This window comes from Eubalaena glacialis, chromosome 8, assembly GCF_028564815.1.
Source record: "Eubalaena glacialis isolate mEubGla1 chromosome 8, mEubGla1.1.hap2.+ XY, whole genome shotgun sequence".
In the NCBI taxonomy this organism is placed as follows: domain Eukaryota; kingdom Metazoa; phylum Chordata; class Mammalia; order Artiodactyla; family Balaenidae; genus Eubalaena; species Eubalaena glacialis.
Window position 1 is genome coordinate 82,378,869 of NC_083723.1, and position 70,148 is coordinate 82,449,016.

Sequence of the window (70,148 nt, forward strand, 5' to 3'; positions counted from 1 at the left end):
TTTTTTAAAAAAAATTGGGGAAGGGCAGCCTCCAAGTCAATAAGCTCCCTGTCATCAGGACTGTGCAAGTAGGGTCTGTCAGGCAGCCGGCTGCTCTGGGGCGTGTGTCTGTGGAGGGCATCGGGCGGTTACAGGTGGGTGGGAGGTCCTATAACAGGCTCCATGCCATATGGAGACCAGCGGTTCAGATGGCCTTGTGGGAATCCTGCACTCAGGATCCTGGCCCGGAGGGTGACCGCAGGTCTTGGGGGCCGGGGTCCCACGTCAGGCGGGGAGGAATCCTGGACAAGGTCTGGGGCTAGAATCTGGGCTGAGGCCTCTATTTTACTGGTAAGGAAACCGTGGCCCACAGAGGCATGGAGACGTGCCTAGGTTGCACAGCAGATGATGGCAGGCAGGACCCCCCGGCCTCCTGCCTCCAGCCCTTGATTATCTCTGCTGCTCCAAATTGCACACATTTACGCTGCACCAGTACACACACGTGCACTCACACACGCAATGGTACATGGCACACGGGCACACACACATGGGCATGAAGCACACCCTCAAGCCTGGGTGGTTCTGCTCAGGCCCTGGGACCCTAGGAGGGTACGGGGAGGGTGGTCCTCAATGGAACCTCTTCCTTTCCCGGGCAGGAGGGCAGGGCTGCCCTGAAGTGAGGAAGGGAAGGAGGAAGCCGTTGCTTTGTGTATTGTTTCTTGTCAGGAAGATGAAATGGCTTCTGGGAGCAAATAAAGAGCTCTTTGAGACCTGCCTCTCTCTCTTACTCAAGGGGGCTTCCTTCCCTTCTCCTCCGTCCCCAACCAGTAGTGGCACTTGTGTGTGGGAGTGCAACACACAGGGACAGGGTGACACACTCAGAAATGCATCAGACGCACAAGATGAACATCTAGGGCCACACAGAGAGCCCTGCCCCAGCCTCCGCGAAGCCCACCTCCGTAAGAGATGGCACCCTGCGTGATAAGGATTTTCAGAGACAGTTGAGATGCATCTGGCCGATACATGATTAGTTTGTCTGAATGTCCCACGTGGGCTGAAAAAGAGGGTATCTTCTCAAATATGGAGGTGCAGGGCTTATGCATTTTCCTTAAATCAAACTTGTTAATTGTGTGGTTCAAATCTTCCCTGTTCATGCTATTTATATTTTTTGACTCTTCATTCCATCAGTTTCTAAGAGAGGGTTGTTAAACCCTTTCACTCTGGTAGTGGACTGATCATTTTCTTCTTGTAATTCTGTCAATCTTTGTGTCATATATTTTTAGGTTGTATTGTTTAGTGCGTACAGGTTGAGAACTTTTGTAACTCTTGGATAGACTTTTTGTTTACTTATTGTCTAATAAACCTCTTAATGTCTAATGAAAAAGAAAAGGAAAGAGTCACACCTGGACACATGTGGTCACCCACAGATACCAATCTACAAAGACACACAGAGGCACACAAAGCCGTGGATCCTCAGAGGCACATGCATGCCGGAACAGTCATGGAGGGGTGACGTTGGGGGGCTCACCGAGGCCCCCCTCACTGGGAGTGCTGAGTGCTAGAGGCAGTGGGTGTGTGGGGCAGGCCTCAATGTCCTCCCTCCCCTGTTCTTTGAGAGTGGATGCCCAGAGCCACAGCCGGGCCTGGCTCTGGGACCTGCTGTTCCCCAAGGGTGGGACGCCATGGTGCCCAGGCCAAGCTGGGGCCCTGGCCCTTAGAAGCTACTTTGGTCATCCTGCCCATGGGCAGTGGGGAGGGTTCCAGGCCCATTCCTGGAGAGGTCAGCTTTGTGCCACCCTGGTGCCTGGGACACCCTGGCAGCTACAGAGCATCTTCTGCCAGCTCCTCAGGCCAAGCTGGGAATCATCAGGACCCTTAGACCAACCTGTGGGTAGCCAGCACCTTGGCCTGTGAGTGTAGGTGGCACAGACCCCCAGAGCAAGGATTCTGACTTTGCTCTCTCCTTCCTGGGCCTTGGCCTCCTTGTCTGTCATCTCACAGAGCCTTGAGCAGGCTGCCCTGCAAGGTCCACAGAGACCAATGACTGGCCTGTGGTCTCCTAGTTAGAAAGCAAATGAACCAGCCCTGCCAAGCTCCAGAGGGCTTCCCTGGCTGCCTCTAGAGAGGGTGGAAGTGCTAGAAAATTAGCATCGTCTGCTACTTCTGTCACCACACAGCGAGCATCCCCTTTGAGGTCTGGGCGGGGAGATGAGAAGGTGTCCCCATTCTGTCCCCACCGAGCTCCCAGGCCAGGGGGTCTGAGGCACCCACACAGGAGGCAGAAAGGTTACTTCTCTGCAAGATATGCAGGCCATTCAGTGAGGGCTCGGCAGAGTGGCAGCAGAAGTTAATTCTAGCCAGGGACCCAAGAAAACTTCTTGGTGCTAGTGGAGTCTGAATTGGGCCTTGAGAGTGGGCTTCAATGGGTTTGATACAAAAATGGAGAGCCTGCATCTTTCTGATGCTTTAACTAAATGTGTGGATTTTTCTGTTTTTTATACTTGTGTTCAGAAAATTGATTGCTACTTTTTTTTTTTTTTTTGGGCCTTCATCAGTGAAATATAAGACCTGGGCTGGGCAAAACTACCTAGGGATGTGCAAACATTTTTTTTTTTCAACTGGGATTAGCCCTATTTAAGCAATTGTGTCAAATTTAATAGGTTGTAAACAGGAACATAGGGTCTGAATTTTTACTTGCTCTTTTCTGGACATCAAGTTTCAACAGACCTTTAACTATCCCTTCCGATTTTGAGTTATCAATTTTTTTTTTCAGATGTAAGTAACACAGTGCTTTGGCAGTTGAAAGAGAGAAGGTCATAGACATGGAAACAATCAGGGGAATCTTCCTGCTGCTGGTAGTAGTGGTAACGGGTTTGGGGAGAGGAAGGTTACTAACCCATGTGGTTCTGGGCTGTCAGGTTCTAAGGGCTCTGGGCAGCTAGGAAAGGGTACATCCTAGGGTTCCCAGGGCAGGTGTCACTTCCTGTGGACAGGTCATGGCACCAGGCCCCCTGCTCTGCTCACTTTGCATGAAAAGTGGTGTCCTTGGGCAGAGCAGGGGCTGGGATGCTCAGACCTGGTTAAGAATGGGTGGGGGGGGGGGGGGGAGATGAGCTTGCCCAGACCACATCTGTGAGGAGAGTGTGGTGGGGATGGGGAGTATGAAGCAGGAGCCACTTAGAGCAATGGCTCCATTAATCAGTGTGGAGGGGCTGGTTTCAGGACTCCTGCCAGCTAGCAATTATGCGGACCCTGGAGAGCAAAGGAGAGAGTGTGAGGAGGAGCCCTGGACTTCCTGAGCGCTCAGACGCGGAGGGTAACAGCAGGTGTGAGTGTGATGGGCATTGGTACAAGCTGCCCGTCCTCACCAGCCTCGCCTCCATGGAGCCTGTCCCGGCTCCAGGGGGGCCTCACTCCCATCTCCACACTCCTGGGCAGCAGAGCCTCTCCCCTTCTGCCTGCCCCCCCACCCCATTCCTGGGGATGAGATGAGAAAGAGCCCGAACAAAGCCACAACAACGATCCTGATCCCTCCTGCCTCTGCAGCCCTTCCCAAATGCCCCAAGACTGTCCCCACAGCCTTATAACCTCTGGCCTCTCTGGAGAATGGGAAGGGAAATTTAGCTCTATTTTACAGATGGGGAAACTGAGGACCAGAGAGGGCGGAGACCATAGTCATGGTGCCAGCAAATAGGAGAGCAAGGACCTGAACTCAGGGTTTCTGCCTCCACAGCCCCACGTTGGGGTGTGAAGAAAACTGGGTATTGCCCAGAGGGCTGGCTGAGCTGAGGGGCTGCAGCCCTGGGGTCGGCCAGGAAAGGCCCAGAGCTGGGGCTGCAACACAGGGGAGGGGATGTGAGTCACTTTCCCTGTGACCCAGGGCTGCAGACAAAGGCGGGAAGAGAATTGTTCTTGTAGGATGGCCTCAGGGTGGGGCTGAGAAAACCTTTGGATGGTGGTGGAGTGCCCTCCACCTAGGACTCTGCAAAATGCCCTGTGGCCTTGGAGACAGCCCCACTCCCCTACCCTCCGGATGAGACTTCAAGTTCAGTCTTATTTGGACACACCAGCCTGGGAGAAGGCAGCCTCCTGGCCACATCCAGGCATCTTTGTGAGGGGGCCTGTGCTGACGTGGCCCAGCTCCCCTGTGTGGGCATATCTGGTCCCTGGGACCCTCACGTGCGGGAAGGTGCAGGGGCTCCCTAGGGAGGGGTCTCCCTGGTGCAGCTGCAGAGGGAGGGCTCCGGTGACCTCACGGCAGCTCCCATTCCCTTCTTTTTCCATGAGTCATGTTTCTAAAAGTGGCCCAGGAGCAAGTGGGAGCCAGACGGTGGTGGTGGTGCGGCCCGTGTGGCCAGAGAGAGGGAGGGGCTCTGGGCCAGGAGGGACAAGGAGGGGGCAGAAAGGGAGGGCAGGGCTCAGAGGAAATGGGAGAGAGACACTGGACCAGGGGAGAGACAGACAGAGGTGGGGAAGGAGACAGAGGGTGGGGATGCAAGGGACGTAGGCTCAAGGGCGAGAAGGACACAGGGAGCTGTGGCCAGCTAACTGAGGAAGGCCCTCCCCATCTTTGGGAATTTTAGATGCAGCAGAGGATGGGGGGGAATGTTCAAGCCTTTTGGAGTAAGAAGCAATGTCTCCAGCTGGGCCCTGCCACCCATTTTCTTCTCTTCTTTAATTGTCCCTGAATGTCCCTAACCATCTCCTCCCATGTCTAGGGCTCACCTGTCGCCTATGGCCTTGGTACCCCCAGGGTACCCCGGCCTGGATGTAGCTGGATGCAGAAGCCCCGCCCACCAGCAACCCCAGGCCTCTCCGGCCTCCAGAGAGAGTGCCACAGTGTTTAGGCCAAGCTGGCGCTTCCTCAACAGGTGTGGGAGGGGACAAGGTCCACTAATGGCTGTATGTGCTTGAGTGTGGCCTTGCCAGGGGCTGATGCGATGGGCTCTGAAGGCACTGAGGGTCTGGCCCTGGGTGCCTGGGCCTGGGGGCCCTGGGACGCAGTTCTTACTGCCCCTCTCCCTTACAGCTGGCCCCTGGTGTGAACTCGGGCCAGGGCCTGGGCATCGAGATCATCGGCACCCTGCAGCTGGTGCTGTGCGTGCTGGCCACCACGGACCGGAGGCGCCGGGACCTCGGGGGCTCGGCCCCACTCGCCATCGGCCTCTCTGTGGCCCTGGGCCACCTGCTGGCCGTGAGTGGGGGACCTTCCCCGGTGGTGGTGGAGGTGGGGAGGGCGGAGCCAGGCTGTTGTGGTGTCCTGTCAGGACAGTGGGTGGGACCCCGACAGGGCTCATGCCAGGGGGTGGGGGGACCGCCTACCTGGGAGAGGAAAGCACAGGGACCTCCTGACCATCTTTCTGGGTCTGACTGTCACCTGTCTGTTTCCTCTCTGGTCCTCTCTCTCCGTGTCACCTTCTCTCTCCCTCTCCCTCTGTCTCTGTTTCTGTGTGTCCTTCCCTGTTGCCCCTGCCCCTTCCCCCTCACAGATCGACTACACAGGCTGCAGTATTAACCCCGCCCGGTCCTTCGGCTCTGCGGTGATCACGCGCAACTTCCAGGACCACTGGGTAAGGGGTCGCAGGGCTGCCCCTTGGAGGTGGGTGGGAGGTTTTGGTGCCTTATGGAAGACCCGCCCCCATCCTGTGACATTATCTCCCATCACAGAGGCTCTGGGAGATGGCCAGGGCGGAGGAAATAGGGCAGCTGAGACCTGAGATGAAAGGGCCGGTGGGCTCACGCCTCGGGTGGCGTAGGCCAGCCTCCCGTCCCAGCTCAGACCTGCCCCATGTCGACCCAGTGCCTCTTGGTGCCTGTGTTTCCTGAGCTGGGAGGTGCGGGTGTGGGAGTGCCTGCTTCCCGCCCAGTTCAAAGGTCTCGGCACCTGTAAGCTGAGCACGACACGGAGTCAGTGCCCGAGGGATTTAGCTGTTCCCACTGTTGCTGTTTCTTTTCCAGGCTGCTTCTGATCAAACCAGACTGTCTCTGGGGCCTTTTCAAAGCTGGGGAGGGTGAGGCAATGGCCACCCTCAAGAAGGGGCTGGTCTGACCACGCCAGGCGCCGAGGCAGGGAGACGCCCACTACCAGAGTCCTGCCTTGGGCCAGTCATGGGGGGCACAAGAATGGGGATGCTGGGGTTCAGGCACGGGTGGGAGGGAAGCCAGGCGGTGGCGTGGTGCAGCAGGGGTCTCAGGGTAAGCAGGTCCCATCAGACGCCCTCTGAGCACGTCTGCTCTGTTCCTAGATTTTCTGGGTGGGGCCGTTCATCGGAGGAGCCCTGGCCGTGCTCATCTACGACTTCATCCTGGCCCCGCGGAGCAGCGACCTCACAGACCGCGTGAAGGTGTGGACCAGCGGTCAGGTGGAGGAGTACGACTTGGATGCCGACGACATCAATTCCAGGGTGGAGATGAAGCCCAAATAAGGGGGCCTGGCCCAGGCGTCCATGTGGGGGGAGGCAGGGGCGGGTGGAGGGAGGGGAGGGATGAAATCCGTATTGTAGACACTCTGACAAGCTGGCTCAGTCACTCCCCAAAGATCCGCAGGACCTGCATAGTCAAGCCTGATTTGGGGCTGTTTCTATCACCTTCTTTCTCTTTCTCTGTTTCCTGGCCTCAGGACTTCCTGGGGACGAAGATTTTCCAATTACCCACTCCCTTGAAGTCACAGAGGAGGTGAAAGAGAGGGACCCACCTTGCTAAGTTGTCCCCTCAGAGTGTGATGGGAGGTGTGCCAGATAGTCCCCCCTCATCCCAAAGTTGCTCACCAACTCACCTGCTGCAGGTGCCTGGGGCTCCACTGTGATTGCTTTGTGCCTTTGGGCATGGCCCTCTTTCCTGTAAAGTGCACTTGCCCCCAAGGATGCTCTGATGGGGAAAAGATCCCAGCAGGTGCAGTGGTAGGGGCAGGTGGCAGACAAGCCTCGTCCTTGCGACCTGGCTCACTTCCAGGGCCCCCCAAATGTGCTGCATGACCTTGGGAAGGTCTCAATCTTGGGGCCCCAGTGATCCCGTCTGTAAAGTTGCAGGGACAGGGAAAGCTATATGGGCCTGAGGCCCCTCTCTAGGATTCTATAAGTGTAGACACACTGCAGGTTCTGGAAGATGTAGTCTGGACCAGTGCTGCTTCTTCCACTTGCCAAGTATATAGTTGTACCTACACACCTATGTGAACATGTGTACATAGGCATACATGTTTCAAAGCAAAGAGCAGCAGACCATCCAGCCATTGGAAGTTCCTGTTCCTGGGGGGAGCAGGTCTGATAGTGGTTCCACTGGACAGAGGCTGCTCTTGTAGAATGAAGGTCATTTAGAGGGCGAGGGAGGAACGCCCATATTCCTTCACTGAGTTGTAGTTGATCTTTTCCACCTATCACTGCATCACCCCCATCATTATTTGGTTCTTCACTTTCTCCTGCCAGTGCAGACACAGGTCACCATTATGCAGGTGCGTTTATTAAAGGGCACTTGGTCATCTGAAGGTTATCAAGCCTGAGGACACATGACCGTGATTCAGATCAGCCCTCGGAGGCAGATGCCCTTGTTGGACACTTGGGGGTGCTTCTAAGCCCCCAGCTGATCCCGAGGGAGGAGGAAGAGCAGATTCCCCCCTTATTCCTGAGCTCCTGTTTGGAGGCATTTGGGGGCAGCTGGGTGACCTGTACAGGCTGCCCAGGTCATAGTCTTCCCTCCTCTTTTATCTGGAGGGGAGAGTTGGTCTTGACCTGAGGAAGTAGCTATGGCTGCAGCCCAAGGACAATTCAGAGCACAGTCTGTTTGGGGGCAGCTATCTACACAGTCTATTCAATTCCACCAGGGTCAGAGAAGGTCTCCCTATGTGCCTGTGGCCATGATGGTGACAAAAACTGAGAGACATAATACACAGGTATCTAGAAGCAGCAGGATGACCAGGAGGCCCTTAATGGTCATGACCCATCATGATATCCACACACTCCCTTCTCCATTTCCTAGCAAAAACCTCTAGCCCATTTAATAGATAAACTGAGGCCCAAGGACCCACAGCTAGATAATGATTTGGCCAGGCCTAGCAGCCAGGACCATGTCTCTGGCTACTCCCTGGACTGTGAGACTGGTCCCTCTCAGTCCCAGCTTCTGCATTTCTGCCTGGGCAATGGCCAGGGGCCAGGAGGGGTGAGGGTTGTGCTGGAGGGGAGAGGGGCACAGACCCATCCTGTCCTGTTCTGGAGGCTGCACACCAGAACCCTGCATCTGTCTGCTCTGCATATATATCTCTTTGGATTTGGAATTTCATTATATGTTAAGAAAATAAACAGTAATATAAGTCATCCAAGCTCTCTGGAATGAAGTTTTCCTTCTTTTGCCACCATGTTCCCACAAGGGATCTCTGGGTCGGAGAGCTTGGGCCCACTCCTAGGGACCCAGTCTGAGGGGGAACCACTGCCTGCCCTCCTGCCTCCAGGATCCCTGGTCTCAGGGAGTGGACACAGCCCCACCCAGCACTCCATCTGAGAGACACAGGGTCTTGCCCCTAATTTTTGATTCTGACCTATGAAATGGATGGGGGAAAGCAGGAATGAAGTGTGACAGCCCGTGGCTCCCCCCTGACCCCTAAGAACAGAGCCCAGGGAGCACCAGGGACTTCCCAGGTGACCCTCCCTCTGACCCTCCTCACATTTGTGACCCACCTACACCTGGGCTGGGCACTGGGGCCCACAGGCTTGCCCGGGGAACTCAGCCCCAGGGGTGGGTATGGAGAGAGACTTGCCCGCCAGAGTGAGGTTAGTGCCAGGCGCAGGGGAGGCTTAGCTGGCTGGGGAAGGATGACCTGCAGTAGCTAAGAGGGGAAAAGCCACTTAGTCCCTTGAGGCCTTGGGGGGCTAAGGGCTCCTCCTCTCTGAAATCATGAGCCACATTCAGTGAGGTTGTGCATTTTCCCGTGGAGGATCTGTGGCTTTTGTCAGACTCCTAAGGGGTCTCCCCAGGGCAGAAGGGAAGAAAGGTCAGAGTGGGCTGACCTCTGCCCCCAGGGTGACAGGAAGCCTGGAAAGGACCCCTCTGTCTGTCCCTGCCTTGCCACCAGTCCCCCATGTAGCCCAAGGCCAGTGTGGGCTGAAAGGTTCCATCTAGGCCTGTTCAGCTTACAAAACCCCTTCCCACCCATGGCCACGCCCAGTGTTGGAGGCTCAGCAGGCATGGGCATCCTCACTTGATGGAGGGGAGTGGATACTCAGGCACATGCCCCAGTAATAGGACAAATCTTTGCCAAGCTGACATTTGGACCCAGGCCCCTGACACTCCCCCTGACATGCACACACACTTTGGGCTAGTTTCTCAAAACAGGGACAACTATACTGGGAAACCTAGTGCCCAATAACAGGAGGCCCAGAGCCTGGGAGGTTCCGAGAACCATCAACCTGGATATCTCACTGGGCCACAAGGACAGGTGTTGCCATGAGTGTGGGCTGAGCAGGTCAGGGGTGACTGGGAAGGTCCTGGCATCACAACTCTGCTCCTAAGAGATGCACAGTTCCTGCCTTCCTCTGGTGGGGGGTTTGCTGATGGTGATACAAGGGCGGCTTGGCCTGTGGAGGCTCAGTGCTGTCGGAGCAGGCTTTCTTATTCCAGCGTGAACTGGGCCACTGCGAGTGGCACCTGGGCCCTCAGTCCATGCAAACTGCCTCTGCACCTCCCAGGCTGAGGACAGGCTGCTATGAATGGAAGGGTGCTGGCCAAGCTGTGGAAACAGGGTCCAGTCTAGCCTGCGGCAGCCCACCTGTGCAGGTGTGCCGAGGCTCTCTCTCACAGCCCTTCTTGGCTTGTCTCCTTACCTTGTCCCATCCTCCTTGGCGTGAAGCCCTCTCAGAACCCATAAGGGGCCCTGGCCACCCCCACCTCAACCCTTGCTCTTCCTTTGGTATCCCTTGGCCATTCTAGGGCAGAGCCTTTCTTAGTGATTGTTCCGTTTTAACTTCTAGAATCCTAGTGCCAAGATACACAGCCTGAAGAAGAGGTCGAGGAACTTCCCTGGGACTTCACATACAAACTTTCTAATCTTTATAACATCCTTGGAAGGTAGAGATGACAACCTCTATTGTAGAGGACACTGAGGCCCCTGAAGATGAAATGATTTGCCCAAAGCCACACAATGTGCTGGTGGCAAAACTGGGATTTTGAACTTTCTCTGTCTGGTTTCAAAGACTGGGCTCTTTCCACGATGTGGTGCAGGCCCATTTTGTCAAGACTCCCACTGAGTTTAGCTCTGGGCCAGCTAGGCTTCCTCTGCCTGGAGGGTGTTGAGAGGAAAAAGGAAGGGAAGAGAATACCTGGTTGAAGGGAACTCTAGCACCAGGAGAAGTGCCATTCATTCTGGGGCCAACTGGCCATTGTTTCTGCTTGAGACACATTGGCACCACCTGGCCCAAGACTGCTCCCTGGCACTGGCCTCACCCAGTGCCCTCCAGGCCTGACTGTCCCTCTCTCTATTTGGGAGGAATATGTCTGATAAACTTGCTCATCCAGAGGTTGTCTTCTCCCACCAGAGTATATGAGAAGGGGTAGGACAATGCTATACCCTGAGGGCTAATAATGCACCATTCAGGCCTGAGGGCAAAATCCGTAGGGCCAGGCTGTCCCAGACTCCCTCTCACCTTCCAGACCATGGGTTCAGGGCTTCAGGTATCCTATCTTCCAAGGGTCATCTCCAGCTCTGCTCTGCTCATGTTCTGTCCAGCCCAGCACAGAGGAGAGGTTTTAGGAGAATAACTGGAACTGAAGTAGAGCTTCTGGAGCAAACAGAACGCTTGTCTGTTTTGTTCATCAAAATTTAATGGAGAGAGTATATTTCCTGGAAGATTCCATGACTCAACCTTGGTTCCCCAGCTGCCAAGCATTCAAGCAACTACACACATGAGGTGCTTTGATGGGGGGGCATCTATCACCCTCCTCCATCTGGGTCCATGCTGACCAGCTACCAGGCCACTTCCTTCACTGGATTCCCCCATGGTCCAATGGAGACCTGCACACGGAGGTGTCTCAGCTGGCCTGGAAGTCTGTGCTCTCTGTGCTTGGCCCAGAAGGAAGCAGGATGTAATTCAGCAGTTACTGAATCCTAGAATACTTATCTCTCTATTAAACGCTTTTTAAAAATAATTAATTAATTAATTAAAATTAAGAGATGGACAAGGCCAGATTTATGGGCCTTTAATAATTAATTAATTAATTAATTTTATTTATTTATTTTTGGATTCATTGGGTCTTCGTTGCTGCGCGCTGGCTTTCTCTAGTTGCGGTGAGTGGGGGCTACTCTTTGTTGTGGTGCATGGGCTTCTCATTGCAGTGGCTTTTCTTGTTGTGGACCATGGGCTCTAGGTGCGCGGGCTCAGTAGTTGTGGCTCGCGGGCTCTAGAGCGCAGGCTCAGTAGTTGTGACGCATGGGCTTAGTTGCTCTGCGGCATGTGGGATCTTCCTGGACCAGGGATCGAACCCGTGTCCCCTGCATTGGCAGGCAGATTCTTAACCGCTGCGCCACCAGGGAAGCCCCGTCAAGCAAATGTCACAATACAAGAAAATAATCAGTATAAATATTGTAATATAAGAAAAACTATTATTAACAGTTGATATGAGTATATGATTGTATATGACCTCCTGCCTCCAGTCAATCAGTCCTGGGTTTCTAAACATCCAGGAATGTAAGATCCTTATAGACCCATATTTCCCTTTTGATATATCCTTTTCCTGCAGAATCAAGGGGATTCCTCTTTCCAGGCCCTCGAGAGTTCTATGGGAGAATTGATCTTTGAAGCTATCCGGGACTGGGGTGAGTCAACTGGTCAGACATAGATGCCATGAGGCCTCAATGGGGCTAGCGGCCCGTAAATCTGGCCCTGACCCCAGCATCCTTGTCCATCTCAAAAGCTCATGTAGGCTCCAAGAGGACCCAAATGAAAGGGTGTGGGTGGCTTAGGGCAGCCATTTGTCACTTGGCCTCAAGGACCTGGTGCCTTTTGGGGATTTGGTAGAAGCAAGGCGGGCTCACTTCCTTCGGGGGTTCCCAGGCTGGTCCTCAGTGTCCTTGGAACCAAAGCCAGGAGCTGGTCTGGAAAAGCACTGGAGGGACTGGTGCCAGGGGCCCCCACCCTCGGCGCGGCCTGGCCACGTGCTGACTGATTAGGATTTTTCCATCACTCCTGGAGGTCACACCTTCACTGGTCAGGAGCCTCTCAAGGAAGGAGATAGTGATTAATGTTTTATGGATGAGCTGCTGGGCACGATGCCTTGTTTTCTTTAGGTTTAGAATACAATGAGGATGATGAGTGGAATTTGCTGTGAGCTGGGGGCCAGGGAGGGGCCGTTTTTGGGGGCTGGGGACACACAGGTGATGATGTTTACTGTCCTTGGTGCCCCTCAAGGGGAAATTCTGGAGGTAGGGAAGGCAGGTGAGGTCCTCGCCAGCAGGGCCATCATCCCCGGCCCTCAAGAGACAGTTCTTACCAATACCTCGGGACCTGGTGGGCAGAGAGGCCACTGGTGAAGGGAGCCCAGAAATTTTAACAAGCTTGTCCTGCTTAGATGACTCTACTTCATTCTAATAAATCATATTCTCAGTATATAGGGTTGTACTTATTTTTCTGTTCTTTCCAGTGTATTGATGGGGAATGGCGCAAGGGCAGAACTGATTTTGGCCGTGTGGGGTAGTACGGCCTCACCAATTCTTTGTTTGTTTGTTTGTTTTGTTTTTAAAATATTTTAAGTAACAAATTATATTTAAATTAAATAGTAAATGGCACCAAGTTGAGTATAAGTCAAACATGTTACTAAATACATTAAAAATGAACTTAAGTTTAATGAATATAGAAATATTTATTTCCTTTGAATTTCTTCCCCATTGACTTTTTCTAATTTTTATTTTTTTTACTGAAGTGTAGTTGATGTACAATGTTGTGTTAGCTTCAGGTGCACAGCACAGTGATTCAGTTTATATATTCAGTATATATGCATATATATATTCTTTTTCAGATTCTTTTCCCTTACAGGTTATTACAAAATACTGAGTATAGTTCTCTGTGCTCTACAGTAGGCCCTTGTTGGTTATGTATTTCATATATAGTACTGTGTATATGTTAATATTAAAATACCTCCATTTATTCTGAGCTCTTCAAGTACCTCCCCCCACCCCTCGCCCATAGCTGTCTGGTCTCGGGCTACCCTGGTCCTTCTCTAGTCTCTAGCCTCCCCTGGACCTCTCCACAATGCAGCACTTAAAGGGTTAACATGTCATCAGCAGGGGACCTCCAGGACCCTGTCCACCTCAACAGTTGTGGGATAGTTCTGGTGGATTGGTGCCCTTGCCACACAAGACATATATTTTGCATATCACCTCTAGGTGGGAAAGAATGCATTCTCTCTCTCTCTCTCTCTCTCTCTCTCTCTCTCTCTCTATATATATATATATATATATATATATGACGTGTCTATCCAGTAAGGTCCAAATTAGAAACTCTGTTTGTATGTGTATGTGTGTGTTGGGGGAGAACTTATTCCTGCAATACTATATTTGGAGTCTTCCTCTGATCTGTCCTAAGAACCTACCAGTGATTCTCACTCATGAGAGAGCCACGGCACAGCTTTGTGTAGGTACACAGACCCAGTGCTCTGCCAGCTCTTGCAGCCTCACCCAGGACCAATCCCTACCACATAGTCAAAGGCTGAAGAAATGTCCTCTGCCCAGGGTATGTTTCTTAAGAGATGTCCCCACTAGGTGCTATGCTCAGTTTGTCTGAAGCCAGCCTACCCTCCATGGAGAATATGAGCCTGGGAAGGCTGGTCTGGCTGTGCTCATGAAGGGGGACCTAGCATACACTTTCAACAAGCTACTACGGAAGCCAATGGAACTACAGTTTGGAGGGAGAAAAATATTGTCTTTGGGGAGAAAAATGAAAGAGAGGGTGGGAGGAAAAGAGAGAGAGAGAGAGAGAGAGAGAGAGAGAGAGACTCAGTGAATTCAACCAATGAGTCCAATCCAAAAGAAGTAAACCCAAAGAATTAATAAAAGATGAAAATGTTCTCAAGGATGGGAGCCCACCATTGATAGCACTCTTGAACATTCTGAAAAGTGACTAATATATCCTTGACACATTACTTAACATGAGCTTTATTTATTTTTTAACTTAGCTTATATTTTTCATAATGCAACTTAAATAGATATAAAAAACCTATGCCTTTAAGGAGCTCAAATAGAAAACCCAAACAACGTAAACCCATAAAACTAATAAAATTAGTTATAATCACGCAGACGTTGGCATCTGTGGGTGGTGCCCATGTCATGCTAGGTGTCAATATATTGTTGTGGGTGTGGGGAGAGTGATATCAAGCCCATAAAGTAGGAATCAGTGATGTCAGAGGTGACCGTGGAACCTCCTACAGCATCTTCTGGATCGTGAAGTCTCCTGCTTGCCACTGGATGACGTGAACAACTCACAAATTTTTGGTTATTTGTTTGAACTCCAAGGAAACCTTCTTTAAATCAAACTTGGGTTTTTGAACGCAGTGAAGGCACGTGACCCAGACCACAGAGCAGACAGGCATCTGCTGAGTTCCAGGCAGTCCATGTCGATCTGCCCACTGGGAAAAGCAAGTTCCTGGGAGTCTGATAGAGACCAGGCTCCCTCCTTTCCCTCGCCAAATCAGGTCTTCTTGCTTGGGTAGATTACACATAACTTGGTGGTGTTTTTGTTTTTTTGGCCAGTGAGAATTTTTTTTTTCAGTGAGAAATACATAATAAATTATCCATTTGATAAAAATGCTGGCAACCTCTGTTTTCACGTACATGCTTTCTCCTGATTCCTTGTGAATCAGGCACTGGGAGCTGAGTTCCATGTTCAGGAAGGATGGAGCTAGTTTCATGTCTTGGTCAAATCGTTGACCGAGGCTGGTTTTGGAGGCAACCTCTCCCGAAGTCACAGGGCGCACAGCCGTCAATGTCCACAGGCCGTCTGGCATGTACCAACTGGCAAGCCTACACCAACAACTCTGCAACAAGCATTCGTGACCTCCTGTTCTAGCGTTCTGTGTGTTCATCCATATTTCTGGGTCTCACCAGCAAAGACAGAGACACGGGAATTTCCTGGTCCTCCGTATCCCTGTATCCCTTTGTCCCCTGCTTCCCTTTACCCCCTCTCTCTGCCTTTCTGCTCTGTCTCTGCTCCACACCCTGTGAGAGGATTCCTGGGCTCTAGGGAGAGAATGACTCTGTTAAAGTGTTTGTAAAGTTCCGGGATTCACTGATGCGCCCGGATTGTGACTGATGAGCCAGTGGCACCTTCCATCCGAGACGAACTCCAAGAATTTCCGCTGCCAGCACTGACCTCCTGGCCTGGGAGGAGCCACTGCATCTGCCTCCAGGAATGTGGGGCCTATAGAGACACCAAGCCCAGGAATGCCTCCATGGGGCCCAGAAAATTCTGAGAGCTCCCAGCTGCCAGCCCATTTCCCTCTTTCTCCCCGTGAAGCCGCCTCAGGCTGCAGGGAAAATCCTGGAGAGTTAGATTTGAAACGAAGCTTAGCAGCCATGGGGATTTTACTGGCAGGTGCCATCCCCTAGCCCGGACAGAGCCTGAATGAACGGGCGTAGGTGGACCACCTGCCCTACGTGGTCCTCGCGGAGTGAGAGCCCCAGCTCTTGACTGGTTTTCCCAGGTGCTGAGCTAATTTTGAAAACCGCATCACCCTCTGGGAGACTCACAGTAGAGGCTCTGACAAGGCTCGCAATGAGAAACTCACTTGTTTAAGCCAGCGTTCACCAAACTTATTTGTCCATAGACCTCTCTTATGGAAGCAATTCGATGACCGTTTTGGAGAACTGGTTTTCTGCAGAGCACATACTGTCATTGTTGGCCTGGGCATTGTCTCTGAGGACCCCTCAGCTTTCAGATTCCCGTGTTGAAAACCTTAGTTTATCGGAACCTCGCCTGAGGGCAGGTGCAAGGGAAGAGGGTGAGAGAGAGAGAGAGAGAGAGGCCTGGGGGTCAGGGCTGGGCTGCGTACCGTCCGGCTGGTGGGTGGGGAGGACCTTCCTCCCTGCAATGACTCTTCCTCTGGGCCCATCACTGATTAATCCCCATCCTGCTCGGTCCGGGGGAGCTTGTACAAGGGCCAATGGCAGGTGCCTGGTGTACCCAGTGAAGGCCTCCAGGAAAGGAGCCTCCATGAATCATTGACTGGCCTTTCATTGTGTTGGAACCAGCTGGGGCTGGTGTGCGTGCCAAGCTCCCGGAGCTGTGGGTAAAGGTGGCGCAGGCTGGGGGGAGCCCACGCTGAGCCAGATCTCATCCAGAACCTTGGAAACAGGCCGATCCAGGGCTGTCAGGATGTGCTCGGCACACCAGGGCTCCCACGCCGCCAGAGTCGGCTGCAGCCGTTGGAAGTGGGCTAGGAGTCCGGGGCCCAGAGTACTAGGCCTACCTCTGCTACCCTCTTACCATGGAATCTTGGATGCGTTCCTTCTCCTCTCTGGGCCTCGGTTTCCCCAGCTGTACGATGAGGTTTGAATTTGAGAGTCCAAAAAGCCCCTCTCAGGTCTAGGATTTTGCTCAAAGTCCTTTCAAAACCTCATGCCTGGAGGCCTCTTCCCATGTGTGGGCCCAGGGGTCCTGGCATTCACACCCCAGCTCATACCTCTGCAGTTCTTCCTAAGGCCCACTGGGCTCTGCACTTGCTGTGGGGAATGCACAGAGGGATGGAGGCCTTGTGTCCGTCCTTGGAAGCTCCAGGATGCTTTGGGAGACCTGACATCCCCCATGGCCAGGATTGGGTCCGTCCAGCTCTGAAAGGCGCAGGACTGTGCTACACGTGTCCTCCCCAGTCGTCTGTGCCTCTGCTGGGCTGGGGGACCTGGAGCACCCCTCCCCCAACTTAGTTTCCCCATAGCACGGCGCTGGGAGGAAGGTGGGTCACTCTGGGCTCTCATGGAGGCTGGACCCACACACCATCATTCCCAGCCCTCTCTGCCCTGGCTGCTGGTGCTGGAGACCCAGGCCCAGCCCCCTGCCAAGGGAGGAGGGCGCCTGGGCAGAACCTACAGGCTGGCCCTCATTCCACGTACCCTGGGGCTTCCCAGGGTGGAAACGCCACCCTGTACCTCAGCGAAACTCTTGGGGAAGCCAGAGAGGCCCCTTCCCAGGGCTGAGCACGCCCAGGGGGACTATTTCCAAAGCCTTTCTTGCACGCTCACATGGCCCCTACACTCCTCTTTTTGGCCGCTAATACCTTGTGGGCCCTACAAGGCAAGTTCTGGGCCTTAATGGATTGAGGAGGGAGTCGGGAAGGGGGTGGGTAGGGCTCCTTAGCAGGTCCGGCTGGGAGTAGAAGCTGCCTGTTCACCTGGGTATCCTGGGACAGCCGTGTCTGCATGTGAGGACCGCGGGGATCGGCTATGATGATGCCAGGAAGCTGAGAAGGTCTGGGGGTGATCAAGAGTTGCCCAAATCCTCCACACCTACATCCCTGCCCCCATGAAAGATCTGGGAAATCTGAGGCCAGAGAGAAGGGCCCTTCACTCATTCACCTGGGGGCTCCGTCCCTGCTAGGACTAGAGCTCTTCCTGCTGCCCGAGCTTGCTCTGGCCCTCATCCCTGGCTGTCTTTCACTGAGATCATTTCTCATCTTTGCCTTTCCCTATCCCTGCGGGGCAGCCCTAATCCATCTCTGCAAAGGCCTTTTCAGCCCCCAGAACTGCTCTGAGCACAGTGGGTGCCCAGGCATGGTTGCCAGACTCACCTGGCTCCCCGTTCTGATTTCAGCCCTCTCAGCTTGCCCACCTGTGCACCTCCACTGGTCATGGGGTGAGGGCATGTTTGCTGAACAAAAGAGAAGAAAGGAAAGGGGTGTCCAGGGGATGCAGGCCTTGCCGGCTGGACCTCAACAGGAAGCCAGAGGCGCTGTTTCTCCAGGCACCAAGTGAAGGGACCACAGGGTAGGCAGAGAAGTGGGGAGCACAGGCCAGAGGAGCCGCTGGGGAGGAGGCTGGCCCGGGTGCTCTGAGCTGACTCCTTAGGCTCCAGGCTCTTGGTGCCTGGGAATTTCAGGATGGATCTGGGCTTTGGAGATGGGGGATCCTGGCCTGGGATCAGAAGGGAGCCTGGAGCCCTCAGAGTGGTCAGTGAAGGGGCAAGGGGAAGCCCATTTGCAATGTCCTGCTGTGTCTTTGCACTGTGCGGGATTCTCATATATATCGCTTTGCTTGATACTCATAAATGAGCTGAGAGTTAGGGATTCACTTGTTCATTCAATGGAGAAATATTTCTGGAGCTCCTATTATGTGTCAAGCATTGTTCTGGGTACTGAGTATTGAACAAAACAGACAATGCTTACATTTTAAAGATGAAGAAAGTATAAATCAGAGAGGTTAGGCAACCAATTCAAAGTTGCACAGCTAGAAAGGGCAGAGCCAGGATTCAGAGCCATGGTCTGGGCCCAAGTTCTCTCCATTTCTTCATACTGGTGGAGTAGAAAGGCAGTGTGGTGAAGAGGAGAGAACCTCAAACTGCCTTGCTGTGTGAGTGAAGGCAAGTCACTTCCCCTCCCGACTTTGAGGAACTTGACCAAGCAGTCTGGAACTGCTCCTGGGAGACAACAACAGAAATTAAAAATTTAAATGGGGACAGCTACCAGTTTTTGAGCAAGTTCTATGCATCAGGTCCTGCAACATCCATAGGGAGCCCCTGAAGGTTTTCTGAGCAGGAGGAGGGGCACAGCAGAGCATCCCTGAACTCTGCTTGCCCCGGGGCCCCTCCTAGTTCCCCAAGACCTCTGGTCCTCGAGTTAGGGGAAACAGCTGAAGCTTTGGACAAACAGTAGGGACAGGCAGGGACCCAGGGACATATGGTTTATAAATAAGGGGGCTGGCTGGGGTGGGGAGGGTGAGGATCAAGCTGCAGGGAGAAGCCAGGAGAAGGCGTCAGGGGACAGCCGGCCCCTCCTTCACGGACCACCTCGCCCACCCCAGGGGCAGGGAGCTCTTGCCCAGCCCCCAGGTTCTCAAAGGGGGGACCAGGGCTACTTTCTCCACGCATCTTCCAGGCTCAGCCCAGCTGCCTTGACTGCACCAGCCACCCTGCTGTGCAAATGAGAGCTCGGTGCCCAGAGAAGATGGGAGTGGGCAGTTGGGTAGGGAGAGAGGAGGTGGAAGGGAGAAGAGGGGAAGAGGAGGGGGAGGGAGGGAGGGATTTTACCCAGGGCAGGGGAGGGCAGGTGGGGGACATCTGTACCTCAGGTGGAACACAGTGGTGGCCTCCTTTCTTGCCTCTCCCTGTACATTTTAACTTTTCAAAATTACATTAAAAAATAACATACTTATACAATAATATATGTAGCCCAGTAGAGTCGTTTAGACCATGGCCTCTGGAATCAGACTGCCTAGATTAGAATCCAGGGTCTCATATCAGCTATGTGATCTCCAAACAATCACTGGGCCTCAGTTTCCTCATCTGTAAAATGGGGATCCACCTCACAGAGGATTAAATGAGCTCATGTATATAATGTGCTCATTAAAGAGCCTGGCACATAGTAAACTTGATATAAGTAGTAATTATTGTAGAGCTAAAATATTAAGTTTAATAATATAGTAAACACCCATGAGTCCATCACTCATCCCCCAAAGTAGAACATTTCCAGTAATTTGCATCTAGCTATGTGTCCCCTGCTCCCTGAAGACCCCTTAGAGGTATCTACTATCTTGAATTTTGTGTTTATCATTCCTTTGCTTAAAAAAAGGTTTTATTTTTTTTTTATCATGCACACATATGTGCCTAATCAATCTATTGTTTAATGCTCCTCTTTTTGAGCTTTATGGAAATGGTAGCATATTGTAGATAGTTTTCTGGGGTGTTCCCTCCATCTTCAGTTTCTGAGATTCATCCATCTGTTACCTGTGGCAGGAATTCATTTATGGCGGAGAATTTGTCACGCTTGGTTTCTCCCAGCTGCTCTTGCCCTCTCCTGACCACTGGCCACACTGTAGCCAGGGAGGGTCTTGCGCAGAACAAATCCCACCACCGGTGCTGCTACAGCCTTGGAGCCTTTCGACCTCCACCCCTGCAGCCCTCTGCTGGCCCTCCTCAGCCCCCAGCCCTGGCATCCCAGCCCGGTCCCTGGATGCAGGGCCACTTCCCCTTCTCCCATTGCTCTGGGAGGAGTGGCTGGCCGGGTAGCTCGCTAGCTTTTCTTCTGACCATCTGTGTGACCCTGGGTAGGTCTCCTGCCCTCTTTGGGCCTCTGTCTCCCCACCTGTGAGGAGAGTGGGTGAAGGAGCCCATCCTTCCTCGGCTACAGAGTCCTTCCTCTGCCTGCAGGGGGCACCTTGTCCCATCCAGAAAGTAAGGACAGTGTGTGTGGGCTGCAACTTCATTCTCTCCTCTCACTGGGGCCCGCATGGGCACCTTTCCTCGGTGAGAATCCCACAGAGCTCTGGGGACTCTGCTCCCAGCACCCTCAGTTACTGTGTAATAACCTCTTTAACACCAAAATAAGCCATTGAAATTTTGAATCAGAACCTTGCAGTGAATGATAGCATGGAACTTGGCCCACAGACAGCACCCGAGGCTGGGAACCTGGAGACCTGGGTCCCAGTCCCAACTCAGAGAACTTACTTCCCGTGTGACCTCGGGCACCTCAGTTTCTCCTTCTGCAACATAGGGACAATTATCCATGCTGGGCATGTGCCAGGGACAGTTATCCCTCACACATAGCACCTCTCGTCAGGCCTGGCTGGAGATAGCCTGCTCCAGGAGGAGGGGAAAGTCTCGGAGAAGTTTAAAGTTTATAAGAAAGGAGTTATCCATGCACAGATCAAAGTGCCTTCTGCAGTTAGAGGAAAACAAAGTGTCACATTGTCCTCATGTTGCCTCGCTGAAGGCCAGTGCTCCTCCCGCACCCCACCGCCCTGTCCACACCTTGTCCCGCCCTGCCCCGCCCTGCCCTGCCCCGCCTCCATTTAGCAGGTGTTCCTGCGGGGCCATAATTTCTGCTCAGGGGAAAAATCCCTTTGGGACTCTGAGATTGACCTAAAAAACTTAGAAACTGATTCGCCCTAAGAGCCCAGAGAATATAAGCATCCTCGGCCCTGGTCCTCATCCTGATCCTGACCCTGGCTGGAGACTGAGCCCTGACCCAGCCCCAAACTGAGCCCTGACCTTGACCCCAGTCTGAGCCCCAAACCTGGTCCAATCCAACTCAGACCCCAAATAGATGGCAGGCTGACCTGTGACTCTGGACAGAGATTGAGCCCTGACCCAGGCCTCAGGCAGAACTGGGTCATGAGTACATGTGAGAATGGTATGGCTTCTGGCAGCCAGAGCCCCTACAGAGCCTCAGCTAAGTGGGGTGCCCCATCAGACGGCCAAGGATGGGGCTTCTGTCCGTAGGGATCCATTCTGAGGCCCCAGGACCCCAGCTCCTGTGCTAGCCTGTTCCTGCCCCTGAGGAAAGGACAGAGTCAGGGAACAGGAAGAGGGGCTAAAACTCAGCCAGGTATAGGGCTCGCTCTGGCCTTGCTCTGAATACCTTCTGTCTGAAGCCCACCCCGGCAAGGGAGATCCCGGCCAAATATCCAGAAATAGCTGCACCCTGAGGCTTGTCCACCAGCTACAAGACCCTAGCCCCAGTTATGGACATGCCTGGAGCCCCCTGAGACAGGGGCCGCTTTCCAGCTTGGCCCTTCCGGCGGGAATCAGGAAGAGGCAGCAGTTGCTCAGCATTACCACCAGGGGGCATCGGACAGAGGCAGGACTGAAAAGCCACTGTGGCTGGGTTCCCTGGGAGTTTTGCTGTGGGTTGGAGGGGCTCTCAAGGAAGACCTTGATGGTCTGTTTAAAGACGCCCAACTGCTTGTGGCGCAGGCATACTCCACCCTGACATCTACAATACCCACCGGTGACAAGGAAAAATTAAACACTAGCTACTGTGATCTTTTACATTTAATTTTGATTTTCCAAGTAGTGCACAAATACATTTTTCTTAAACACTGGAATATCGGAGTTAAAGCGATGGTTCCATTTGACCATTCCTCACATTCCATAACCTGTCCCTTTCCTCTTTTCTCCATTTTTAGGATTTTGATGTGGGAGCTTCCAGACATTAAAAAAAAAACACTTATATATACAAATATGTAACATTTTTCTACATATAATTGTGTCATCTGTGAACACAGATAATTTTTTTTTTCCTTTCCAATTTAGGTACCCTTTATTTCTTTTTCTTGCCTCAGTATTCTGGCTAGAACTTCTAGTACTATGTTGACTAGAAGTGACAAAAGCAGACACCCTGTCTTGTTCCTAATCTTAAGGAAAAAGCTTTCCGTCTTTCATTATTGAGTATGATGTTCACTGTGGGTTTTCATATGTGGCCTTTATCATGCCAGGGAAGCTCCCTTCTGTTTTTAGCATACTGAGTGTTTTTATCTTGAAAGGGTTTTAGATTTTGTCAAATGATTTTTCTGTACCTGGGCAGATGAGCATGAGTGCTTTTCTCCTTCACCCATTAAAATCTAATCTTTTGTATGTTTTGTTTAAATTTCTTGCTGTTAAGGTAGAAGAAGAGTAAATTGTTCTCTGTTACTCTGTCTTGTAGGGAAGCAGAAGTTCCTCAAGTATATATTTTTGAAATCTCTCCATGTTGATACAAATAGAATTAGTTTATCCTTTCAATGCTTTACAGTATTCTGTTGTATGAATATATCACATTCTATTTAGCTATTCCATTATCATTGGACATTTGTGTTGTTTTCTGGGTTTTACTACACATTATAAATAATATTGCCCTCTGGAACAAATATCCAGAAGTGGAATTTCTGGTTTATAGGGTATGTTCATTTATAGATTTAAAAGATTATATTATGTTGCTTTTCAAAGTGGATATACTAGTGTCCACTCCCATCTGCACAATATAAAAGTACCATTTCCCCACATAATTCCAAACATCATATTATCAGACATAAAATTTTAGGCAATGTGATAAGTGAAAAAGAGTAACTCATATTATTTTAATTTTCATTTTCTTGAGTATTAGTGATGTTGAGCATTTCTTCCTCTGTTCATTGGTCCTATTTTACTTATTTTCTGAATTGCCTGTTTATATCCTTTGCTCACTTTTCTATTGGGTTATTTTTCTCCTTATTATTAATTTGTGGGTATTTTAAAATACATTTTTGATGCTATATCTTTGTCATTGTTGGTCGCAAATATTTCTTTCAGCCTGTAGTTTGCTTGTAGTTTTATTTATGGGGTCCTTTCTTGAATATACTTTTTCTTTAATACTGATGTGGTCAAACTTATTAATCTTTTCTTTATGGTTTTAATTTTGTATATAAGAAAGTTTCCTTTCTTCTGAGGTTATAAAAACAAATTTCCATTTTTGGAAAAAAATATTATTTTGTTGTTTTACAGTTGGGACTTTAAGCCTTCTAGAATTTATATTTTGTAAATGTGAGCTAGAGAGCTAATCTTATTTTTTCTGTACAAAGAATTGATTGTTCTAACTTTCTTTGCTGATGGTCCATCTTGTAACATGTTGTCGTCTATGAATTAGGCTCTGTATGAGGTACTTTATATGCCTTTACTTATCTGCTTATCCCATCAACCCTACAAGCAAGGTATCATCCTCATTTTTCAGATGGAAAAACTGAGGTTCAGAAAGGTTAAATAGCTTGCCCAAGGCCACACAGCTGGCAAGTGGTGGAGTCAAATGTTGAACCCTGAGCAGATACAGAGATAGAGATGGGAGTTCAATGACCCTGGCCCATTCAGAAGGGACAATGGGCCTGGGGGAACCTTGGGGAACACAAACAATTAGATCAGGGTCTCTCAACCTTAATCCTATTGACCTTTGGAGTGGATCATTTATTATTATTATTTTTTTCTTTCTTTTTTCTTTTTAATTTTATTTATTTTTGGCTGCGTTTTGGGTCTTCATTGCTGCGCGCAGGCTTTCTCTAGTTGCGGCGAGTGGGGGCTACTCTCCTTTCCCGTGCGCGGGCTTCTCATTGCGGTGGCTTCTTTTGTTGCGGAGCACGGGCTCTAGGCGTGCGGGCTTCAGTAGTTGCATCAGGCAGGCTCAGTAGTTGTGGCATGCGGGCTCTAGAGCGCAGGCTCAGTAGTTGTGGCACACGGGCTTAGTTGCTCCGCGGCATGTGGGATCTTCCCGGACCAGGGCTCGAACCCGTGTTCCCTGCATTGGCAGGCGGATTCCTAACCACTGCACCACCAGGGAAGCCTGGATCATTTTTTAGATGGTTGTGAGGGCCATCCTGTGCGTGGTAGGATGTTTAAGAGCACTCCCAGTTTTTATGGTTTTTATCCCTTACATAAAAATAGCACCGTGTCACACCTCCTCCCTACCCCTGACCCCTGGCTGTGACACTGAAAACTGACTCTAGGCATTGCCAAATATTCCCCAAGCCACAGAATTGCTCCTTGTTAAGAATCGCTAGTTTATATACAATGGAATATTACTCAGCCATAAAAAGAAACAAAATTGAGTTATTTGTAGTGAGGTGGATGGACCTAGAGTCTGTCATACAGAGTGAAGTTAAGTCAGAAAGAGAAAAACAAATACTGTATGCTAACACATATATATGGAATCTAAAAAAAAGTGGTTCTGATGAACCTAGGGGCAGGGCAGGAATAAAGACACATGTAGAGAATGGACTTGAGGACACGGGGAGGGGGAAGGGTAAGCTGGGACGAAGTGAGAGAGTGGCATGGACATATATACACTACCAAATGTAAAACAGATAGCTAGTGGGAAGAAGCCGCATAGCACAGGGAGATCAGCTGGGTGCTTTGTGACCACCTAGAGGGGTGGGATAGGGAGGGTGGGAGGGAGACGCAAGAGGGAGGGGATATGGGGATATAGGTATACGTATAGATGATTCACTTTGTTATATAGCAGAAACTAACACAACATTGTTAAGCGATTATACACCAATAAAGATGTTAAAAAAATTAAATTCTTTAAAAAAAAGAATCACTAATTTAGATAATAATTACTAGTAGTATTAATATCAATTATTAACCCTCAGTAATACTAATTGACACTAATTATCAACAGTGATTACTGCGGTATTTGTCCTTGGGCTGTTGTCTCTCTGCAGCTAGGGGACAGAGGCTCTGGCTCTCCCTTAAAGATACACCTGTTCAGTGCTCTGCTTCCGGCACTGCATCCTCACTCAGCCTGTCAACAGAGGGGCTCTGCTTCGTCCTGCAAATGTGCGAGCTAGTTGTGGTGTGAGACCTGCCCCAGGTCACGGCCAAGCACGTGAAAACGCTTGCGCAAGGGCAGGAATGTCTGGGCTGGGGATGCTTCATGTTTTCTTTTCAAACTATTTTCCTTTGTTGGTGATGAACACAAATGGAAAAATAAAGCCCTGCTGATGTAAAACGATTCCTCAATCCAGACGTGGCAGGGGCAAGGAGCTTCATCATTCATGATTCGAGTTAGGCTGTAAACATGTCTGTGTCACAGCATCTGGCCCGTCAAGCTCTGGGAATGCAGACCTGCACACAGATGTTAGGACCTGCCAGGTACTGGCACATTCAGGGCCCTTGAAGATCAAATGTGTTTTCCAATCCCCCCGGTGCCGTGGAGGATCCAGGGCAATTTAGAACACTGTCTGTAGCCTGGCCAATTGGGATTCCTAATTTTAAAGTCTAAAACTATAATAAAAATAACCTGGCAATGAATATGCAAAATAATCTGAGCTGTTGTGTAAGTCCTCTTGTTTCTGCCCCTGATAACGGTGGTTTTGCCCCATTCAGGATGGCTTAGCTCCATGAATCTTCTTGCACGTTTCCTGTTTTTCTCTGTTGCCATGAGGACTTCTGCAGAGACTTGACAAGGCCCCCATGTAAAGTCCAGAGCCTGGACACCTGCAAACTTCACCTCGCCATCCAGGCTGGCATCCTTGCCAGGAACAGAAATGAGGTTCTGCTGATATGTCACCTTCTCGACCAACCCAGATGGGTGTTTCGTGATTGTGCTGCCCTATTCTAAGCTCATTCCTACTTTCCAGCGCCCACTGACACCCTATCTACCTCTGCTGGGTCCCCAGGGCTCTGAGTTCACCCTCCAGCACTGTGGATGAGGCTGAGATCACAACCAAACTGGGGGCTCCCTGAGGGTGGGCCCAGGCCTTCTTCTTCTTCTCTGAATCTCTCCAGGGTGGGCCCGCAGAGGGCTGGGCTCAGAGAAGAAAACAATAAAGAATACTGACCTACTGGGGTAAGAGGTGTCCTGTGGCTGTCATTTCTCTGTGACCTTGGTATTAGGACAGACACAGGCCGACTTACAGACAGAGTGGAAGGGGGTTGCAGGGGCCCAACCCGTTCCTCCTGGGAACGTGGAGTCCCACCCCAAGGCCGTGGCTGAGATGGGCACCGTGTCCTGTAATCCTGGTGAATATTCAGCCGTTCCGTCCCCTTCGCTGGCTCCTGCCTATGCAAACAGCCACCTGGGAAGGGGAGGCAGACGGTGTGCTGGCAGCGGCGGCAGGAGCAAGGGACAGTGGGCAGGAGAGCAGGGCTCACCGAGGCTGACAGAGGAGCCGCTGCCACGCCCCTACCATGGACAGCAAGGTGTGGGGTGCCTGCATCCTCTGCTTGCTGCGCCCCTTACCCATCGTGAGTAGCCAGCTCAGACCCTCCTGCCCCTCCCACTGGGCTCGAGATCTGGGAGCCACAGGGCCATACCGGGGTCCACCCTTCACCAGCACAGGAGTCTCTCTACCAAGCAAGGCGTGGCTTGACTTGGAGAACTCCTCATCTCCTCCATGGCCCCCTCCTCTCTTCCCCCTCCCTTCCCAGGCACCCTACTGATTCCTGGGGAGCTCTGACAATGAAACTGTCCTTCCTGGGGCTGAACGGAATTTGCTTGCCCGTTGCTCCCCCCAGGGCCTGTCTGCACCCTCTGGGGGCCACAAGACTCTGGCCCAAGACAGTACTTCTGCCTTCACACCCCAAGTCTTATCCACACCCCCTCCTCCGACAAGCTCCCCAGAACCTTCCCTATCCCCACGACCCCTGGAGCCACTCCATTTGGTTGCTTCCTTTGAAGAGGGGGTGGCCAGGGACTGAGAGGCCCTGGGTAGTAAGTGAGCAGCTGCTCCCCTCCGGCATTTGGGGGACACTTCCTCGCATGATACACCTTGGGGCCCTGAGAAGCTGTCCACCATCAGATGTTGCTCGGAGGCCTAGAACGCTGGAGAACGGGCTGCCAGGAGGGAGCCCTCTCTGAATGTGCCGCAGTTCCCCAGCATGCTTTCCTGGAGTGAATGCAAGTGACAGTGACTTGGGGACCAGGATGGGAGACACAGGTCCCGGGGAGGAAGCTGCAGCTCCCAGGGACTCCTGAGAGCCCGCAGGGACTGAGGACTCCCTCTTCCTCCACTGGCTTGTATGGGAGTGTGTGTATGTGGGCGGGGGCCCGTGCCGCGCCTCCCAGGCACTGTGCTGTACCTGCCCCTCGTGCATGGCCTTTAGGCTTGAATCCTGGAGCCGTGAAACTAGCTGTGTGATCTGTGCAAGTCCCTTCCTGAGCCTCACTTGTCTGTTTTGTAAAAGAAGAACACAGTATCTGCCCCCCAGGGCTGCTGTGCATGAAGTCAGATCTGACTTGTCAAAGGCTGGGCATGGGGTGCAGTATGGGAGAATTCTGCGCCCTCCCCTCTTCAGTGAGGGGCGCCTCCTGCCTCTCATCTGTGTGCACCCCACAGTGAATGCTCTATTTTTAGGAGGGGAGACTGAGATCCCGTGGGGGTCATTCAGCTGCTGGTGGCAGGGTCAGGGCCAGCACCAAGTCACTGTTTCCCAGTGTGGCCTCCATCCTGCACAGACCCCGGGTTAGCTGTAGTCATGGTCAGCAAGGCCGAGGTACGCAGGGTGACAGTCTCCCCTCAGGAGGAGTGGCTCCGGTACAGGGACCAGATGATCCCCGAGCCCTAGGTGAGTGGGGCGCGGGGCGTCCATCAGGAGCGTTTGGGTAAGTCTTGGAATGGTCCACCGTTCCCCACCCTGTACAATCTCCACCTGTTACCACACATCTGGGTCATGAGTTGGGCTTCCCTGAATTTTCCTCCCCTTAGGAACTGTGAGGGCTGTCTGTCTCTCCTTTCGGTGGGAGGCTTCCCACCAGGGGCCCTAGTTCTTTTGGCCTCTTTGGAACTTTGGTTCCCTAGTCAGGCCCTGAGAAGGTATCTCAGGAAGGGATGGGCTGCAGACGTGGATGGGGAGGAAGGGCAGACGGAGCCCTCAGTCCCATATCAGGCGAGTCTGCCCTCCCCATCTACCCGCTTCTGACCATCAGACTGCTACTGGGGACATGTGGGGGAGATAAGACTGGGGCTCTGCTCTGAGATGGCTCCTGGGTCCCTGAGTCCCAGGGAGGAAGCCAAGAGGAACCACCAGGTTGGAGACCCAGAGCCTGGGCGGCAGGTGGAATCTGTAACCTGAGGCCCCAGGGGCCCAAGCAGGAGGTGGCAGAGCTGAGCCCAAGCTGGATTTGGGCGAACAGGGTCAGCCGGTCAGGACAGGGGCATCCTTCCCCATAGGGCAGGGCTGGTAGGGGTGAGCCTACTTACTGGGCTGGGTCTCCAGGTCCTCTCCTAGCCCACTGGCCTGTCCTTGGGTCCCTTCCATGTGGTCACCTGCTGTCCACTGTCCCCACTCTGGTGTTTGAAGTCCCTTCTCTCTCACCCCAGTCCCTGTCTCGCATCCACTGTGCTCTTTGCCGTGCCTGGATTTCTGTCAAAGGACACTGGGAGCTAATTAAACACCTGTTGATACAGACTCTGTGCCAGACACTGGGGCTTGTGTGTGCCTGTGTGTGTGCGTGTGGGTGCGAGGATGGCCATGGGAAGGGCTCTCCCCTCATTCAGCTCAGGTGCATCTGCCCACTCCCTTGTCTGTGCATATTCTTTGTCCCAAGTGCTCTTTTCCTCACCAATTAAACAAAAAAAAATGCTCCTTTTTTTTCAGGTCCGGCTCAAATGCCACCTCCTTAGTCCTTGTGAGAAGGGCCACCCTCCCATAGTTCCTGTCTTGCCTCTGAACAGTTTGTATTGGATCTATCAGGACCAGGTTTTAGCTCCCATCCTCACTCCACTCCTCCCTGTGAAATCCTTGGGGACAGAAATCTACACTGATTGAATTTGATGTGCATGTTGTACACAAATGTGGGCTATGGATCATGTTCACAGTGTAAAGAGCATGTCTTATAAAGCTGGGTTCCCTCACATGTACCTGTTTGGGGCTGTGCCCTGTTGGACAGTCCATTTCAGATTTTCTCCAGTCTGGGGCAGTGGGAGGGAGAGGTGTTAAGAATTCCTGCCTTTGACTCCCAGCTTCCTAGAGAACTTGTTGAAATGCAAAGTCCTAGATCCAGCCATAGATCTCTGCATATTCTTGGCTCCCTCCCAGGTAATCTGCAGTTAGATCATGAGGCACACTTTCAGAAATACTGCTAGAGGGTTTCCAGAAAAACAGCTCCTTTCCCAGCTTCCAGGGATCATTCCCTGTGGTCACTGGGTGGCACCAGGCTCTGGGAAACTCCTAAAACTGTAATCCTTCATGATTACTGAGTCACACAACAAACCCATTATCCCTCCATGTATCTATCCATTACCTACCCATCCATCTTCATGTGCATGCCCTCATCCATCCACCTGTCTACCCATCCACCATGCATCCAGTCATCCATCCAACCATGCATGTGTTCACGCATCCGTCTATCTATTCACCTATCTATTGTACGTATGTTCACTCATTCTACCAGCCAGCCACACAGTTACCCATTCGTTCATTCATCCATGAATCCACATTCATCTGCTCTTTCACCTCATTCATCTACTCATTCATTTATCCATCTATCCTCTCACTTACTAATCTACCCATTTTTTTCACATATCTTTGTCAGGGTACCTCTGAAAGCAGAGCCTGAGACAAAGGCATCTGTGTAGGTAGTTGTATTAGTTTCCTATTGCTGCTGTAACAAATTACCACCAACTTAGTGACTTAAAACGGCACAAATCTATTTTCTTACAGTTCTGGAGGTCAGAAGTCCAAAATGGTTTTCAGTGGTTTAAAACCAAAGTGTTGGCAGGGCTGCATTCCTTTCTGGAGACTGTAGGGGAGAACTCGCTTCCTTGCCTTTTCCAGCTTCTGGAAGCCACCTGCATTCCTTGGCTCATGATCCTCTACCTTCAAAGCCAGCAGTGTAGCATCTTCATCTCTCCCCCCCCCTCTCTCTCTCTCTCACACACACACACACACACACTCACACACATACTCCTCTGCTTCTGTCAAAATATCTCCTTATCTCACCCTGACGCTCCTGCTTCCCTCTTATAAAGACTCTTGTGATGACATTGGGTCCACCCAGATAATCCAGGATAATCGCTCCATCTCAAGATCCTTAACTTAATCACATCTGCAAAGTCTCTTTGTAAGGTTGCATAGTCACAGGTTTCAGGGATTAGGACATGGACATTTTGGGGGGCCATTACTCTGTCTACCAAGGTACTTTATGCAGAATTGCCTTCGGGGAGTGGGAGTACAGAGCAGGGGAGTAAAACAAAGAAGGAAAAAAGGCTGCTACACGGATGCACTATTGAGTTGGCCATCTCTGTGAGATCTTCTGAAGACTTTTGTTTAATGTGACTCAGAACTTACTTCCATGAAATGAAAAGGGGAAGCATCCATCCAAATCTCTATTCTCTCTGCCTCCCTCCCTTCCTGCTTGCCTGCCTTTCGTCCAAATACCCATTAAGCATACCTGGATGAGCCGGGCCCTGTGCTTAAGAGCACGTCCATGGAAATGAATCAGGCTTTATCTCTGTCTTCAGGTCGTTAGACCAGCAAACCCAGAAGAAGCATTCAGTTGGCTTAGCTCATCCCATTAACTCTCTCCTGCAGGTACTGGGCCATGTGCACCCAGAATGTGACTTCATCACCCAGCTGAGAGAGGATGAGCGAGCTTGTCTACAAGCAGCAGAGGGGATGTCCAACTCCACCTTGGGTACGTGGCTTGGGAGGGCGGGGGTGGCTTGTCACGGATTTCCTGATCTCCTCCAGCCTCACATTCAGGATGGTGGACAAGCCTGTCCCCTGGGCTGAGTCTCCTCTGCTCCCATCTCGCTGTCTAGGCTGCCCTAGGACCTGGGATGGGCTGCTGTGCTGGCCGATGGCAGGCTCTGGCGAGTGGGTGAGCCTCCCCTGCCCGGCTTTCTTCTCTCACTTCAGCTCAGAGCCAGGTGAGGGGCGATGGGGGTGTGATGGGGGAAGGGGGAGGAGGCAGAGGTGACAGGTGACGTGGTTTCATCTGGTGGTGGCAGAATACGGTGGCCACACCTCTGGCTTTGGGGCCAGGCCGACCTGGATCGAGCACCGCCTTCCCCCTCCCCCTCTTTCAGTGTGACCTCAGGCGAGTCAGTCACCCTCCCAGACCCTCAGCTTCCTGACCTCCCGTGACCTGGGGAAAACAAGAGCACGGAGGGTGGGGTTAATGATCGGGGCTTGGCAGTGCTGAACTCAGGGCCTGGAACTGAGTAAATGTCCTCTGGGAAGTTGCCTGCTTCACCTCCCTGGCCTGGGGTTCTGGGGTGGACGGTCCCTCCAGGGGCAGAGAGGGCCTCCTTTCTCCCCCCTGCCCTTAGGACGCTGGAGGCCCAACTCGCTACTCTGCTCCTCAAGGGAACCATTCTTTCCATTAACAGAAGGTGAGTCTGAGGCCAGAGAGGAATTTCCTAGAACGTGTCCCAAGCAGGCTGGGCCTGGACCCCAGGCCTCTGGAGAGAAGGCTCCTCTCTCTCTGCTGCAGAGACGGGCTGTCTGTGCAGACCTTGCCAGGGTCACTCCCCGGCTCCCCGACCTCTCCTGGGGAGAGAGGAGGAAAATCTCTCCTTCCCCACCTCTGTTGCCTCTCAGGGGCCGTGAAGCGGGATTGCACCATCACGGGCTGGTCTGAGCCCTTCCCGCCCTATCCTGAGGCCTGTCCTGTGCCCCTGGAGCTGCTAACTGAAGAGGTGAGAGGCTCCTGGCGTCTTGGAGGAAGGGTCGCCGTGGATGCTTGATTGGGTGGTGGACCGCAAAGCGGTAGGGGCCGCCATTCCCATTGTAGTCATCAGGTTGGAATATTCATTACAGCACATTTCTGGAAGGTGGCAGTGTCTGGAAGAGAGGGGGTCTTGTGCTAACTTGCTCAAGGGTGACAGGTGGGCCACGCAGCTAGGAGGGAGAGGGGAGGCAGAGGGCAGGGAGGGAGATGTGTTGGCCACCGTCTTCTTTTCTCCTTGGCATACCCTCTCTGTGCCCAGGCCTCCAGGGCAGGGAGCTGAGAGTAGTTCTGGGAAACAAAGGCTCTTAGTGGTCCTGGGCAAGCTCCTTGCCCTCTCTGGCCCTCAGTCTGTGGGCAAGCAAGAGAAACCAAAGCCTGGAGTGACGTCAGTGCCCCCTAACCTAGCTGGCACACCCCACGCTTCCAAATTGAGCAGGGCCTTTGCAAGGTGCCTCCACACCCATAATCCCATATCTCTTTCCCACCAGCCCTGAAGGCAAAGCATGAGTCTGACATTTTTTCAGATAAAAAGACTGAGTCTGGGAGGGGCGATGATTGCCTGCATCCCTCAGGGGAGCTGGGTCCCCGATCGATCCCCTCCCCGCAAGGCTGCACGCTCCGTCTCCATCTCCGGAGTCCAGGCTAGACTTTGATGGATCCAAATCCTTGGCCTTGGAAAGAGCTTTTCCTTGCAGCTGTCCCTGGCTGTCCCCTTTATTTGGGGATGTCGTGTTCCCAAACCAGTGAGCAAGCTGGATGTCAGTAAACAAGCCCGATTTCCTCCTGAGCTTTGTCACTCCCCAGGGACGTGCGGTTTCTGTGGCAGCCTCCCCCTATCCCCAGCGACAGCCAGAGTTAAGCATCTAGCTCCCCCTCCCCCTCCCTCCACCCCTCCCCTGCTTCCTCACCAGCCGACAGGCTGTAAACAAAAGCTTCGCTTCAGTTCTGGAGGGAGTTTGCTGTGGTCCCCACAGACACCCCTGCCCCGACATGGGCAGTTTCGGGATAGAATTGAAAATGTCACCTGCTTGATTGTCAAGCCTCCCTTTCCTCAAAGGCCCAGTTGCTGAGCGTTCCTCCGTCTCCACCCTCCCCAGAAATCCTACTTCTCCACCGTGAGGATCATCTACACCATGGGCCACAGCGTCTCTGCCGTGGCCCTCTTCATGGCCATCACCATCCTGGTTGCCCTCAGGTTCGCCATCCTCATCACCTGCTCCAGAACCTTCGTCCTCCGCATCGTCCACAGCACCAAACTTGAACCCTTTCCTGGATATTCAAGACGTTCCCAGATCTGGCATCAGCCATTTCTAACTTTTCCTTTCCCTTTCCCCAGGAGCAGACCCATCCCTTCACACTCCAGGTCTGGCTCCCACCTCTACACCTTTGCTTGTGTGGAACTTATTCTATTTGCTTGGAATGCCTGCCTCCTTTTTTCTCAGTGCCCTCATATCTGTTAAAATTCAAAGCTCAGCTCTCATCTGCCTCAAGAATCCTCTTTGTCTCTTCCGTGAAGCCCTTCTTGACTATTTCAACCCTTTGATCCTTGCCCTCTCAAAGCCCCACCCCACCCCACCCGCCAGCCTGGCCTGCCCTGTTCTCTGTCTCCCAGGGGTGAGCCTCCTCTCTCTGATCATCAGGGGGGCTCCCCTGGGCAGGACCCTGTCGTTTCTGCCTCTGTCCTCCACACCATGAGCTCCCTGAAGGCAAGGGACTGCTATTCTCTGTCCTCTCACCTACACTGAGCCCAGCTGTCCTGCAAGGTTATAGCTGAAGCTTCAAGTTCAATGCAATCCATCCAATCCAATCTGATCCAATCCAATCCAAGCCAATTTAGTTCACCTCCTGCCCTGCTCAGCCTCCCCAAGCCCGCTTTGAGCACACCAAAAGCCCTTCTCCCACCTTGCCTCCTGTTCTTCACCCCTCCTGTCCCCTCCAGGAGGCTCCACTGCCCCAGGAACTACATCCACACCCAACTGTTCATCACCTTTATTCTCAAGGCGGGAGCTGTGTTCCTGAAGGATGCCACCCTTTTTCACGGCGAGAACACGGACCACTGCAGCTTCTCCACTGTAACAGCCATGGGTCGGGGTGCTGGTGCGGGTGCGGGCGAGGAGGTTGGATTAGAGATGCAGCTGTGCCTGTCCGGTAGCGGTAGCGTGGGCTGACCCTGCAGCTCCCGCTTTGCTAGCGACAAAGCGGGAAATCACCCCTCCCCCTTCCTACCCCTCCTTGCGGTCAAGTTCTAAATCCTCCAGCTGTTTCCTGGACGACGGTGCCCATCCACAGCGTTTCCCTTATTCCACTCTCCACTCCATATTCTGTATTCCCGTTCCATTCCCCATCCCATATCCCAACCCGGACCACATTTCACTCCAGCCAGCCTTTCCATTTCACACTTCCTCTGAGCACTGTCTGTCTGTGCTGGGCGTGGGTATGCCAGGGGCTGGGCAGAGCCGTGTGCCTCCCTTGAGAAGCACCCAGGGTGCCTAAGGGGACAGATTATACCAGATTATGGGATCACTAGGTAGAGGGAGGTGAAAGCTGGGAGAGAACAGGAGAGGGCTTCGGGAGGAGATGGCTTTGGAGCTGGGTGGGCAGCAATGATAGGGAGGGAGCGGGGAGGACCAGGGTGAACGTGTCCAGTGTGAGAGGACCAGCTCTCACAGACAGGAGAAGCTGGGGCAAGTCCAAGAAACAGGGGTGTCATCATGGGGGCAGGGAGGTGGGCTATGAGAAGAGACCGAAAATAAGGGAAGTTGGGCTGAGTGTGGTGGCCCAGCACTTACCAGCTACTCTGACACCGTGCTGGAAATGAACAGCTACATGAATGAACAAACCAACAGAGACCTTCATTCGTTAATGAAAGACATAATAATAGTATATGTATCGAGCACTTATGTGCCAGGTATTACGCTAAATGCTTTACATATGTTATCTCCTTTTATTTCCTACATCTGTTCTCATTTTAGTCCCATATGTAGATGAGGGGTAATTGGCGATGTCACCCAGCAGCTGAATGGTGGGAGAGGGACCAAGCCTGGGCCATTCTGAGCTCAGAGGCGAGCGCTCCTCACCCGACAGATGAGCAGAGTCACGCAGTGAATGAATGAATGCATGCACGGGCACATGCGTGTATGTTCGCAGGACGGAGCAGTGCATGAATACATGGTGTTCCATATCCTCAGCTCTAGGGATTGACTTGAGCTCAGGAGGGATGGGGTGAGAGTAAAAACAGTAGCAATTCGTATACAGGGTTTCCATTCAATCCTTATGATGAGGCCACGAGCCAGCATTGGAAGTTTTTCCTTTTAGAGATGAAAAGCTAAGGTGTGGGAAGGTTATCCAGATGGTAAATTTGAACCCAGGCTGTCTGGATCCCAAATCTGTGCTCTTAACCACTGCATTACACTACCACACACCCTCTGGGGCAGCCCAAGGTGGAGGTTTGGAGCCTGAGTGGGGTAGGGGAGACTTGGCGGGGCTCCAATGGGTGTCCTGGCTCTGAAGCGCCCAGCCCCTGGCCTGCAGGTTCTGTGCAAGGTCTCCGTGGCCACCTCTCATTTCGCCACCATGACCAACTTCAGCTGGCTGCTGGCAGAAGCTGTCTACCTGACCTGCCTCTTGGCCTCCACGTCACCCAGCACAAGGAGAACCTTCTGGTGGCTGGTTCTCGCTGGCTGGGGTGAGCACCGAGGGCTGGTTTGGGCACTGTGCGGGTGTTGGGGGGTCGGGGATGCCCAGGGAGCTCACACCAAGGTCCCTTCATCCACTCACGATGACCCCAAGGCCCAGGGAGGGAAGGGCAGCCTACAGTCCTACAGCAAGTGCGGGAGATCAGGGCCAGATCCCTGGTCTCCGGGCTTTCTCCTGGTCCCGCCTTCACAGTGCCCTGTGTGACTGGCTATAGCGGTGGGAGGTGGGCGCAGGATGAAGACCCCTTACTCGTGTCTTTTCTGTACCCCCTCAGGGCTTCCCCTGCTCTTCACCGGCATGTGGGTGGGTTGCAAGTTGGCCTTTGAGGATGTTGCGTGAGTCTGGGCTATCCCTTCATCACACCCGTGCTGGGTCCCCATGGGGCATGGACTGGACTCTCGGGCAGTGAGGCTGTCCTCAAGCTGGGAAGAGGAGGAGAGCTACCAGCTTGGGAGAGGGGTGGGAGATGCAGTCGTGGGTAGCACAAAAGGGGCTTGAGCCTGGGCAAGAAGGGGGCGCAGAATCTCAGGGTTCGGGGCTCAGGGGGTAGGGGGCTGTAAGTGGGGGCCTTCTGGAACAGGGGGAGTGTTGGAGCCACAAGAAGGCAGCAAACAGACTGAGTTTTGAGAAACTCATCCACCTAGGTGGAGAGAAAGAGTGAACCCAGCTTGGATCAGGGCACGCCTTTCGAAAGTGCCTAAATGTCTGAGAGGACGTAGATAAGGCTGGTTGGGAGTAGGGTGAGGCGAGAAGGCTCAAATTCCAAAGTGAGGAGCCTAGAGGCTGGTAGGTAGAGAGGAGGGAGGAGCATGGGTGCCGCAGAAAAGGGCTTTCCAGCAACTGCACTCTTCCCACCCCACCCCACCCCCGCCCCCCCATCAGTCCCGGCCTGTCCTCTCCCCAGGTGCTGGGACCTGGACGACAGCTCCCCCTACTGGTGGATCATCAAGGGACCCATCGTCCTTTCCGTTGGGGTCAGTGCCTGGGGCCAGTGTCCTCTGCTTTATTCAGCCAACCTCCCTGGGTCCACCGAGCAGCCATACACAGCAGGAAACACGACTCCAGGTTGGGAGTCAGGACACCTGGGGTTCCAGCCTGGCTCTGCGGCAGATTCTCTGTGAGGCCCTCTCTGGACCTCAACAGCCCATTGGTAAAACCAGCGCTCAGGCCTCTTCTAGCTCAGAGTTTTGATGAGTCTGGTGTCCTGGTTGCAGATCACCTACCACTACAGTGAGGCTGGGCTGGGAGAGTAGAAGACGCAGCAGCTGAAACTCCTACTTGCTCCCACGTGGAAGACAGGGCAGCTAGGACTGGTTTTGTGGCCTGGGTGAATGTATGCATTTTTGTTAGTTTTGCAGTTGTGCAAAGAGAAGGCCACATGCTTTGTGCCAGAGAAGAGGCTGAGAGGTGCTGGAGGCAGGATGGCAAGGCCTGACCTCCCACCCTTGGTCCTGGGACTGGAAAGGGAGGGGGACCCTGAGCCCCCTATGGGACCGTCCAGTCTCAGGCGATAAGGTCTAGAGCAATGACCTGCACATCCATCTACCTGCACATCCCTGCCTCTCCAGGATTTGAGGTTTCTAGTCCCCAAAGATGTCCCACCCCAGGCCATTTGGGTCACCCCTGACCCTTGCCTTCCACCTTCCTACACCTCTATTTCCAGGTGAACTTTGGGCTTTTTCTCAATATTATCCGTATCTTGCTGAGGAAACTGGAGCCAGCTCAGGGCAGCCTCCACACCCAGCGTCAGTACTGGTAACGTGTGTGTGTGTGTGTGGGTGTGCGTGTGTGTGTGTGTTTCCGGGGGTTCTGGGGACATAACTGGAGTGGGAGTCAGCATGGTTCTCTTTTATGCACGATCAGGCATCCATGATCTTGGTCCAGTTCTTGTCCCTGTGTCCCCAGAAAGAAAAGATCTGGTCCCTGCCCTCCAGTAGGTCACAATATAGGAAGGATGGGGCCTCCAAACAGCCAGTTGCCAGGCCAAATAGGCTGATGAGTGTTGGGATCAATTTCTATGGGAGCCTGCGGAAGGAGATCCTTTCTAAACAGATGGTGGGGTTGGAGTACAGTCCGGGAAGACTTCCTGGAAGAGGTGTCTTTGATCTAGACTTTGAAAGATGCATAGACTTGACTAGAATAAATTGAGACAAGAGAATATGGCAGAGGGAACAGCAGAATCCAGGGGCCCAAAGTAAGGAAGCCCAGGGTGCATGTGGGGAGTTCTCCAGGGTGGCTGGTGTGTAGAATTGATATGGGAAGCTGGTGGGAAGTGAAAGTAGGCAGGGGGCCCATGGGACTTTCTAATTCCAGCCTTGGGGTTGTCTTTTTCTGCAGGCGTCTCTCCAAGTCAACCCTTCTCCTCATCCCGCTGTTTGGAATTCACTACGTCATCTTCAACTTCCTGCCTGACAGTGCTGGCCTGGGCATTCGCCTCCCCCTGGAGCTGGGACTGGGTTCCTTCCAGGTGAGGACCCCCACAGCACTCACTCCTTCCCTCTGAGTCCTTGGGCAGGAGGAAGGTGCTGCCGCCCACAGGCTTGGTTGATTTCATGGTAGGCTGAGGGCGACTAGGCTCATTATTCTTCCTTCCAGCCACTCACCCATCTATTCAAGTATCCATCTGTCTGTTTTTCTCCCATCCATCCATCTCTCTATTCATTCAACTACTCATGCACCTATCTACATATCCATCCATCTACCCATCCATTCATCCATCCATCCATCCATCCATCCATCCATCCATCCATCCATCCATCCAATCTATTCAACATTTACTGAGCACCTATTATGTGCCAGGCTCTGTGCTTAATACTAGGGGATGCAGAAATAAAGAGAATCAGAGAAACAGGCCAACGGGGCCAACAGTACAGCCTTGGCAGACTTGCTATGACAATTACATGTGACAATATGCCTGGCACATGGTAAGTGATGAATACGTCTAATTTCCCTTTTCCCAAAGACCTGGTCCAAGTCACAGCCTGGCGGAGAGTAGGGGAAAAATGTAGTAGGAAGACTGCAGACACCTTGAGGCCAGGCCAAGGTGATGGGGTCCTTTCTCTTTGGCCCCGCAGGGCTTCATTGTTGCCATCCTGTACTGCTTCCTCAACCAAGAGGTATGTGACTCAGGCTATCCTTATTTGTTAAGCCTTCCCTCCCACCAGTCCTAAGGCTGCCTCTCTCCTGCCCAGCCCCTGTAAATCCCCAATCAGGCCAAACACTGAGTCCTGCAATCCTTTGTGGATATCTGTCCTGAGTTTCTGGATCAAGCTTAACCTGAATACTTCCTGTAAACATCTTTTATCCATCCCTCCTCTGGGCTGGGCCAAGTTTACTGTCCATTCAGCAGGAGGTGGAAAGGCCTTTCAGGGATCAGAAGAGGGATCCAGGGGTGGGTTAAAAGGATCCTTTAATTCTGTGTTTCTAAAACTGAACGAGAGAGAGTGGGGGAAGGAATAAGTCGGCTCCTGGAGAGACAGGGAGAAGACACAGAGGAACCAAGAAAATCAGAGGTAGACATACAAAGTCTAGGAAAATAAATTCAAGTGCAGAGACAGGGAGGATGATGGAGAGCAAAGCCAGGGACTCTGAGAGAGAGCACCCGGAGGAGAGGCGCACAAAAAGAACAGACCAAACAGAGATGGACAAACACATGAATAGACAGAGTAGATGGTACCGGTGCACATGTAGAACGATGGAGAGATGGTAAAGAGGAATGAATTATAACATCCCACCCAGAAGACACTTTGCATTTTTCCTTTAGGACAGACTTGCTTTATGGGGAGGGATGGGAGAATTTAACTCAGTGCCCCAGACAACCAGGTCCTGTCACTGTGTGCACAGGCAGAGTCACGGGGTCCCTCTGGTGGCCAAGGATTTGCTGTGGGCTCTGTGTTCTGCCGGAGACGTGGATGTACGTACCTGTACCCCAGCTGTGGAGCATTGCACCCCCCTATTCTGCCACCACTGTCTCTTATTGGCTCCCTCCCCTCTGCCATTCTTTACTCCCACCCTAGCCTTTCTGAGTCTTCTGCAGCCTTATCTGGCGTCTGGATGCAGACACAGGACTGCAGTATCTGATTGTAGTGGCTCATGGGCCCTGGGGTTGCTGAGAGGGGCGAGGAACAGCCCTGGACGAGGTGGGTGGGATCTGGAAAAGGGGATTCCACAGAGAGTTGTGAAGGGATCTGTCCCAGGAAGCGGTTTGGGGACCAGATAGTTAAATGCCTCTGGAGACAGGGAGCTTACTACCTATCAATGACACTTTCTATCATCAGGAAGCTCACCTTTATGTTGAATGGAAAACTGTCTCCTTTTTGTCTTTGTCACAGCCTAAATTCAGCTCTGTCAGAAATGTCACAGGCTCTCAGCCCCCTTTACCCCAGCAGCCCCTTGGAGATATGAAGATACAGACACTCCCCGCCCCGCCCCACATCTCCCAAGTGGCTTTTCTTTCAGTTACTCTCAATCCCCTCAATTGCACCTCCTCAGACAGAGTTTGGAGGCCTCTTTTCCTTCAGGTCATGTCCCCTGGACAGGTTCCCAGTGGCCACAGTTCAGCTCAGTGGGCAGGGGCAGGAATGAGCCCCAGAGCAGGGGATCGTCCAAGCTTTTGGGGAAGACAGAGTCATTTTTTGGCCAGAAACTCAAGAAAGCACCCATAAATGTCTTTAACTGGGCCCAGACAAAGGCAGTGCTAAAAGAGAAAGGAGCCACAGGGAATGGTCAGAAATACAGGAAGGAGGTAGTATCCTCTAGAGGTAGTACTTAGCAGTGGCTGTGGCCAACCATAGCTTCTCCTGCTCCAGGAACCCCTGTCTCTGTTTCTCCTGCATGGTCTCCCCCTGCACCCTCAGCCCCACTGGGGTTGAGTAAAGAAGTGGCAATGGGACCTTCCTAACATCCTCCCTCTTGTCCTTGCTTGGAGGTGAGGACTGAGATCTCACGGAGATGGCGTGGCCATGATCCTGAACTTCTGCCAGCCTGGAGGACTCACGCCAAGTGGACGATGCCTTCCCGCTCAAGGGCGAAGGTGCTGACATCTGTGTGCTAGGCTGGCCACATCACGTGACTGGAATCCACACCTGAACTTGGGCAGCTACACGGACCCACCACCCTTCAGAGGAGTGGGAGCAGCGCCCCCTGGGAACCCTCAGTTGATGCCTCCACCCAAGCTGCTGCCCAGCCCTTCTTCCCTGTCCTGCCCTTGACTCTTTTCGCCCGGGTCTCTGTGTGTCCACCTCTGACTTCCTTGGTTCCTGTCTGTTCTTCTCATGTTCCTCTTCCTGGAGTCTGGGCCATAGCCCAACGCCAGAGGAGCCAATAAACTTGTAAATGAATAGATACACGTTTGAATGAAACCATGCGCCTCTGCAGGGGAGGGATCTGTAGGCTTTATTTGAACCCCTGGTGCAAACATGCATTTATCGCGTCTCAGTTCATGTCACATCCCCATCACTTGTCTATGCAAGGATCCTCTTGTTTAATTCATTTAAAAAATGTATTCTCTTTTGTCTCTACCTGCACTCCCATTCCCCTCCTCCCACAGGCAAACATTCCAATGTGTTAAATGTGAATTCTTGTGTTTCTGTGTTCTTGCAAAATGTGTAGTGTTGTGTGTGTCTGTACTTTTAATTTACATAAATGCTGTCGGTTATATGCTTCATCCTGCTTCTGATGTTTTCCTCTCAGCACGGTACTTTTAAGAGATCCACCCTTGTTGCCATGTGCTCATCTGGTTGCTTGTTTTGACTGCCGTATGGTGCCACATGGTGTCACCGCCCACGTGTGACCATCCTGTCTCCCCCTGCCTCTAGGTGAATGTTCGCGTGCTTGTACCCTCATGCCCCCATGCCAGCAAGCCTTTCTCCGGGACACATACCACAGAGTGGAAGTGCCAGTTCAGCGGTTGTGCCTTTTCTTAACGTGACGGAGTGGTGCCAGATTGCACCCAGAGCTCCGGCGAGATCTCCACTCCCACCAGCAGCTCTGCCAACTCTAGGCATTACCCAGTCTTTGGGTAAAGGGATTATGGCTGATTTTTATTTTCTTTTAAAATCCCTTCTATTTCTCCCAAAGGCCCTACAAGGAGTATGAACTGCTTTTATGATCTGAGACTAAAGGAAGAAATGCATGGTAGGGTTTTTAGTCTGTGGCCACACTTTTGACATTTGTCTGACCAGGAAAGTGCTGGGCAGCTGGGCATTATGGCCAACAATGTGCCCTTGGGTTTCATATGGCTGCATCTCCTTTCACTGGAACCCCTGCGACTGTAAGGGCAAGAGTGGCCATCAGAAGAGAAGACAATGGCAGGGAAGGCTGAGGTAGTGAAGGAAGGCTTCCTGGAGGCCGGGGAATGGAGCTGAGTTTTGCAGGACAGATCTGCTGTGAGTGGTTCAAAAATGGGAGAGATTTCGTTTTAATAGTCAGAGTGGTCTCCTGAAGTTTTTTTTGTTTTCCTAAACCCTGGAGAGGGGCTGTGCCCTTCTATTTATTTATTTATTTTTATTTAAAAATTTTATTTATTTTATTTTTTGCTGTGTTGGGTCTTTGTTGCTGCATGTGCGCTTTTCTCTGGTTGTGGCAAGTGGGGGCTACTCTTCGTTGCGGTGCGCAGGCTTCTCATTGTGGTGGCTTCCCTTGTTGCAGAGCACGGGGTCTAGGTGCGCGGGCTTCAGTAGTTGTGGCAGGCAGGCTCAGTAGTTGTGGCGCACGGGCTTAGTTGCTCTGTGGCATGTGGGATCTTCCCAGACCAGGGCTCGAACCTGTGTCCCCTGCATTGGCAGGTGGATTCTTTTTTTTTTTTTTTTTAAATTTGTTTTATTTATTTATTTTTGGCTGCGTTGGGTCCTCGTTGCTGCACGCGGGCTTTTCTCTAGTTGCGGCAAGCGGGGGCCACTCCTCGTTGCGGTGCGCGGGCCTCTCGCCACGGTGGCTTCTCCTGTTGCCGAGCACGGGCTCCAGGCGTGCAGGCTTCAGTAGCTGTGGCACGTCGGCTCAGCAGCTGTGGCTCGCGGGCTCTAGAGCACAGGCTCAGCAGTCGTGGCACACGGGCCTAGCTGCTCCGCAGCATGTGGGATCTTCCCGGACCAGGGCTCAAACCCGTGTCCCCTGCATTGGCAGGCGGACTCCCAACCACTGCGCCACCAGGGAAGCCCCGGCAGGCGGATTCTTAACCACTGCGCCGCCAGGGAAGCCCCTCCTGAAGTCTTAACTGGCATCAGTAGTTGTCAGTTAGCAGTTAGTGTTAGCAGTTCGTGGTGGTAGCAGTGGTTGAAGCAGAAGCTCACTTTGTGAATTGTCCATCCCTTCCCTAGAGGTTTCATCTATGGCTGGAAGTCTACTCCTTGCTCCCTCCAGTTTCTACTGGAGCCTCAAATTCCCACCACTTTGCTAGTCTCTTCCACTACAAGGATCGTTTGCCTGGGGCTACATTGAGGGTTTCTGAGCAGATCCCTTGATTGGCAAACGCTTCCCTTCTCGGGGCCTCAGCAACCCCATCTGCAGCAGGAAGGAGTCGGTCAATAGGTGACTTCTGAGAGCTTTTCAAAAGGGACATTGAATTGCAGGCAACAGAGTTGAGAAGAGCAATGCTTAACTTTGGCCACCAGGTGGCAGAACAATGACGGTCAAGAACATGGGCTGGGCTGACCAAGCTCCCTGATGAAGCCCCAATGCTGGAGATGGACACAGGGCTCCCAGGGCCTGGCCTGGGCCCCAGTGAGCCTGCAGGGCTGGTGGAAGAAGGACCTCGTGGTCTGGCCAGTGTAGGGGGGCAGGAGGCTTTTGGAGAGGGGGAATGGGACACCCCCGAGCCCTTCCGACCCCAGTCTTGAGGAGGAAGAAGCTGATAAGAAGAGTGAGAGCTGAAGGGATAGGAGAACCTGTGCTCACTGGAGTCTCTGTACAGGGTTCACACCAGATGGGAGGGGTTTCCCTGGGCCCCTGGTTTTGTGCAGGGAAAGTAGGATTTTCCATCATCCACTGCAGCGTTTCCCTTCCAGCCAGCCTCTCCTCAGGTCCTGAAAGGAGTTTCCTAAAGGGAAGGAAGAAACTTCCCTGTTGTGGCCAACCTGTGCTCCTCTCCACTGTGGGGAGGAGGAGGGAGGGTAAAAAAGAGGGGCCTGTTCCCTGTCCCAGGGGAGACCCCAGGAATGTTGAAGAGATCCCCAGGGATGAGCCCAAACCTGGATGTGAGTAAGAACGGGTGTGTGGGGCTCAAATTCTCTGGGCTGTGGGAACTCAGAGAACAGGGTGTTGGTGAGGGCAGGAGCAGTCAAGGAAGGCTTCCTGGAGGAAGGGACTCGGGCTGGTTGTATAGAGCCTAGAACCCCACCAGGCCAAGAGCCACCACCTGCTGGGCAGGAAGCAAGAGTGTGGCTGATCTCAGCTTGAGGAGCAACGTTTGGAGGAAGGGTCTGCAGGACAGGAAGCAAGAGTGTGGCTGATCTCAGCTTGAGGAGCAACGTTTGGAGGAAGGGTCTGCAGGACAGGATGGTGGGTATCAGACTCAGACTTTGTTCTCCTCAGGGATATTCATGGACATTCCTGTTAGGGCTCTGGGTTCTGTGGGGCCACCTATTTGCTAAGTACTTGCTTAGGTGGCAGACACCTTGCCAGCACTTAGAAACACGGCTGCAAACAATTCCAGAACATTCCTATTCAGGGGCTTAGGGTCTGGTTAGGGAGAATATGAGTCAGAGGTCTCTGCTGCAGGCCACAGGACCCCTCAGGCTGGGTTAAGCAGAAACATGATTTAGTCAAGAATGTCAGGGAGCTCACTGGTCTCCAGGAGTACAGTCAGAGGCAGCGCCCACCCCCAACCAGGGGACCACTGTGGCGAATTCCCCACTCCACCACTTTTGGTTGCAGACTCAGGTGCTCACACCAGTAACACTGGGGATGCAATGCCGGACACCCCACATGGCTGTCCTGAAAAGCCAGACTCCTCCACTGCCATGCTTGCCAAAAACTCAATTGCACTTGGCGCTGGCTTCCTTTTGGTGCTCTCTTCCGAACCCAAGTCTCACAGAGCTGCCTCTGATGGCACAGCCTTGGTCCTGACCCTGCCCACTAGCTGCAGGGGGTGCTAGAGAGCCCACGCTGACTTCTACCCGGAGAGGGTCCACACACTGTCGCAAGTTCCTCAGACATAAGACAGGCATTCAGAATAAGCTGGCTGGCTACGAACATGACAGATGTCCAACACTGGGAGACAGTCATGCAGCTCAAACAATTGCATGATAATGGCTATAGGTGTACAGAGTGTATAGAGTACCAAAAGAAGAAACATCTAGAGGACCAAATCTAGTCTGGGGGTGTTAAAAAAAAGGCTTTCTAGAGAAAGCGACATGTAAGCTGAGATTAGACCTTGAATATGAGTTGGCTGGGTAAGGAAGTGGGTAAAATCCCAGGTAGCGGAAATAGCACGTGCAAAGGCCCTGGGGTGAAAAGGAGCTTGTCATTCGGCAGGACCTGAAAGTAGTTACTGTGGCTGGATTGAAGTGAGAAAAGGGGAGGGTGGCCTGAGATGAGGTGGGGTGGGCAGCACCCAGATCACGCAGGGACAGGAAAAGCCACGTTAAGGAGGTTTCATCCCAAGAGCTGTTGGAAGTGTGTGATATAATGAGACATGTTTTTGCAGTAATCCCTCTGACTGGTATGGATGGGAAGACTGAATTTGGGGTGGAGACCTCAGCCGGAAGCAGGGAGGCTGAAAAGGGAGGCTTGGCTCGGGGGATGGTGGTAGGAAAGACTAGGCCAGATTGAAGATGTCTAATTGGGTGATGAGTTCATGTGTGAGGTGAAGAGAAGGGAGCTTTGTAGGAAGATTCCTGAAACAGGCCGAGGTGGAGAGGAGCACGTTTTAGGTGGGAGAGCACATTTTAGGAGCATGAGCGTGGTCAGTGTGGGGTGCACGGGAGACAGATGGATGCCAAGGCACAGGCTGGAGCTGAGGAGATAGGCCTGGCTGGGAAGTGAGACTCGTGAGTTGTGGGAATATCTGTGGTTGCGTTTGACCCTTGGGCGGTGAGAGTGAGGTGTGCGCCTGGAAGGGGGCTGGAGGGACTGCATATCCACAGGCCCCGCGCAGGAGCAGGAGCCTCCGGAGGAGGCTGGAGGGAGCAGCCCGAGAGTGGGAGGGAATCCAGATGGACTGGGGCGGGGATGGTGTGAGCGCTGCTGCGCAGCCCTAAGACCTGAGACCAGGCTTGCAAAGCAGGCCGTGGACTTGACGGCACAGCTCACGGCAGGAGCAGGAGCGTTTGGGGCAGAAGATGGACTCGGAAGGCAGCCTGCAGGGGGCTACACAGTGAGGGGGCCGTGTGGACACGCCCTTTACCCAGGCTGGTCTGGGAGGGGGAGGGGAGATGAGAGGGTATCGGGAGGGGAATGTGGGTCGATGGGGGGTTGTTTCTTTGTAAGAAGACTGTCTGGATAAATGCTAATGAGCTGGATGTAGGAGTCACCGAAGGATGGGGGGAGGGCAAGTGGTGGAGCGAGGTCATTGAGAAGGTGGCCCCAGGACCCAGGTGGAGGCATCTTGTCTGGGGAAGGGGCCCCTGCCCCCAGGGAGGTGGTAAATGCAGGCGACAGGAGGGCCGGGTGGGCGGCCGTAGGAGGCCGGCTGCTGGCTCCGGCACTCACCCTGGAGGCAAGGTTGTCTGCAGGGTGAGGGAAGGTGTGGTGGGAGCAGAGAGTGGTCGGGCCTTGAGGAGAAGGAAGAGGCTGGGAAGTAGTAGTGGCAGAACGTGGGGGGACAAGCTGGGAAGAAATGGGGCAAGCTGGGCAGGTGAATTCGGAGTTATGACCATTTCCCTCGGGGGAGTGTCTGGCCCAGAGAAGGCCAAGGGGAGCCTCTTCAGGGTGGGGTTTTGCCCAGAAGACAGTGGCACTTGAGACTTCCAGGCTGTATTTGCAAATGAGGGTTTGCACTGATGGCCCCAGGATCTAAGCCAGAGGGGACGGTGGATGGAATGGAGCAGGTTATGGAAGCATCAGCTGTGTAGGTGGGGGGCATTGAGGAAAGACCCGGAAACACAGGCAGGCGAGGTCAGAGAGGATGAGAGCGGCTCTGGTGCGGTTTGTAGCCAGGGCAAGGGCTCCGCGCTGGGTGAGGGAGGGGCTGCCGGGAGACCAGGAGGAGGGCCGGGGGCGCTGCTTGGCCAGTGGGCCTGGGCATCTCAGTCACCCGGGATGAAGGCTGCAGTTGAGGCCAAGGAAGACTTAGAGCCAGTCTCCAGTGACGAGGGAAGGCTGGCGACTGCAGAGAGGGGCTCAGGCGCGGGGGGAGTGACCCTGAGTAAGGAGGACAGGGCAAGCCAGAGGGAGACACAGGACAAGGCCACAGGTGGAGAGGACCCGGGCAGGGGGCAGGGCAGGAGGCAGGAAAAGATCCAGGTACTTGTCCCACTCTGGAACCCTGGTGTGTCCCGGTCCTGCCCAGCCATCCTGTGATGGCCTCACCCTCCAAACTTTGGGGCTGCCAGTGGCCGGGCCCTGGAACCATTAGGAACAGGGCTGCCTTCAGAGGTAGAGCCAGGCTTTGGAGACCAGCAGGAAACCATAAACTGCAGATGTTTGGGACTTTTATTTAGTTGGAGGGGGGCAGTCTGTTCTGTCTCTCTCATCTATGTGAATCTCTGTGTGGATATTTCTCTTCTGGGGCTCTCCCCCTCTGTCTCTGTATTTCTATCTCTCTCTCTGTATTTCTATCTCTTTCTGTATTTCCTATCTCTCTCTGTATTTCTATCTCTCTCTGTATTTCTATGTATTTCTCTCTGTATTCTCTCTGTATATCTCTCTCTCTCCCTGTCTCTCCCTCTCTCTGTCTCTGTCCTTCTGTCTCTGTCTGTCTCTGTCTCTGTCTCTGTCTCTTTCTTCCTGTGTATGGCGCACCAGCTTCCAGCTGTGGGAAGTGACAGAACAGCCCATCGGGCAGCTGGCCCGTCTCTGTGATACCGGACATCTGGGGTTGAGGTTGGCTGGAGGTGGCTGGAGCTTTTAGCTTGTACCCAGATGGCCAGCTCCCCAGCCTGTCAGAATCCTCTGTGGTTCCCTCTGTCCATCCCCCTCACCCACATCTTTCTCTTTCTCCCCGTCTTCCCTCCAGGCCATTCTACCCCAGGAGTCCCTTCCACAGACAGGGTGCTGTGTGTGTGTGTGTGTGAGGAGTCTGGGGGATGACAGGTGGGGCAACATAACCCAAGTTCACGGAGCCTGTCTGCGGGCGTCCCAGGGAGCAGGTCAGGCCGGCAGGCAGGATTGGGTTGATGCGCAGACCGTTTCCCAGTCTTGGAGATGTTGCATAAGCAGCCGCAGCTCTGCACACATTCCCATGGTTACGGGGCTGGGACAGGCTGGCAGTGGTGGCATCGCCATGGCACCAGCGTGGCCCGGGGCTCAGCTGGCATGGTGCTGGCACAGAGCAGCTCTGGGTTCTCACTGGACAGATCTTTGCCAGGCAGGGCCCCTCCTGGGCATCCAGCAGCCTGTGGAGTCAGGCGGGAGGCAAACAGCCCGGGACCAGCTTTGGGGGGAAGGCTGGACGTTCCCCTCAGCCTCTCAGCCCAGCAGCCAGAGCTCCGTGGGGTATGGGGGTGGCCAGGGGAGTAAACGCCTCCTACACTAGCCAGCTCAGCACAGGCAGACCTGACCCCGCCCACAGCCCAAGTCCTCAGTCCTCAACCTGCAGGAATCTTGACCTTGACCTTGGCCTCAGTCTTGGAGTTCTCATCTCCTGCACACCCTCCTGCTAGGCCTGTGCCCTGGGGATCTCACAGTGGAGACCTAAGCCCTGCTTTTGGGGGCGGGTATGCATACCGAGAACAGAGGCATGTAGGACTCAGGCCAGCAGGACGGTGGGGATTCAAATGTCAGAGGCCAGCGGGGGTCAGAGTGGTCATAGGAGTCCTCCTGGGAGGCAGTGGTGTGTGGGGCCCATGAAGATGAGCAAGATTTGGAGAAGCGAAAGATCCTGGGAGGAGGAGCAGCTGACATGAAGGTGGGGAGGCCCAGAGCACATGACCTGCTTGATCAGTTTAGGTCTTTCAAAAAGAGAATATCCGTGTGTGTGTGTGTGTGTGTGTGTGTGTGTGTGTATAGCGGTTTCTCCGGGTTTAGCTCTGGGTTGCTCCAGCACAGGAAGTCTTCCGGAGGGTGGGGTAGGGGAAGGTTAACAGGAAATCACCTTACAGGGAGCCTTGCCCATGCCCTGACACAGACTCCAGGGAAGATCTTCTGCAGGTCACCTGAGCTCCCACGCATGGCCCCATCCAGCCCCCCGCCCAGCTCCTCCTCCACAGCTCCGCGTGGGTGCCTGAGGCCAGCTCCTCCTGCGGCTCTCCCAGCTCTGAGTGTAAACCCCATCAGCCCAGCAGTTCCCACACGGATTCCAGGAGTAACTCCTGAATCTCCATCAGGAGGTTCTGAAGCCTCGGCCTCCCTCTTGTGTCCCACATCCATCCTCTTTCACCGATTCCCTTGTTACAACCCCAGAGCTCCTGCCACAGGGTGACCCCTCACTGATGGCCTCTCAGCCCTTACAGGACATGGCCCACGAGGAAAGAATAAAGCCCATCCCTGCCCTCCCCACTTTCCCATTTGACTAGGAAAGAAGAACCCAAGTTCCTCTCCGTGGCCTGGACTGCCCACCTCCCCAGCCTCATCTTCCTTCATCCTCCTCCCCTGGGCTCTGCCCTGGCCACACCAGCCGTCTCATGGTCCCCAAAACCCCCCAGGCCTGTGCTCATTTCAGAACGACTGCTGCTTGGGACACGCTGCCCCCAGCACCTCCCCTGGCCGCTGTCTCCCCTGACTCCTAATTCAGTGCCAGTGTCACCTCCTCAGAGAGGCTTGTCATGACCACCTAGTGACATTGCTCAAGGTCATATTGCATTTCCATGTTTTATTTGCTTGGTGCCATTTGGCAGTAGTTACAGCTGATCCTCATTATTCATGACAGTTACATTCTATAAAGTTGCCGTGAATGCTGAGTTAGCAAATACGGAACCATCGCTCCTAGGAGAGATACAGCGTTAGGCTCCTGTGAGCCTCTAGTCACAAGATTTTGTCAACAGATCAATACATAACCTTGTTTTCTGTGTGCTCTGTTTATAGACACATGATTTAGTATATATCGTTGATTCATTAACATTGAACTTGTGGCCAACAGCGCTATCATTCATGACTGAGAAAAGCTAAGTTACACATGTATTTGCTCCGTAGGGCACATCACAGCTTCCTTGCACTGAGCAACTCTAGACAACACTTCTGCACTATGCTTGGGGCCATTTAAAACAGTGAAATCACCCACAAAAAGCGCAAAAATGTGAAAAACGTGGCCCTAAGTAAACCTCGAAAAGGACACGTTTAAAGTCTGAGCTGAACCAAGAAGGCAGAGGTCACCATGGCGGAACCCAGCTGGAGACTTGTGCATCGGGCCATTGAAGTTTTCCCTACCCTGTGTACGTCCAAGAATGACCATGACAACACTGTGAGTATCGACTTTGGGGTGCAAATACATTTTAGCGAGCAGGCAAATTCACAAATATGGAATCTGCAAATAGTGAGGATCAGCTGTTTGTTATTTTCAAGTGTTTCGTGTTTATTGTTGGACTTCCCTTTGCTTATTCACTGCTGTATCGCCAGCACCAAACAGGGTCAAGGTCAAGATTCACAGTAGATGCCTTATAAATATTTATTGACTGAATGCCCTGCCTCTCTCTCTCTCTCTTTCTCTCTCTCTCTCTCTCTCACACACACACACACACACACTTACAACACAGAGTCCTTATCAGGTCTCGGAGCGGAAAAGATGGGGCATCTTGTTTCTGGGCACCAGAGGCAAGGGAGAGAAGGAAGATTCTGGAAAGAGGGGGTAGGTGAGAGTCCTTGTCCTAAAACTTCCCTATTCCTGGCCTCCTCTCCCTACTTATTCGTCCCAGGGAAAGCTGTGTGTGCACGTGGGTTGTTAAAACCCCCTCCCGCAGGAATTGGTGCGGGCACATGCAGTATGTGCACAGCCTGGCCGAGGACCCCTGCGTCCCGCTCCCGGAAGGATGGCGTGCTTGTGCGCATGTGTGTGCCGTGCCCCCTTGCGTGTAGGCACGTGTGTGAGCACGGGCTCCAGCCTGCCCTGACGAGGCCTGCTGGCTTCCTAGCAGCTGCAGAGCTTGCTGCACTGACAGGGCCTGTAATCACGGGAAATTACCGAGCCCAGAGCTAAAATTAAGGCTGCTGCTGCCGCAAAACCTGCTTACAAAGCCAAGTGCCTGGAAGAGGCCTTGGGAGGCTGTGCTGGGAGCTGCAATGTCTGGGGAAGACAAGGGTGGGGACTGGGCGGAGAGGCCACAGAGAGAGGAAGGAAGCCTCTTGTATTTGCCATGCACCCATGAACTGATAAGCACTGTGCTAGTTAATTCTATGTTTCAGTTTATTTGATCCTCACAGCGGCCCTCCGAGGTAGGAATGGTCCCAGGGGTACCGACGCCAGACCTGGTCTCAGAGGTCGAGTAAGGAGTTTCAGGTCATGAAGCTTGTAACTAGCAGAGCTAGAGTTTGAACGCAGGGCTGTCTGCCTCCAGGTCAAGGCCTGTGGGGCGGGGAGAGGGGAGCCCTGTGAGCTAAGTGGGAACGGGTCTCACGAGAGGCAGGATTCCCTGGCTTTTAGTATTTGGTACTTGGTGTAAGGAGCCCTGGAAAGAAGACCCCCATCCATAATACTGTCCCCCTCCCGCCTGTCACATGGTCCATGGCACACCCGTTAATACTTTAGGGTGAAGGTGGCCCTGTAGGAACCCACATATCCCTCCAGGGAAGAAACAGGTGAATCGTGCACACTGACATCAAGTCTAAGGGACCGTGTTCCAGGTGCGGGATCGCCCCTTCCCCAAGCACAGCATCCCCGAACCTCATATGAGTGGGCCTGAGGGGAGAGACTATAAAGCTGCACCAAGGCCCAGGGTCTGGATTCCCAGCTGAAGGCCTTTTCCTTTTCTTTTTCCTTTTCTGTGGCCCTGCACAGACCCCTGGCCCCAGAAGGACCTAAATGTGACCCTGAGAACTACGCTCCCCACCCCTTCCCCCAGCCAGCAAGCAGATCATTAGTGAACAGTGGGTGATGGGTGGTGTCTGTGGAGGGGCATTGGGTGGGGCAGGGAACTCCCTCTGCAGAGGGCAGCGGCTGCACTGGACGGACAGTCATCCACACTGTCTGGGCTGGGCTCTCCGGGTGAGCAGCACCCCGAACCCCTACACCGTCTCAAGGAGAGCCTGGCTCACTGGCCTGGGGGCCGTGGATAGAGAAAACTCAACCCAGAGGCCCCATATGGCATATGTTGGCACACAACTGAACTGGCCTCCAGCCAGTAAGTACTTTCATCTGACTGAGCAATAAAATATGAATAGTGTCAGGGACTGTTCTAGGTCACACACACACACACACACACACACACACTCACACTCACACTCACATACACATACTTGCTGAGCACCCTTTGAGGAATTAGCATCATCCCCATTTTACAGATGAGAAAACTGAGGCACAGAGAGGTTAAATGGTTTGCCCATGGCCATAGAGCTGGGTGATCATGGAGGCCAAATTTGGACCCAGGCAGTGTGGCAGCAAAGGGTCTGGGCTAACCACTATGCTATATTGCCTCTCTCGAGTCCCCAGTCCCCTGGTCTTTTGCAGGCCAGATACACACTGTGCAGGCTGTCTGGTGAGTGGCCATCTGGTCTCTGCCTGAATATGACCCTCACGGTTCCCTGAAGGTGGCTTGCCGGGGCAGAAGGGTCCTTCTTGAGAAGCTGAAGCAGCCTCTTGGGAATGTCTGCCTCCTGGGTCTGCTCACCTGGCCTCTTGTGTCTCTGCGGGCACCGGAAGAGGACAGTCACGTGCCAATGGACATGCTCGCGCACCAGCCCTCACAACTCTGAGCTGTTCACCAAAGGGCTGGAGGGAGCCTTCCGTGAGCCCGACTGCCGGCCAGACCCGAGGCTTCACTTCACGTGAGCTCGTTAATCTTTTTTCTGTTTGGGTTGCGATCAGCATTCAATATTTTTAATGAAATGGAAGAATAAAAATAGAGTGCATCATGCCTGGTGAGGGTAAGTACTGTTTCATGAAACTTTTATTTCCATTTTACATATTTATGCATGTTTATGCTGTCGCAATGAAAATGAGGTAAAAAAACCCAAGTTTGAGGAACAGTCCCATAGGTTGCCTTCTCACTCCTTGTGTCCCATGTAGGTTCCTGCATCCACAGCAGCCAGCCCAGGATCTCTGTGAGGCCGAGCCCAGGAGTCCCCTTGCTCCCCACACTGCAGAGCCAAACCCCGCTCCGGGGGCCACAGGAGAGAAGTCAGCGTACCGACTGAGCAATGATCAAAGGGACCACTGTGTGGTGTGCGCTCACCAGGTGCCAGGCTCTGTGTGGAGCGCTTTACTTGCATCATCTTTTAAGCCTCATCAAGTAAGTGGCCCTATTCTCTCCCTTCCACAGACCAGGAAACCGAGGCTCAGCACGTGTCATCTGCTTGCTCAGTCATGCAGCTCACACACATCATAACTGGGTTCAAATCTGGGTCTGGATGGTGGGCGCGTGGGTCCTGATTACAGGCAGGCGGTGATCAGAATGCACCCTGACCCTCCCACCCCGCCTCCGGGGACACCTCCTCCTCCCTCCTATACAGAGGCTCCTCTGCCACCAAGCTCCCCTGAGGCCCCCTCCCTGAAGGCCTGTGGGATTCTGCAGGTTTACTTTGAAGCAGCTTCTGATTTCTGTGACCCCAGGGCGGAGTGACTCGGGAAGCCTGCTGGGAGCATGGGGAGGGGACCCACCCGAGGAGAGCCTGGCCCTGACTCCAAAGTCTGTTGCACAACCCTTGGGTCTGCACATCTGCCCAACCCAGGCTTTTCCTTTCCCCACGCAATTCACAGCTGGTGCCTGAGGGCAACACCAGCCTCCTTGTGCTGCTGAGGGCGAATTGTCACGGGAGCCACACTCCTTTCAGAGCTGCTCATAGGGCAGCAAGGCTGCCCTTGGCTTCCCTCCCTCCACCCTAGCCCAAGCCCTTGACCCAGGGCTCGGTCCTGAAAGCTAACAGGTCACTTCCACTTCTAGCCTCTCCCTTCTCAGAGGCAGGGGACCTAGTGAGCACTGAGTTTGGAGTTAGTCGGACCTGGGTTCATGCCAGGGCTGGATTCAGAGAAGAATATGGTGCCTATTCCTACCCCGACAAACACTAATTTAAAATAAAACCTGTTATTTGCCAAACTCTCTAGTAGCTCCCCATTCTCCTCAAAGTAAAACGCCAAAGGCCTTAAAATGACCTACAAAGGGCTTCAAAGACCTATATGTCTGCTTTTCTGGACACACCTCCTTTCTTCTTTCCTACACTCACTTGGCTCCAGCCATGCTGCCCTCTTGCTGTCCCTTCCCTTTGCACCTGTGGTTCCCTCGGCCTGGAGACATCTTCCCTCAGGTACCTGCATGGATCACTCCTTCACCTCAGCGAGGGCCCCTGACCAAATAACACCCTTTCACCCCAGCTGCAGCCCATAGCATGTCTTATGCCACTTTCTCGCTTTATCTTCTTCCTATGGCACCTCCTACAAAAATACTGTGTGACTTATTTATCTACCTTGTTTATCATCTATCTCTCTCCATTAGAATATAAGCTCCATGAGGGTGGGTTTTTTTCCTTAGCTTGTTCAGCAGTGCCTAACACCGAGTAGGCATTAAAAAAAAGGTGGAAATGAACTGAAAGAGAGTTAAAATATGTATAAAGAGGTCCAGAATTCAGATGTCTTCCATGAATTCCCTGAAGCTGCCATATCAAATTCTTTGAAACCAGAATCATCTAAAGAAATGTGTCTTTGACATTCTTGCTTTGCTGTAGGCCTTTCTTTGGGTGGGATTCAGCTCTGATTCAGTGCCTGACCCCACCATCATCCTTCTGGTTGCCAGGCCCCTGGCAGGGCACTGTAAATACAGATACAAACCAGAAAGCTCCCCCTCCTGGAGTCACAGCCTGGAGGGGAGGCCGACAAGCGAATAGGAGGCAATGACACAAGTGTGACAGGGAAGCACCAGGGACTGTGGGCACCCACAGAACGGGAAAGTGCCCCAGAGGGAGGGGATGGCTTGCGTGCGTAACTTACCTCCTTAGAGCCTGTTTCCTCACAGTGACGCTGAGCTTCTAGATCAAATGAGATGATGAACTGAAGGACGATCCAGTCCTGAAAAGTGACATGCAGATAGAGATTTTTATGTTTCACTCTTCACAAAGAGGCAGGAAGGCAGGGCAGAAATTAGTAAACCCATTTCACAGATTTTGCCATGTTCATCCTTTCCCGTGTGGCACTTCTTCCTCCTTCCCAAATTTCAGTCTCATCCAGAGCTCCTGAAGGCTGAGACCCTGTCTGCTTCATTTTGCCTCCTTCCTGACCCCATCTCAGCCCAGACCTAGCCTTGGTCAATTAGGACGTTGGGATTCAGAGAGGGAGAGTGACTTGCTCATGGTCACACAGAGAATTAGAGTTTGGGCAGGGGCTGGGACCCAGGCCTCCTGCCTCCCAGCCTGAGGCCCTTCCACTGCCAAACATGTGTTCTCTGGAGCCCCTGCCTCCAGCCTGGGCTCCCCTAGAGGATGCCATGACCTCTGACTCTGCTAAGCCTTCATCCACTCCTCCCGCACCCCTGGGGCTGTCAAACTCAGGGCTGAGGGCCTCTGGGGGCTGGCTGGAAACATGGGAATCAGGGTAAAGCCAGTTCTCACCGAAGCCTTTGCACGCCTCTGCCAGGGCTCTGCACTGCCTTCTCTCCTCCCCTCCTCCCTCTGGAGAGCCGCTCTGAGAGGGGCCACGTCCTACCCTTTTGGGGCCGACTCTCCCAAGGCTCAAGGATACAGATTTTCAGGCCTAGAGGGGCTGTCATGAAATTCAAGGTCCTGCCTCTTCCTGCCATGCTATAGAGGAGGAAACTGAGGCCCAGAGCAGGCGAGAGGCCAGCCCAGGTCCCAGGGGGCCAGAGGCAGGGCCAGGTCTGGAGTCAGAGTTCTGCATCACCATCAAGTCTGAGAATATTTGCTCTTTCAGGGCTTCTGGTGTGTTTCATCTGGGCAGCATCCTGGACTCCTGGTGTCTAGCTTACATTGCATACCTCCAGTGATGGGGGACTCACTACCAATCTTTGTTTTCTCTTGCTCTCTCCACTTCTGTTCTCCTCATCTCTGAACCCAGACCTTAGAGTTCAGGTTCTCTGCTTCCGACCCTTCCTGCCTTCCCCACTGGTGCTTCTAAAGACGCTCACATGCTTGTTGTCTGTCCATGTTTACAGAGGGGACTTCTGTCTTGCTGCCACCCCCTCTCTACTCTAAACAGCATACTCAGGGCCCAAGGTGAGGTTTACTCATTCTTGTCATTCATTTCTTCAAAAATTCTTATTGGATGTTTGTTCTGCTACGTACCAGGTACTGTTCCAGGCACTGAGGATACACTACAAACAAACAAACACAAATATCGGACCAAAACAGAGACTTGAACTGTCCCTGACCTAGACCCTCCGTCCCCATGACAGAGCTTCGTGCAGCTCTGAAACTGATAGCCAGAAGGGCAGACTACCATAGAGAGACAGACACACGGAACAGAAGTGTTCAGAGCGAAAGTGGGACAAGGCACGTGGAAACTTTACAAACCACTGGTTAGTACAGTTCCTCTGCCAGGAAATTACAAGGCTGCCCTTTGACTTTCGTCTGGACTTGGAGGCTGAGAGTCCCTTGGAAACAACTGGAACATCTGCTAGCTATCCTCTCCCACGGAGGGAGACGGGGCCAGGGCTTGATTGGGCTGGGGCTGGGGCTGGGGAGACCACAGGCCCAGCGGGAGGCCGCTTCCTCCTCCCAGATCCCTATAATATCACTTGTAGAGCCAGGGTAGGCCTGGCGCCTCCCCAGCCTCACCACCAGACCCTGCTCGTCCTGCCTGCCGCCTCTGGCTTCTCAGAGTGGGCCGGGTCCACCGGGGGCACGTCCTCTGCAGGGCCCTGTGGGGAGGTCAGCTCCCGCAAAGGAATGCCAGGCTCGGGGGCAGGGGCACCAGCCGAGCCCATGGGCGCTCACTCTCTGGGGATAGTCAGGACCGGGCTGTCTGAGATTAGAGGTGGGAAGGTGAACGTGCACTGCGGCGGAGGTCAGGACTGGGAGCAGCTAAGACCATTGGGGGCAATGGGAGAGACTGATGGGCTGGGGAGAACAGAGTGGGTGACTCACACCACAGACTGAAAGGGATCGAAGCTTGCCCCCCACCCCTGCTACTGGGGTTGAAACTCGAGGATGTTATGGGCCTAATTGGGGAGCCCCCCCCAATTTATATGTTGAAGTCCTAACCCCCAGTACCTCAGAATGTGCCCATATCTGGAGATAAGGCTTTTAAAGAGGGGATTCAGTTAAAATAAAGTCATACGGTTGGTCCCTAATCCAATATGCCTGGTGTCCTTTTAAGAAGAGGAGATTAGGACACAGGCACACACAGAGGGAAGACCACGTGAAGACACAGGGAGGAGATGTCCGTCTGCAAACTAAGCAGAGAGGCCTCAGAAGAAACTAGCCCTGCCGACCCCTGGATCTTGGACTTCGAGCCTCCAGAATCGTAGGGAAGTAAATTTCTGTTCTTTAAGACACTCAGCCTGTGATATTTGCTACAGCAACCCAGCAAACTAACATAGGTGCAAAGCTATTTGAATATGTCACTGCCTTAAGCGTGGTCACTTTCAGCTCCCCTGGAGATCCCCTTGTCCAGATGCTCTGCCAGGAAAGAGACAAATACACTTTTAGGATCGTACTCCTAGATTACTATATCCCATGGATTAGGGTCAAAATTGGGGCAGCTGTAGAAGCTGATATTTTTCATGGAGACCAGACAGGACATCACTTCTCAGCGATGAGTGAGTGGTATCTGCCTTTAAGGATGTAGGCGAAAACCAGACACAACATCGCCAGTACAAAAACCAACCAGAAGGGTACCCACTGTCTTCCTCTTGGACATTTAAGGGATAGAGGTGCCTTCTTCCCACCTGGAGTGAACAGAAAGTCTATGAAAAAGAGGAATTCATAAACATGTAGCAAGTGCCTGAGGCAGCACAATGTACCAAATTCTAGGATATGGTGGGATGCTGAAACTTCTTAATCTGGGGGGCAGGGTGTGTGTCCACCGAACAATTATAACAATAGCTAACCCTTTTCTATCACAGACATTAGCGACAGACCATATTCTAAGCATGTTATACAAATCATCTTCATTAATCCTCACAAAACCCTATGAGAAAGGCACTATTTGTGCCCCCATTTTATGTATGAGAAAACCGAGGCACAAAGAGATCACGTGACTTGGCAAAGATTACACAGCTGGTAAGAAGGAAGAGTAATAATGTTAGAGGGAGAAGAGACTTGAAGACAAGAGAAAGGAAGGGTGAGGGCACAAGGGAGCAGACACATGGGTTGCCTTCCAAAATCTTGTCCTCCAGTTTGGAATGACTACAGGACACTTATTGGAACCCTTCAGTGAAGAACTACTTAACTCACCATGGGGTCTAGGGAGTATTTAATCTGAAGATAAGCCCTACGAGACTGTGGGTGAGATAACCAAAAATGTCCGTTAAAGTGGAGAATGATAAACAATGGCACACAGATCTTACGTATTTTGGGACAACTTTTAAGATGTATGCATCTATTAACCACTCTTGATATATGGCCAAGCGCTTTTCTTTGAGCAGAAGCCTGCTGACTGGAACTCTAATTTGTCTATTTTTTTTTTATAAAAAAAAAATTTTTTTTTTTTATAAGCCACACCACACTTTTTTTTTATAAGCCACACCCACGATACCTCATCTTTGGTTTCCTGTTCTGTTTTTTTAACATGTAGAGCAGTGAGGGTGTGGGCTGGTTCGCACTCTCTGGCCCTCTTTCTGTCTGCGCACAGGGCCGGATGGCCCTTCTATGCCCACCTGAAGTTGGTTACGGCCACATGACTTCCCTGGGCCAGCAGAATGTAAGTGGAAGCGATGGCCTGAACCAGAGCCCCTGCTCACCATGACGAATATGCAGCATGACTAAGAAAAAAAACCTGTGTGGTTTGACCACTGAGGTTTGGGGGTTATTTGTTATTGCAGCCTAGCCTACCTCCTCCTAACTGGTACACTCGTCAAGTACTACGAGTCCAGTCTTAGTCTGGGTATTTAGATGTATTTCTCTATATTTCTCCAGCATTTTTGTATGGTCTCCTTAGACCTCATTTCACAATTATTTTTAGCTATTTGCTTTTACTTTGGGATACCCAGGAGACCCAGCCCTTATTCATGATGCTGTTTCTGTGGTAAAAGTGTGGAACTCCAAGGAGAAGCCCACTGGGCGTGCAAAAGGCAGCACATTGAGTGTGGTCATCTGGGGCACCCTGAGGGCAGGACCCACGCCCACCCCTCTCCTACTTTTCCCTCCTGCTGAGACAGACAACTCGCCTTGGACCATGGGCATCCCTCAACATTCCTGCTGGGTACTCCACGAACGCAAGGCCCTGACCGCTCTTCACTTGGGCCACTCCTCAGGGTCACGTTTGCCACGAGCAACCTTGAGAGAAGAGGTAACGTCTCCCACCAGGCAAAGAGCGGGCTTCCTATGAAACTGAAGACTCTACCAAGCTCAGTACTCCTTTCCTGCTACTCCAGCCGCTGAGTGACCCACCCATCCTGGGCCCCTTGCTTTGCCTTTATGGGACTTGGATGGCACCGAAGAACCAGAGCAAACCGTTGTGAAGCTCTGGTAACTGCTTTTGTATAAGTAACAAAGTCCTTTGTCTTGGACCCAGGTGTCTGGGCTCTTCGTCCGGCATCCATGAAACAGTGGCAGGTTAACTTGTGAGCTTGTACACAGGGTAAAGTCTCAGGCCCTGCACCCTCCACCCCCAGTTCTGCCCAGGACAGTCTCATTCTATACCTGATTCCCTAGGGGCCATTTTACTTCCTGGAGCCTCAGCTTTACCCTCTGCAATTGGCACAAGAAACCAGGACCCAGTTCACACTCAGGGCTGTTAGATTTGGGGTTTGGAGGAAGATGACTGGCCTTCTCTGGTAATTGCCAGCTGATTTCTGTCTTCCTTTGAGGTGATGCCAGCACACTTGGCTCCTCCCAGAGAACTTAGGAAAGAGGAAGAATTTACTGTTAGTGAGAAAGGAGGAACGCAGCCAGCAGAGACGCCGTTGGCCGTGGAGTCTTTCCTGTGGACATCTGTGCAAGCAGGACAGGGACTTGGTGTTGTCACGAGGCAGGGCTGGAGTGCGTGTCTCCTGGGCCTCTGTTTGGAATGAGAAACGTGACACCCACCTTCAGGGAGCTGATGGGAAGGACTTGCCTTAGTTTCCAGCCAAGGATTTGGGGTTGCTTTGTCGGGGCAGCTGTGGCGGCCTAGGGAAGGTAGATGGCGGCCAGAAACAACGGGACAGGCCTCTGAGGTCACTGCCCAGGCCGTGCTGGAATTTGCAGCCAAATAAACACTTGGCAAAGCTGGGGTGTGTTTCTGCATTTCAGATTTAATAAATCCAAAGAAAGCAACTCAGTGTGAAATTGAAAAAACAAAACAAAACAAAAGGAAGGGACCATTACTTGACTAGCGTCTTTGCTGTGCCTTCAACAGCTCTCACCAGGGGACACATGTGCCCCTGCAGCTCTTTCCTACACTTCAGGGAAGGAAGAGGCTTAGGGAAGATTGCAGGTGGGACTGGAAGGGGAGAGAAGAGGCAGTGGGGTGGTGCAGCAGCTCTAGGAAAGGGAGACACGGGCCTGAGCCAGGGAGGGGACGATATAGGAGAGAGGAGGGGATGAAGGGGGGGACACGATGAGGGCTAATTCTCAGCAAGGGGTGTGGTGGCTGACTGGCTGGGGGACCCCTGTGTCCCCTCATCTGCCACACCCGGCTCAGGGCTTTCTCTTCGCAGAGGATTCTGGGAACCATTGCCCCTCCTAGTCTTGGGTCCACAGGGTTGGGGGTCGGGTAGATCTCAGGAACCCAGCTTCCCCGCCCCCCATCAAGGAAGGGCCTGTCGCCAGGAGAAGGATAACCCTCCCGTGTCCGAGTCCTCATTTCACTTGCAGCTGGGCGCTAATCCAATTGCTGGCTCTAACCTAATTCTCCATTGATGCTCGAGTCCTTTGCCTGCCGATATTAAAACTCTTTTCATTTAATTGTGCAGAAGATAGATCCTCCTCAGCTGTCAGGTGGTAAATATAGAAGAGCTGATGTGGAGCTCTAATTTCTTCCCTGGCAGGCCTCCCACGGCTCTGAGTAACTGGGGACCAAGATGTTCTGAAAGGAGGGGGCCAGGAAGGAGGGAAAAGGGAGGCGGGTGGGTCGCTGGGATGTTACCGTAGCCCAGAGGTTACAGATTGGAGGGAGTTGGGCCTGGTCAGTGTGTTCCTGGCCTGGTCAGTGTGTCCATTTCATAGGGACAGTCACTTCTCTCCCGAATCTCTCACATGACTGTTATCCCGAGATGTTATGGGAGAATCAAGGGTGACCAAGGGGAGGGGGCTATCCCACTGTAAAGAGTAGGAGGGGGTCACGGGAGCCCCCAGCGTTGGAGGCAGGGAGCCGTGGTCCCGATAAACCCCCTTGATCTCATCACAGAGAGGACCGTTCCAATCTCAGAGTCAGGACTTTTAATGGACCAAGACCCTTTGAGACAACTGACTGCAGCCCCCTTGTTTGGTGACCACAAGCAAGGCAATGAAGAGTTGGCGACAGAGGGCTGGCCTCTTGATTTCCAGTGCAGCCTGGAATGTGGTGGCCACCCTGTGTCCCTGTGGAGGGAGGGACGGAGCATCACAGTGACACCCCAGCAGCCATTCGTTAACAGGTTCACTCTCCCACTAGAGGCCACCTGAAGTCACTCCTGCCATCCGCTGCTTATCCCCCCCCGACCCTGCGCGCGCGCGTGTGCGCGCACACACACACACACACACACACACACACACACACTTATGCAGGGAAAGGCAGGACAGACATAGAGACCACACAGCTGAGGCAGTGGGTCATGGGTAGGGCCCTGGCCTGTTACTGCCCTCACACCTGGCCACAAGGAATCAAGAAGCATCCTAGCAAGAGCCACCGGTCACCAGACACTGACTTCTCTAGAGGCCCAGCCCCACCTGTGGCTTCCCAGGAGCTCACAGTTTCTGGGGCTCCCTCGGGCTCTGGAGGACTTGGCACCCACTCCATCTCCTGGGGAACGGCTGCTCCTTCTTCTTGGCCACCTGCTCAGCTCCCAGCACCCCAGAGCTCCTTGTGCTTGATCACTGGTGGACCTGAGCTCCTGGATGGGCCCTGCTTCAAGAGGCTTTGCTACAACTTAGCTTCCTGAACCCCTCCCTTCTGCCACCCCTTGTCACAGCCTGGTGGGGACCTCAGATGGTCCTTTCCTCTCTTCTTTCCCTTCCTGCCTCAGAACAAGGCACATATCCAGTATTTCCTGAGGGCTCCTCTCTTCTGGACACTGGGGATTCGTAGACCTCCTTCCCCTCCTGGCCTGCCACCCCAGGCCTTTCTGACTCCACCCCAGTCCACTCCCCAAGATCTGCTTCTCCCTTCCTACCTCCAGCCTGCACTCTGCCTTTACCCCTTTTTCACCTGCTGAGCTAGGAGATCCTTGGGTAAGGGGAGGGCATAGTCTGGGGCTTGGGGTACCTGCTGAATCTGTTACCGACCAGGGTTCTTGGCTTTCCCCAATCCATAGAAATTGACAAGAGGCCAGACAAGAAACTCAGGCAAGGCTTTATTGGGGCCCCTGCTGCAGCAGGGGCAGCCAGAACAAACAACAGGTTCTCTTGCTTGCTTGCTCGCAAGCTTGTTTCTTATATGGGGTGAGGGTAGGGGTGTGTCCAGAGGTCGGGCCAGAGGGGTGGCTTAGGAGGTTTGCCCATGCCTTTGGTGGTGGTGTGTGCAGGAGGCATGCGCAGTGCCCTGCTTTTGCTCCAGGCTCTTCAAGAGCGGCAGTTGGGTTTTTTGGTCTCTTTGTATCTTTTGAGTCCAGAATTTGCCCCAACTGCGCATGCACGCAGTTATTTTTAGTCCCATACAGTTTCTTTGTGTTTTGTTGTTGGAGGAGAGGTGTGTCCAGGTGCAAGCACTGCAGCAAAGGGTCCCAGGTCCCAGCAAAGGGTCGCAGGTCCCAGGCCTTCCTCAAATCCTTTGACCAGGAGGTCCTAGAGAAGGTGATCAGGGTGGTTTCCAAGACCCTGGCCCAGAACATCACCACTATCCTTTCCTTCAGAATTTGGGGCCAAACCTGCTGACCTGCTGACTTGGGGTCCCTATCCTTCATAGTATTTTCAGAGCAAACACTGGCAGGACATGTGACTGCTGGGAACATGGGCCCAGATGGTCTAGTCACAGGATCCCTGTGTGCCGCGGCCATAACGGCCAGTGCTGCTGCCCAACCCCTCTGTTCAAATGAGGAAACTGAGGCTCAGATACACACACAGGAGGGCATGTTTGCCCAGGCTCCTGCTGTGACTCCATCCAGAGACCCTGGCTTCCTAACTCCAGTCTACACTCTAGACGTTTCTGCCAGTAGAGTCAGAATGATGGGGGTGCTTCTGAGCACGGGGGTCAGGATGACGGAGTGCCAATTCCAGTTCCACCTTCTGCTGGCTGTGTGACCTCCGGCAAGTTACCTGACCTCTCTGGGCATCAGTTTCCTCACCAGTCAAGTGGGGATGCCAATGGTATCTACTGCTTATGTGGCATGAGAATGCACTGAGATAATCCTCCCAAATCCCCAACACAGCATCTGGCACGTGGTGAGTGATGATTAGCTTTCAAGCAACATTCAGCTCCACTGGATCACAAACATCCTTAAAACCAGTAGGAACCATAACGAACATTAGCTATTCAAGAAACAAGCAGGCATTTAATTTACTCCCTCAGAAAACTGAAGGGTTCTGTGTCAGGAGACTGCTTGGATGGTTTTCTAGAAAGAGAAGTTTGCACAGATGTCGTTATTCCCTCCATAGATGTTTCCCAGCACAGAGCAGGGACAACAGAATCATTCCACTCATCCTGAGGCTACCCCCAGGAAGCAGAGGGAGCCACCCAAGTCAGGATGCTGTTGGTTCTTCTCTAGAAGCTCTCCAGAAGCCCAGGACTGCCCTGCCCTGCAGCCCACCTTCAGCTGAGCAGTGTATCTAGTGCTGTGGGAAGCCCCACTCCCCATCCCAGGACCTTCGGAGCAATGATTACGCCCTACGGTTCAGTCCCTGGCAAGGTGTTAAGCAAAAATGCTGATACTCACCAGGACCAGAACTAGGGCGAGGAGAGTGAAGCACTCACCTGGGATGCAAAATTTAAGAGGCACCTCCAAACTCAGTAGCCAAGATAATAATGTTTTAAAACATTAAAATTAACTTAAAAATCCACAATGAACAAAATATCACACTTTTAAATAGAGACAGGCTCTGCCCCTACAGAACCCTGAGAGTGAGTGCCTCCCTGGCCTCACCCTAGTCCCAGCCCTGAAGCTCAGGTCCCTTCCCAGACCAGTAGAGTCGGACTCCCTGGGATGGGGTTCCAGACAGAGGTACCATTTGGGGAAAGCTCTGCAGGTAGTTCTGCTGGGCAGAGAGCTGAGTACCCTGCTCTGAAAGAAGTAACAAATTCAGGCACGTCTGAGGTTTGCAGAGGGGAAGGGAGGGGATGCTATGTGATCTGTGTGCAGAGAGGCACACAGATCACATAGCATCAGAGAGGCAAACAGTGCCCCATCCTCCAAGGGCACTGAAATTCTGCTTTTCCACCCTCTTCTCTGTGGGTTTTCTTTCAGAACGCAGAAACTCCTAGAATAATTGAGCAATACAATAAATGAACTTGTTCAGTCTTTGAGGACTCTCTGCTCCACTGTTTCCACTCCAGGTAACTGGGGTCCTTCTCTCTGCTTATTTAAATCCTGTGCAGATTTCCAACCCCAGTTCATCTCTCATGCCGCTCCCAGGAAGCCCTGCTCAAAATTCTGTTTCTGGAATCTCTCCCTCTATTCATTCCATAAGCACACATTTGAGGACCTACTATGTGTCAGGCTCGATTATGGAAATACAAGGACTGAATTAAGAAAACTGTGCTTGGGGAACTCAAAGTAGTGGCAGCATATAACTAAAGTTAAATTATACTAGAAGGTTTAGAACGAAAAGCAGCAATCTCTGGTCCAACTTTCTCCAAGTTCAGTATCACCTCTAGGCTCTAATCACCCTTAATTCTTTTGGGTGTTTCGTCTAGTATTTAGTTCCATTTTTCTAAATATAGGCATACACAGTTTTTTGTTTTTTGTTTTTTTTGATTTATCAGTTTTGGGCATTCACTTTTGAATTCCTGCCATGGTAAATAAAGACTTAAATCTCCCATCTCCCTCCTGCTTCCTTTCCCTCCATCCTCCTAACATGAGTATTTTCCAATTTTTTATTGAACAAAAGCACTGCTGAGCCCAGTTGTACATTATAACTGCATTCTTTTTTATACAAGCCTTTTTTTCTAGAACTAATAACCACCTTTTTTATTTGTCTGATGTGTAGTATCTATTGATAACTTTTTCAATGTCCCTGCCACTCGCCTATCAATAGTAGTTCCTCTCAATCAAACACATCGATTTTATTTTTCCCTCTATTTTCTTGTTTTAAACTAGACTTGTTGCTTGCTGAGCCTGGGACTCAACTGTCCTCTTAGGACACTTGATCTTCATCTTCATGTCGAGATATACCTTCACTGCACGTCTGTGTTCACGTCCTCACTTCTGGAATCTCTTTCTTTCTCTTCCTGGGTTTGTTCCCCTGTTTTGGTGGCATATATTTTCCAATAGCTTCCTGAGAAAGGGGACATGGGAGGTAATATTCTCCATCCTTTTATTTCTGAAAATGTCTTTATTCTATCCTCACACTTGGTTGATGGTTTCCCAGAGCATGGATTTCTAGGTTGGAAAAACTTTCCCTTGTAAAGCATTGCCCATTGACCTCTAAACTCCAGAGCTGCTAGTAACCCAATGCCATTCCTGGTCTCCTGTGACCTGCTCTGTCACTTGGAAGCTCCTAAAGTCTCTTCATAACCACTCTGATTCTTGTTCATGACTCTTTTTGCATCCATTATGCTGGGAACTGGGTGGGACCCTTTTGTTCTGGAAATTCATGTCCCTCAACTCTGGTGAGTTTTTGTGTGTAATTTCTTTGGTAATTTCTTCTTCTCCATTTTCTCTGTCCTCACTTTCTCGAATTCCCTTAGTCTAATGTTGGACTTCCTAAAATGGAGCTCTAATTCTGTTGTAATATTTTCCCCCTATATTCCTTTTTAATTAAAAAAATTTTTTTCTGATGGATTCTTTGTATTTCGTCTTCTATCCTTCTACTGATTTTTAAATTTAATACTCTTTTTATTTTAATTTCTGAGAAATCATTTTTGTTCTCTGTTCCTTTTTCAAAAATCCCCTGTCTCTGGATGTGATTTTTTTTTTCTCATTAAGAATGTTATTGTTAGTGTTGTTGAAGTTTTCTTCTGTTCCCTGCATAGTCTCTATTTTCTCTGTCTTTCTCCCTTCCTTCCTTCCTTCCGTCCTCCCTCCTTCCCTCTCTCCCTGACTCTCCCTCTTTCTTTCTTTCCTTCTTCTTTCTTTCTTTCTTTCTTTCTTTCTTTCTTTCTTTCTTTCTTTCTTTCTTTCTTTCTTTCTTTCTTTCTTTCTTTCTTTCTTTCTTTCTTTCTTTCTCTCTCTCTCTCTCTTTCTTTCTTTCTTCTTTCTTCCTTCCTTCTTCCTTCCTTCCTTCCCTCCTTCCTTCCTTCCTTCCTCCCTCCCCCCCTCCTTCCCTCCTCCCTCCCCCCCTCCTTCCCTCCACCTTTCTTTCTTTCTCGCTTTCTCTCTTTCTTTCTTTCTCTTTCTTTGCAGTTTGGACCTTGTATTTTCTTTCTTTGGACCTTGGTCTTTAACGTCAGAGGATTTTCTAAAATTCTGGTGATTCTTGGCTGCCTGTTCTTATTAAGAGAGGTCCCCAGATGCTGATTAGAAGCCCTGTGTGCCCGGCAAGGCTAGGTTACTGATGGGCTCCTCTGGAGGTGGTCAGATGACAAGCCTGCTTTTTTGTTGGGGGACACCTAAATGTCAGATTTTGTTTATATATATTTTATGGGCTTGTTCAGATCTCCCGAGAAGAATGTGTGTGGCTGTTGGCCTCCTGGAATCCAGGAGGACTGGAGGGGAAACACCTGAGAGAAGTTTCAGAAGTGGAATCCACAGGACTTGTTTTTTCCTGAAATTATTAAATTTTTGCTTGTTTGTTGCTTACTTAGTTTTCATGTACCTATGTGAATTCTTCCCCAAATCTCCAACAAAACATAAAACTGCTCTCAATTCTGTCAACCTCCGTAGATAATCTATAAGTGTGAATTTTTTTTGCTTTTTTTGAAGATATGCCCCTTAGAACCTCCCATTCCCACCTGGAGGGGGCGCTCTCCACGTCTCTTCCCCAGCTAAGGACGGTCATTCTAGAGCTGCCCTTCCTTATCTTCCTGAGGATTCACTTCTCTCTCTCTCTCTCTCTCTCTCTCTCTCTCTCTCTCTCTCTCTCTCATGAGTTGATCCCACTATATCCTGGATCCAATGCCTTCCTATTTCTTGGCTAACTTCCTTGTTTTGGTGTAACACGTTCCCCAGTAACTTCCTAAGAAATGTACACAGGAGATAAATTGTGTGAATCCTTGAATGTCTGAATAAATATTTATTTTTACCTTTTATTTACTCTTTATTTTACTTACATGATGGATAGTTTGGCTAGATATGGAATTCTAGGTTGCAAATAAATTTTCCTCTAAGTTTTTAAGACACAGCTAGATGTCAATCTAAGTCTTTGTCCTTTGTACGTGACCTGTCTTTCTCCTTTTCCCTAAATTTTTCAGGATTTTTTTCTCTGTCTCTGATGCTCTGTGACTTGGTATAGATCTTTTACGATTCATTGCTCCTGTGTACTCATGACTGTTTTCAATGTAGAGACTTATGTCCTTCAGTTCTAGAAAAGCTTCTTGTATCATCTCTGAAAACTTTCTGCCCCTTTATCCTTTCTGTTTGTACTTTCTAGAACTCCTGTCACTAAAATGATTTGAACTTCCAATTTCTTATCTTTTATCTTTTACTTTCTAACTTGTCAGTTTGCTCTATTTTTTGAAAAGATGTTTTCAAACAATTTTTTAGTTCTTCCACTGATTTCAGCTATAATATTTTTCTTTTTACTTTCCATGAGCTTTTGCTTATTCTTTTAATGTACCTTTTAAAGAGACCATTCTGTTCTTTTTTTCCCCCATGGATGCAATATATTCTATTACTTTTCAGAGGATATTAGCTATACTTTTAGTTTTTTACTTCCTACTTGTCTCTGTTTTCTCTAAGCTTCTTTCTTCATCTGCCTGATTCCTTTCTTGCTTCCCCCTCCTTTTCTAGTGCCTTTCACGTTGGAGGCATTTCTAGTGCGTCTGGGGGTCCTTGGCAGGAGTTCATTTAAGACAGAGGCACCCACAATCTGATCGCAAACTCTGTGTGGACAGGGCTTGTCTTCAGAGGGGCTTCCCTGGAGGGGATCAGGTGGTGAGCTCATATGCTACTATCTCTAGGTCTTTCCTCTTGAGCTGATTGGTTTCTCCAGAGAGGGTTTCTCTACTATCCTACTGGGAGTCTTTAGCCTTTTCAAGTGGAGTAGCAGTTGGGACTAGATGTCCACCATCCTGTACGTAATCCCCCATTTTCAGTATGGCGCCTCAGGCCCACCCCCGCTACGCAGTCCCAGTGTCACTAAGAAATCCTCTTTCCATCTTCAGCTAGGTGGGGGGAGAATTTGCAGGGAGAATGGGCAGGGGGAGAGGGTGGGTCTAACTCCTTTTTTAAAGAGACTTTCATTGTTCCTCTTTCAGCCTCATTTTTGCTTTCAGAGGAATCTGGCTGCTCTCCATCCTGAGCCTTTCCAGGCATCGAGGTAGAATACGCCTTGCTTCTTGCTGCCTTCTCTCTCCACTGGCATTTATGTTTCTACTTTCTCAACTCTGTCAAGGCAGTTACTGCTCTGCCATTCACTTTCCCTTTTCCAACATTTTGTTGAGTCCTATTGTCTCCTCTCTGGTTGCCTTTGTCTTTTTCTGTCATTTTAGTGGGGCTTTGCAGGGATGGGGGAAGGGAATATAGTGGGTGTGGTCAATCCCCAGGGCTTACTTTTTTTTTTTTAAATTAATTAATTAATTAATTTTTGGCCGCGTTGGGTCTTCGTTGCTGCATGCGGGCTTTCTCTAGCTGTGGTGAGCAGGTGCTACTCTTCGTTGGGGTGCACAGGCTTCTCATTGCAGTGGCTTCTCTTGTTGCAGAGAACAGGCTCTAGGTGCGCGGACTTCAGCAGTTGTGGCTCGAGGGCTCTAGAGTGCAAGCTCAGTAGTTGTGGCACACGGGCTTAGTTGCTCCGCAGCATGTGGAATCTTCCCGGACAAGGGCTCGAACCCGTGTCCCCTGCATTGGCAGGCAGATTTTTAACCACTGCGCCACCAGGGAAGTCCCCCAGGGCTTACTTTTGAAGGCATCAAGACAGGGCTGCATTGACCTCCTGGGACATCTATATGCTGATGAGCCTGATTCTACTCTCCAGCCCAGCTCTCTCCCGTGAGGCCAGGCCATATGTTCAGCTGTGCTCAGGACACGTCTGCTTGTGTGGGCCACAGACCCCTCGAATTCAGTGTACCTCAAGCTGAACTCATCACCACTCCCTCAAACCTGCTCTTCGTCTTTGGTCCTTCAGTAGTGAATACCCATACCCTTCCCTCTGTGGTCAGGGAACAGGTCTTCCTGTATGCCAACAAGACAACCATCATGCATTGGGAATACCACTTCCCACTCGCCTCTTGAGTCCACCCACGTGTCTCCATCACCACCTTGACCAGTCTAGTCCAGCATCATTTCTCACCTGGACTGCAACAGCCCCTAACTGCTCTCCTTTTCCTAGTCTGGCCCAGAAAGTCCTCTCTCAAGCTGATCATGTCCAGTGGTTTCTCATTGCCCTTGAGATAAAGACTAACCTTGTCACTTGGCCCATGAGTCTTGCTGACTGCCCCTACTAACCTCTTCAGCCCCATCCCTTGCTTCTTACCCTGCACACTGTTCCTTTTCCCCCCCCAGGCCTTGGAGTTAGGCCTGTCTCTTCCCTCTGTTCCTTCTCGCTGCCTCTTCCCCTTTGCCTGATCTCTCTTACCTGTCAGGCTTTGGCTTAAAATGTCATTGCTTCCAGGAAGTCTTCCATGACTCTGAACCCCACCCCACCTCAAGAAGATTTATTAGGTGCCCCTACTCTAT

The 70,148-nt window shown here is 52.0% G+C and overlaps 2 protein-coding genes across 2 annotated transcripts in view; both read left to right on the forward strand.

Annotated features, from left to right (window-relative positions):
* AQP1 (aquaporin 1 (Colton blood group)) overlaps window positions 1-8,285 on the forward strand; it is a 13,360-nt gene extending 5,075 nt beyond the window's left edge. Inside the window, exons 2-4 of the mRNA XM_061198648.1 lie at window positions 5,009-5,173; window positions 5,469-5,549; window positions 6,225-8,285. Of these exons, the coding sequence (XP_061054631.1) occupies window positions 5,009-5,173; window positions 5,469-5,549; window positions 6,225-6,404 (426 nt within the window). The 3' untranslated portion in view covers window positions 6,405-8,285. The remainder of the gene's footprint in view (window positions 1-5,008; window positions 5,174-5,468; window positions 5,550-6,224) is intronic.
* Window positions 8,286-26,570: 18,285 nt separating this feature from the next.
* GHRHR (growth hormone releasing hormone receptor) lies at window positions 26,571-40,804 on the forward strand. Its single transcript, XM_061197885.1, has 13 exons — window positions 26,571-26,627; window positions 30,915-31,017; window positions 31,145-31,252; window positions 31,926-32,023; window positions 33,153-33,250; window positions 33,995-34,127; window positions 35,587-35,740; window positions 36,026-36,086; window positions 36,656-36,725; window positions 37,415-37,506; window positions 38,089-38,218; window positions 38,826-38,867; window positions 40,679-40,804. The coding sequence occupies exons 1-13, from the start codon at window positions 26,571-26,573 to the stop codon at window positions 40,802-40,804; spliced, it is 1,272 nt and encodes a 423-aa protein (XP_061053868.1).
* The last annotated feature ends 29,344 nt before the right edge of the window (window positions 40,805-70,148 follow it).

Coding starts and splice junctions, on each gene's coding strand:
- GHRHR (XM_061197885.1), top strand. CDS start 26,571: ATGGACAGCAAGGTGTGGGGTGCCTGCATCCTCTGCTTGCTGCGCCCC. Junction 33,251..33,994: donor ACCATCCTGGTTGCCCTCAG/GTTCGCCATCCT, acceptor TGTCCCCTCCAG/GAGGCTCCACTGCCCCAGGA. Junction 36,726..37,414: donor CCATCGTCCTTTCCGTTGGG/GTCAGTGCCTGG, acceptor CTCTATTTCCAG/GTGAACTTTGGGCTTTTTCT.